General features: G+C 44.1%; 1 protein-coding gene across 1 annotated transcript; it reads right to left on the bottom strand.

Annotated features, from left to right (window-relative positions):
- Window positions 1–28,744: 28,744 nt before the first annotated feature.
- Window positions 28,745–60,522, bottom strand: LOC132883703 (desmoglein-2.1-like). Its single transcript, XM_060917637.1, has 14 exons — window positions 60,349–60,522; window positions 49,681–49,809; window positions 49,381–49,542; window positions 49,139–49,280; window positions 48,827–48,987; window positions 48,546–48,680; window positions 48,200–48,385; window positions 47,702–48,012; window positions 47,336–47,478; window positions 39,557–39,778; window positions 39,039–39,272; window positions 38,759–38,886; window positions 31,813–32,085; window positions 28,745–29,436 (listed from the first exon to the last, which is right to left on the bottom strand). The coding sequence occupies exons 1-14, from the start codon at window positions 60,403–60,405 to the stop codon at window positions 29,428–29,430; spliced, it is 2,292 nt and encodes a 763-aa protein (XP_060773620.1). The 5' UTR covers window positions 60,406–60,522; the 3' UTR covers window positions 28,745–29,427.
- Window positions 60,523–60,948: the final 426 nt, after the last annotated feature.

The following is a 60,948-nucleotide window of genomic DNA, read 5'->3' on the forward strand; positions in this document are numbered from 1 at the left end:
CATAAGTGTTCAAAGGACGTAAAATCACCAAGTGAGGATTGTTTACATTGAAAAGAGACTTTGAATATATTTGCGATCCCTCCACCTTTCCCTTGTTGGGTAACATTCAAAAAATTAAAATTTGGGGGAGCTGCTTCAATAAGGGTGGTAGCACTATTTGCTTGATCCAGCCAAGTTTCAGTTAGAAGCAAAAAATCAAGATTGTGTTTGCAAATAAGATCATTAATTAAAAATGACTTGTTTAAAAGTGATCTAACGTTCAGAAGAGCTAGCTTTACAGAAAGTCTAGAAGTAATATCTGCTTGTGCACTCTGATGTTGTTTTAAAACAGAAAGGAGATTAGATTGGTTCACCCCCAGGGTTAAATGTGCTCTATGTTTTCTATTTCTTATCAACACAGGAATAGAGAATGGCATAGGCACATTGGGTCCCAGCTGGTTTTCAAAACTACACCCATTTGCAGGGACCCAGAGTACATCAAACAAGACTTTCTAAATGTTCCATTTGGTTTGAGGGTGAAAGGATTAGAGATGACATGTATCTTTTGGATGGTGAAAAAGATTTGTAGCCAGCTGAAAGTCCTGGGCGAACACAATTTTGATGAACTGGGTACACTGCTTGCCGTGACAGATTTGGGCTGGAAAAAGAGAGTGTAGCCATTGGGAGCAATTTTTTCATGCTATTTGGGAAATCCATCCGAGGGGAAGATAGAGATGGCGAAATGGAGTCCTCTGATTTTTGGCAGTCTGTCTTTGAATCTTGGCAGTCTTGCAGGTCAGATGTTTGTGTGTCCTTGATGACGACTTGCAAAGATGATTGTTTAGGCTTTGTAACTATGTCAGTCTGCGACATCTTATCAACTGTTTTCCTCAATGCTGGCTGAGAAAAGATTGCAAGTCTGTAATGGTCTACTAAGACTTTGGCTCCAATCCAGCTGAGTTCAGTGCTATTTGGCTTGTAAAATTCTCTGCGATTCCAGAAAAGGTTAAAATTGTCTATGAAGAAGTTCATACCAAATGAAAAACAAGTTTTTCCAAGCCAGGTGTTAAGACTGAAGAGTCGAGAAAAAGCAAAACTTCCTCTCGCTGGAAGTGGGCCACTGATAAAAGATTGAATTCCAGTCTTATAGAGCTCAGAAAAAAGTTTTCTGAAATCATCTTGGACAAACAGCTGTTCTCTGAAAACATCATTTGCTCCCACATGCACAACAACACATTTAATAGTTTTATGCTCTGACATGAGTTTCAAAATGCTGTCTTTGGTGTCAGAGATGGATGCATTTGGAAGGCAACAAATAATTATCCCATAACCTTTTAATTGTCTTACAGTGGAATCACCAAGAACAAGGGTTGTGGGATCAGGTGGTGTTTCGAGCTGCTTTTTGCCTCTTCCCACAGCTCTTCGATCTTGGTGCGATCTCTTTTTACTATGTGTTTGTCCACTTGAAAAATCCTCTTCCACATCCCTGAGGCATTCAAATTTGTTCTGAAGCCTTATGGGCTGTGGATTTTCCATAGGATTGTAGATCCTATTGTAATTTGTAGAATGAGCTGGTGTTGAAGTAATTACTCTTCTGTTTTATTTTTGGGCTTGCCACCCATCATTTGCCAGTTTTCTGTACTCACATTTTACCCAGCTTGATTGATGAATTCATCCACTTGATCTGCAATGCCATCGGTCTGTTGGAGTGCAATCTCTGCATTCTCAGCCACTGTTTCTGTACTCCTTTCCTGAGATATCGCTTTTAATTCGTCCGTCTTTGGCAGAGCATCAATCTTTGATTCCAGAATAGAAATCCTCTGTTCTAGTTCCATGCATTTTCTGCAGGATTTTTTGCTCCCTGGCATTTGTTTTAAAAAATAACTTCTTATAATGATGAAAAATAAAATGAAAAAAAAATAGTGGAAATTAAATTAAAATTAAATTAAAAGCTTATAAAGATGAAAAATAAAATGAAAAAAATAGTGGAAATTAAATGAGAAAGTAAAGTATAGAAATAAAGATCAAGAAAGCAGGAGCAAAGCAAAGAAGTGTCCTACTTGCTTGAGTAGGAGGAGCAGAAGAGCAGACAACTGCAGACAAGCAGCAATGTTCTTTTTGGAGAGCAGTGGCTTTCTCCTTGCAACCCTGCCATGCCCACCATTGTTGTTCAGTGTTCTCCTGATGGTGGACTCATGAACATTAACATTAGCCAATGTGAGAGAGGCCTTCAGTTTATTAGAAGTTACCCTGGGGTCCTTTGTGACCTTGCCGACTATTATACGCCTTGCTCTTAGAGTGATCTTTGTTGGTCGACCACTCCTGGGGAGGGTAACAATGGTCTTAAATTTCCTCCATTTGTACACAATCTGTCTGACTGTAGATTGGTGGAGTCCAAACTCTTTAGAGATGGTTTTGTAACCTTTTTCGGCCTGATGAGCATCAACAATGCTTTTTCTGAGGTCCTCAGAAATCTCCTTTGTTCGTGCCATGATACACTTCCACAAACATGTGTTGTGAAGATCAAACTTTGATAGATCCCTGTTCTTGAAATACAATCCTGATTCCAAAAAAGTTGGGACAAAGTACAAATTGTAAATAAAAATGGAATGCAATAATTTACAAATCTCAAAAACAGATATTGTATTCACAATAGAACATAGACAACATATAAAAAGTCAAAAGTGAGACATTTTGAAATTTCATGCCAAATATTGGCTCATTTGAAATTTCATGACAGCAACACATCTCAAAAAAGTTGGGAGAGGGGCAATAAGAGGCTGGAAAAGTTAAAGGTACAAAAACGGAACAGCTGGAGGACCAAATTGCAACTCATTAGGTCAACAGGTGATTAACATGACTGGGTATAAAAAGAGCATCTTGGAGTGGCAGCGGCTCTCAGAAGTAAAGATGAGAAGAGGATCACCAATCCCCCTAATTCTGCGCCGACAAATAGTGGAGCAATATCAGAAAGGAGTTCGACAGTGTAAAATTGCAAAGAGTTTGAACATATCATCATCTACAGTGCATAATATCAAAAGATTCAGAGAATCTCTGTGCGTAAGGGTCAAGGCTGGAAAACCATACTGGGTGCCCGTGATCTTCGGGCCCTTAGACGGCACTGCATCACATACAGGCATGCTTCTGTATTGGAAATCACAAAATGGGCTCAGGAATATTTCCAGAGAACATTATCTGTGAACACAATTCACCGTGCCATCCGCCGTTGCCAGCTAAAACTCTATAGTTCAAAGAAGAAGCCGTATCTAAACATGATCCAGAAGCGCAGACGTCTTCTCTGGGCCAAGGCTAATTTAAAATGGACTGTGGCAAAGTGGAAAACTGTTCTGTGGTCAGACGAATCAAAATTTGAAGTTCTTTATGGAAATCAGGGACGCCGTGTCATTCGCACTAAAGAGGAGAAGGACGACCCAAGTTATCAGCGCTCAGTTCAGAAGCCTGCATCTCTGATGGTATGGGGTTGCATTAGTGCATGTGGCATGGGCAGCTTACACACCTGGAAAGACACCATCAATGCTGAAAGGTATATCCAGGTTCTAGAGCAGAGGTAGAAAAAGTACTGAAAAATTGTAATTAAGTAAAAGTATCTTTACTTTGCTTAAATTCTACTCAAGTAAAAATACCCATCTAAAAATCTACTCGAGTAAAATTAAAAAAGTACTCAATTTAAAATGTACTTTGAGTAAAAGTTACTTAGTTACTTTCAATTATTTGATGTAAAAAAAGAAAGGACAAGTCATAAATCAAATTGTTTTTAATGAACTATTAGTCCACATAATAACATTTCAGGCATTATAATGCATAAAGCTTTGTTTGGACTACCCCATAAAACATTTTCAAGTACAAGTGGCATAAGTTGTAAATTCTATCATCCATTATTTTCTTTACTGACAAACGCCTGCTATTTTTATGCATACTTATATTTAAATATAATTATTATTTATATATATATATATATATATATATATATATATATATATATATATATATATACACACATACATACATACATACATACATACAGAGTCTACCTGTAATGTGCAATTTTTCCGAGCCTCTCAATAAGGCAATTTTTCTATACTTTTTCACGGTAGATAATGCAAATAGCCCTCTGTATTTAATCCTTCGTTTGTCTAATTTGTATTTCAGTTTTATTTGTTATCTGTTTCACATTTTCTTGCTACTGTAACACGTGAATTTCCCCGATGTGGGATGAATAAAGTGAATCTAATCTAATCTAATCTAATCTAATCTAATCTAATCTAATCTAATCTAATCTAATCTAATCTAATCTAATCTAAAGCCACTAAAGCAGACTTACTAAATGACACATATTAAACATAAACCAACCAAAGTGTCCAGGACTCTCACGATTTAAAGACAGCTAAGCGATTCCTTAGTAGCACTGTGCTCTTCCTTGTATAGAAAATATAATTGACAAGTTAACTGCATAATGTTTACAACGTGTCGAGAGGTAATGTGCAAACTATTTTGAGACCACCCCATAAAACATTTTTAAGCAAAGTGCCAAATTCTGAATTGTATGGTCCAACTCAAAACACCACAATAAAAAAAGAAAAGAAAACCAAAATCAAACAAAGTATCCAAGACAGTGAAAATGTTTTGATGGCCTATCAGTGACCTCCCAAAGCTCTAGTCTAGGCTACAGCTAACAACCCAGGAGCTAGTCTATACATGAATTAGGATTTTTTCATAAGAGACCAATTGCAACTAAAACCATGCACTCGTATTATTTCTGACTGTCATTCTGATAAAACAAATTTGTAAACGTGAGGTGATTCATTTCATTTAGGCTACTTCACTTGAAACGTTAGTGATCAGTATGGATGCTAGGCAGCCAAAAGAATTGATAATGAAGGCACATTTTACTCAACAGTGGAAGGTTTTAACCAAACAATAAATATAACGTTTGGGATACACAGGTAAATGCACATATCTACTTACCACCACATGCTTCCGCAGATTTGATGTGGAAGTTTTGTAGACTGATAGCTCTGTACAGCAGGGCAGGCACATTTTGCATTGCATTATTACGTTATTGCCTCGTTTGCGTTTGAATGCAAAGTACTGGCTGAGATACGGCCAAGGATTTCCCTCGCTGTCCGGCGCATCTGTTCCACGGGAATTCTCTTCTTGGCAATCCTCAACCTCTTCCATGACCTCCTCTATCTCTTGCTCGGCTACCTTGGCACCAGCCATCATCCAACCATACATGTAGGCTAATATGGATATTCCGCGCGCGCCTGTGCCAGTTTCCTTTCAGTTCAGGCCAATTGTTTTTTTTCCCCCGCGTTTAATTTTTTACTCAGTAATGGGCGGTTTTCAAATGTAGCGAAGTAAAATACTTGGTTCGAAATGTACTTGAGTAAAAGTAAATTACCCATTTCAAAAACTACTTAAAAAATTACAAATTACACAAAAAAATCTACTTAATTACAGTAACGTGAGTAAATGTAATTCGTTACTTTCCACCTCTGTTCTAGAGCAACATATGCTCCCATCCAGACGACGTCTCTTTCAGGGAAGACCTTGCATTTTCCAACATGACAATGCCAAACCACATACTGCATCAATTACAGCATCATGGCTGCGTAGAAGAAGGGTCCGGGTACTGAACTGGCCAGCCTGCAGTCCAGATCTTTCACCCATAGAAAACATTTGGTGCATCATAAAACGGAAGATACGGCAAAAAAGACCCAAGACGGTTGAGCAACTAGAATCCTACATTAGACAAGAATGGATTAACATTCCTATCCCTAAACTTGAGTAACTTGTATCCTCAGTCCCCAGATGTTTACAGACTGTTGTAAAGAGAAAAGGGGATGTCTCACAGTGGTAAACATGGCCTTGTCCCAACTTTTTTGAGATGTGTTGTTGTCATGAAATTTAAAATCACCTAATTTTTCTCTTTAAATGATACATTTTCTCAGTTTAAACATTTGATATGTCATCTATGTTCTATTCTGAATAAAATATGGAATTTTGAAACTTCCACATCATTGCATTCCGTTTTTATTTACAATTTGTACTTTGTCCCAACTTTTTTGGAATCGGAGTTGTAAAACAGGGTGCCCACTCACACCTGATTGTCATCCCATTGATTGCAAACACCTGACTCTAATTTCACCTTCAAATTAACTGCTAATCCTAGAGGTTCACATACTTTTGCCACTCACAGATATGCAATATTGGATCATTTTCCTCAATAAATAAATTACCAAGTATAATATTTTTGTCTCATTTGTTTAACTGGCTTCTCTTTAGCTACTTTTAGGACTTGTGTGAAAATCTGATGTTATTTTAGGTCATATTTATGCAGAAATATAGAAAATTTTAAAGGGTTCACAAACTTTCAAGCACCACTGTACATTGGTTAATCTCATCTGCCTATGCAACACTATGTTGTGTTTCACACAGTTATAGAGTAGGTGAATCCATTCTAAACCAGGGTATTTGTGCTATTCTGACATTAGTCAACCATAATAATTATTCATTTACCATGCTTTAATGTTTAATGAAAGAGGTGTGAATGGGTGTAGACAGCTTTAAAGGGTAACTGTACAGCATTTAAATATGATCACTATCAGTAGTACAAGCCCAAGTTGTAATAATGCCCCAAAGTGCAGTCACCTGATTAGCTATTGTAAGTAGCTTTAAGTTCTTAAACATCGTTCAGCACGTCAAGCTTTGTTGCACATGGGCAACCAATATGCCACCCGGGCTGTGGTGTCAAATCATTAATAGCCAGGTACTGGAAGTTAAGTGTAGCCGATGTAAACATACTTGTTAGCTTGGAGTTAGTCAGATGAAAACATTATCTTCAAGTCAATATGGATAGCGGAGAAACCAGATATCTGTATGAACCTCGGGAAAAGGACTATCCACACCTAGGAAATGATTTCAGCAATGCATTATCAAATGATTCTAAGGAAGAAATAGGTGTTGCTTTGCAAGTGCAAAGTCAGGAAAGTGTGGTGTATCTGAACATAAACATCTGAACATAAACAGTGTATGAAGGGTTAATGGTTGACGCAGGTTACATTATCAGTTTAGAATAGACCAATGAGATTGCGTGTGTGGGTCATGTGATGCGGGGGGTCCTACAGGTTGGTGTTCAGTTCAATAAAGTGCTTGCAATGTCTGGACACAGATTGTTCCACGCTCTTTTAATTCTTCATAAATAGAAGATACGACATGGTGTCAGAAGTACTGTGTTTATGACAAAAAGGAAAAGGCACAAGAAAAGACGGTCCATGGCGACAGAGACGGAGGTAGAGACGTTGGTGGATGTTATGTTCCAACCTGAGGAAAATGTTAATGTGCAGCAAAGGGGAGTGAGCATGGTGACTAGCGCACCCACTGCAACATTCAACATTCAGCCACCTGAACCCTTCGATTTCAGCAAGCCGCTCGAATGGACAAAATGGATCCGGAGGTTCAAGAGGTTTTGCCAAGCGAGCAACTTGACTACGAACTTGGAGGAGAATCAGGTTAACACTAATATATTGTATCAGGGACGAAGCCGACGATGTATTGAGAGGGTTAAAGCTGAGTGACGCTGACGTGTAAAAGTATCTCGTCTCGTCTCGTCTTCTTCCGCTTATCCAGGACCGGGTCACGGAGGCAGCAGTCTAAGCATGGAAGCCCAAACTTCCCTTTCCCCAGACACCTCGGCCAGCTCCTCGGGAAGAACACCGAGGCGTTCCCAGGCCAGCCGAGAAACATAGTCCCTCCAGCGTGTCCTGGGTCTTCCCCGGGGCCTCCTCCCGGGGGGACATGCCTGGAACACCTCCCCAGGGAGGCGTCCAGGAGGCATCCGAAAAAGATGCCCGAGCCACCTCAGCTGGTTCCTCTCGATGTGGAGGAGCAGTGGCTCTACTCCGAGCTCCTCCCGAGTGACTATGCTTCTCACCCTATCTCTAAGGGAGCGCCCAGCCACCCTGCGAAGGAAACTCATTTCAGCCGCTTGTATCCACGATCTTGTTCTTTCTGTCATTACCCAAAGCTCATGACCATAGGTGAGAGTCGGAACGTAGATCGACCGGTAAATTGAGAGCTTCGCCTTTTGGCTCAGCTCCTTCTTCACCACGACGGACTGGTAAAGCGACCGCATCACTGCGGAGGCTGCACCGATCCGCCTGTCGATCTCACGCTCCATCCTTCCCTCACTCGTGAACAAGATCCCGAGATACTTAAACTCCTCCACTTGAGGCAGGACTTCTCCACCAACCTGGAGAGGGCAAGCCACCCTTTTCCGGTCGAGAACCATGGCCTCGGACTTGGAGGTGCTGATTCTCATCCCAGCCGCTTCACACTCGACTGCAAACCGCCCCAGTGCATGCTGAAGGTCCTGGTTTGAAGAAGCCAACAGGACATCATCCGCAAAAAGCAGAGATGAAATCCTGTGGTTCCCAAACAGGATTCCTTCCGGCCCCTGGCTGCGCCTAGAAATTCTGTCCATAAAAATTATGAACAGAACCGGTGACAAAGGGCAGCCCTGACGGAGTCCAACATGCACTGGGAACAGGTCTGACTTACTGCCGGCAATGCGAACCAGACTCCTGCTCCGTTCGTACAGGGACTGGACAGCCCTTAGCAAAGAGCCCCGAACCCCATACTCCCGAAGCACCCCCCACAGAATACCACGGGGGACACGGTCGAATGCCTTCTCCAGATCCACAAAGCACATGTGGACTGGTTGGGCAAACTCCCATGAACCCTCGAGCACCCTATGAAGGGTATAGAGCTGGTCCAGTGTTCCGCGACCAGGACGAAAACCGCATTGTTCCTCCTGGATCCGAGGTTCGACTATTGGTCGAATTCTCCTCTCCAGTACCCTGGAGTAAACTTTCCCTGGGAGGCTGAGAAGTGTGATTCCCCTATAATTGGAGCACACTCTCCGGTCCCCTTTCTTAAAAAGAGGGACCACCACCCCAGTCTGCCACTCCAGAGGCACTGTCCCCGACCGCCACGCGATGTTGCAGAGGCGTGTCAACCAAGACAGCCCCACAACATCCAGAGACTTGAGATACTCAGGGCGGATCTCATCCACCCCCGGTGCCTTGCCACCGAGGAGCTTGCAAACCACCTCAGTGACTTTGGCTTGGGTAATGGACGAGTCCACCTCTGAGTCATCAGCCTCAGTCTCCTCAGTGGAAGACATGACGGTGGGATTGAGGAGATCCTCAAAGTATTCCTTCCACTGCCCGACAATGTCCCCAGTCGAGGTCAACAGCTCCCCACCCGCACTGTAAACAGTGTTGGCAGAGTACTGCTTCCCCCTCCTGAGGCGCCGGACAGTTTGCCAGAATTTCTTCGAGGCCGACCGATAGTCCTTCTCCATGGCCTCCCCGAACTCCTCCCAGTTCCGAGTTTTTGCCTCCACAACTGCCCGAGCTGCAGCACGCCTGGCCTGCCGATACCCGTCGGCTGCCTCAGGAGTCCCGGAGGTCAACATGGCCCGATAGGACTCCTTCTTCAGCTTGACGGCATCCCTTACTTCCGGTGTCCACCACCGGGTTCGGGGATTGCCGCCACGACAGGCACCGGAGACCTTGCGGCCACAGCTCCGAACAGCTGCGTCCACAATGGAGGTAGAGAACATGGTCCACTCAGACTCAATGTCCCCCGCCTCCCTCGGAAGCTGGGAAAAGCTCTCCCGGAGGTGGGAGTTAAAGACCTCCCCAACAGAGTGCTCGGCCAGACGTTCCCAGCAGACCCTCACCATACGTTTGGGCCTGCCAGGTCTGTCCAGCTTCCTCCTCCGCCAGCGGATCCAACTCACCACCAGGTGGTGATCAGTTGACAACTCAGCCCCTCTCTTCACCCGAGTGTCCAAGACATAGGGTCGGAGATCAGATGACACGGCTACAAAGTCGATCATCGACCTCCGACCTAAGGTGTCCTGGTGCCACGTGCACTTATGGACACCCCTATGCTCGAACATGGTGTTCGTTATGGACAAACCATGACTAGCACAGAAGTCCAATAACAAAACACCACTCGGGTTCAGATCGGGGAGGCCGTTCCTCCCAACCACGCCCCTCCAGGTGTCACTGTCATCGCCCACGTGAGCATTGAAGTCCCCCAGTAGCACAATGGAGTCCCCAGTCTGAGCACCCCTCAGTACCTCTCCCAGGGACTCCAAGAAGGCCGGATACTCTATACTGCTATTTGGCCCATAGGCACAAACAACAGCAAGAGCCCTCTCCCCAATCCGAAGGCGCAGAGAGGCGACCCTCTCGTTCACTGGGGTAAACTCCAACACATGGCGGCTGAGCTGGGGAGCTATAAGGAAGCCCACACCAGCCCGCCGCCGCTCACCACGGGCGACTCCAGAGAAGTGGAAAGTCCAGCCCCTCTCGAGGAGCTGGGTTCCAGAGCCCAAGCTGTGCATGGAGGTGAGCCCGACTATCTCTAGCCGGTACCTCTCAACCTCCCGCACAAGCTCAGGCTCCTTCCCCCCCAGCGAAGTGACATTCCATGTCCCAACAGCCAGCCGCTGTGTCCGGGGATCAGGTCGTTGAGGCCCCTGCCTTCGACTGCCACCCAATCCACACTGCACCAAACCCCTACTGCTACCTCTGTGGGTGGTGAACCCACAGGAGGTCGGGCCCACGTCACCTCTTCGGGCTGAGCCCGGCCGGGCCCCATGGGCAAAGGCCCGGCCACCAAGCGCTCGCATACGAGCCCCAACCCCGGGCCTGGCTCCAGGGTGGGGCCCCGGCTGCGTCCTACCGGGCGACGTCACGGTCCTGGATTTTTTCTCCATAGGGGTTTTTTGGTGAACTGCTCTTGGTCTGGCCTGTCACCTAGGACCTGTCTGCCTTGGGAAACCCTAACAGGGGCATAATGCCCCTGACAACATAGCTCCTAGGATCATTCAAGCACACAAACCCCTCCACCACAATAAGGTGGCAGTTCTAGGAGGGGGTGTAAAAGTATGATGAAGTAAAAGATGGTGTGGCAGCGGGGGCGTGGTCAAGCGCCGGTCTGTGACAGGAGGGCGGAGTTGGGGAAGGTAAGTGGCAGAATCGCTTCACCTGAGTGTCATTAACCTGTGTTTTGTGTGTGTTCTCCCCAGTAAACCGCCCTACTTAAGGAGGGAAAGGGAGAGCGGAAGGGAGTTTCTTCCCCGGCAGAGCCGACAGTGTGTGTGTGTGTGTGTATGTGTGTCTCTCTGCCTACTTGGTTTAAAACATTGTTAGACTGAAAAGTTCGGCAGTAAAGCCATCTGAAAACCCTTGATCTCTGTCCTGCCGTCCTCTGTGCTCCACCCACACGCTATTCGCGCTACAGTGGTGCCGAAACCCGGGACAAGGTGGAGCATCAGTCCTGCAGCCCCATGGAATCCTCCCCGTTCGCGGACTTGGTCCACGCCCTCGCCACGGCTCAGCAGAGCCAGCACCAGGCACTCGTCACGCTCCGGAAGGAGCAGGAGCTCCGCTTCGAAGCCCTGGTGCTGGCTCAACAGGAAGATCGAGAGGCGTTCCGGCATCTCCTCGCGTCGGCGGGGTCCACCAGCGCCCTGGCCGCGGGCCCGTCTCCCCTCACCTTAACTAAGATGGGCCCGCAGGACGACCCCAAGGCTTTCATCACGTTGTTCGAGCAGGTCGCAGAAGCCTCGGGGTGGCCGGTGGAGCAGCGCGCAGTGCGCCTCCTCCCCCTCCTGACGGGAGAGGCGCAGCTGGCCGCACTACAGCTCCCCGCCGATCGCCGGCTGGCCTACGCCGACCTTCGCAGGGCTGTCCTCCAGCGCGTGGGGCGCACGCCGGAGCAGCAGCGCCAGTGCTTCCGCGCACTGCGGATGGAGGAAGTCAGCAGCCTGTTCGCGTTCGGCCAGCAGCTCCGGGACGCCTGCTGGCGGTGGCTGAGGGCCGAAGATCGTGACGCCGAGGGAATCATCGACCAGGTGGCGCTGGAACAGTTCACCGCCCGCTTACCAGCCCGAACCGTGGAGTGGGTCCAGTGCCACTGCCCGGCGTCACTGGATCAGGCCGTGGGACTGGCGGAGGATCATCTGGCGGCTGTTCCGGCGGCAGGACAACCACCGACATCGTCTTCTCTCTCCTCTCCTCTCTCTCTTTCTCTCCCCCCTCCTCCTGTGTCTCGTCCTCGCCCCATTCCCCCACCACAGAGGCGGGGGCCGGCTCCACCCCAGCCGGCCCGCCGCACCCGTGGTGCCCTCCCGTTTCTCCCTTCTGTGTCTGTCTCTCCCCCCCCTCAGGTGAGTGAGCCTCAGAACACAGCTGCAGAGGGAAGGCCTGGGCCGGTTTGCTGGTGCTGCGGGGAACCGGGCCACCTGCAGCAACAGTGTGCAGCGATGGAGGTGGGGGCGGTGGTGTGGATCCCCGACGCGCCAGAGGCTGCCCTCAATCGGGCCGGAGTGTATCGCATACCGGTAAGTGTACAAGGGGCGACATATCAGGCGTTGGTGGATTCAGGTTGCAATCAGACCTCAATCCGCCAAAGCCTGGTGCAAGACGAGGCATTGGGGGGAGCACAAGGGGTGAAGGTGTTGTGTGTGCACGGGGATATTCACAGCTACCCGTTGGTGTCGGTCCACATATATTTCAGAGGGGCAAAATCAATAGTGAAGGTGGCGGTTAATCCTCGCCTTACCCACTCTTTGATCTTGGGGACTGATTGGCCGGGATTTCGGGGTTTGATGGCACGCCTAGTAAAGAGTGGGTCCTGCCGGTTGACAGGGGAGGGTCCCGGTGTCGCTTTGGCTGGAGCGGCGGTCGCAGAGCCGTCTACGTCATCTCCGCGACAGAGTGAGGAGCCCCCGGCCCCTCCTCTTTCTATTGGGGAATCCCTCACGGATTTCCCACTGGAACAATCGCGAGACGAGACTCTGCGACACGCATTTGACCAAGCGAGAGTAATCGATGGTCAAACGCTCCTGCCGAACACCACCCCGCCCTTCCCCTATTTTTCCATTTTGAAGGATAGGTTATACCGAGTGACGCAGGACACTCAGACGAAAGAGCGGGTCACCCAGTTGTTAATTCCAAAGAGCCGCCGGGAATTGGTATTGAAGGCGTCTCACTTTAATCCCATGGCTGGACACCTCGGGCAGGATAAGACACTCGCCCGGATAATGGCCCGATTCTATTGGCCGGGGATTCGCGGCGACGTCCGTAAGTGGTGTACGGCCTGCCGCGAATGCCAGTTAGTAAATCCAGCGGCCATTCCAAGAGTGCCCTTGCGCCCCCTACCATTAATTGAGACCCCGTTCGAAAGAATTGGGATGGATCTCGTCGGGCCATTAGACCGGTCAACACGTGGGTACCGCTTTATATTGGTTCTGGTGGACTATGCAACGCGATACCCGGAAGCGGTGCCTCTTCGCAATATCTCAGCACGCAGTATTGCAGAGGCCCTCTTCCACGTCATCTCCCGGGTTGGAATCCCAAAAGAGATTCTGACTGACCAGGGCACCTCGTTTATGTCACGAACACTGAGCGAACTGTATGGGCTACTGGGTATTAAGCCGATCCGCACCAGCGTTTATCACCCACAGACGGACGGTTTAGTTGAACGGTTCAATCGCATCCTCAAGAATATTATCAAAAAATTCGTAAGTGAGGACGCACGTAACTGGGATAAGTGGCTCGAACCCTTGCTGTTTGCAGTGCGAGAGGTCCCCCAAGCCTCCACGGGGTTCTCCCCATTTGAATTATTATATGGGCGTAAGCCGCGCGGCATCTTAGATGTACTGCGGGAAAATTGGGAGGAGGGACCTTCACAGAGCAAAAACGAAATTCAGTACGTTATGGATCTGCGTGCAAAACTCCACATGCTCACCCACCTAACTCAGGAGAATTTGCGCCAGGCCCAGGAACGGCAAACCCGCCTGTACAACAAGGGCACGCGCCTTAGAGAGTTCACTCCGGGAGATAAAGGACTCGTCCTGTTGCCCACGTCGAGCTCCAAATTAATCGCCAAGTGGCAAGGACCCTTTGAGGTCACACGGCGAGTCGGGGACGTCGACTATGAGGTTAGGCGAACGGACAGGGAGGGGGCGCTACAGATCTACCACCTCAATCTGTTAAAACTCTGGAAAGAGGAGGTCCCCGTGGCATTGGTGTCAGTAGTTCCGGAGAAGGCGGAGCTGGGGCCGGAGATCCAAAAAGGGACATTGGCATCTCGTACCTCTCCGGTCCCCTGTGGAGACCATCTCTCCCCGACCCAACTCACGGAGGTCGCCCAGTTGCAGGCCGAGTTTTCGGATGTATTCTCGCCCCTGCCCGGTCGCACTAAGCTCATAGAACACCACACAGAGATGCCCCCGGGGGGTGGTAGTGCGCAGCCGTCCTTATAGATTACCCGAACACAAAAAAAAGGTAGTTCGGGAAGAACTTCAGGCCATGCTCGAAATGGGCATCGTCGAGGAGTCCCACAGTGACTGGAGCAGCCCGGTGGTCTTAGTTCCTAAGGCCGACGGCTCGGTCCGGTTCTGTGTGGACTATAGAAAAGTCAACGCGGTGTCTAAATTCGACGCGTACCCGATGCCTCGTATTGATGAGCTGCTCGATCGACTAGGCACGGCTCGCTTTTACTCGACACTGGATTTGACGAAGGGATATTGGCAGATCCCCTTGACTCCATTATCCCAGGAGAAAACGGCCTTTTCCACACTGTTCAGCTTGCACCAGTTCGTCACACTTCCGTTTGGGCTGTTTGGGGCGCCCGCTACATTTCAGCGGCTGATGGACCGGGTCCTCCGGCCCCACGCCACCTACGCGGCTGCTTACCTAGACGACATCATTATTTATAGTAATGACTGGCAGCGGCACCTGCAACACCTGAGGGCCGTCCTTAGGTCGCTGAGGCGGGCGGGGCTCACTGCCAACCCGAAGAAGTGTGCGATTGGGCAGGTGGAAGTACGGTATCTGGGCTTCCACTTGGGTAACGGGCAGGTGCGTCCCCAAATTAATAAGACAGCAGCGATTGCGGCCTGCCTGAGACCCAAGACCAAAAAGGGGGTGAGGCAGTTCCTGGGGCTGGCTGGCTATTATCGTAGGTTTATACCTAATTATTCGGACGTCACCAGCCCGCTGACTGACCTCACTAAAAAGGGGGCGCCAGATCCGGTCCAGTGGACGGAGCAGTGCCAGCGGGCTTTCTCTGAGGTAAAGGCTGCACTGTGTGGGGGGCCACTTTTGCACTCCCCTGACTTCTCTCTCCCTTTTTTGTTACAGACGGATGCGTCGGACAGAGGGCTGGGGGCCGTTTTGTCCCAGCAGGTGGGGGGAGAGGACTGCCCAGTGTTATACATCAGCCGGAAGCTGTCAGTGCGTGAGGGGCGCTACAGCACTATCGAGAAAGAGTGCCTGGCCATCAAGTGGGCAGTCCTCGCCCTCCGTTACTACCTGCTGGGGCGCTCTTTCACCCTCTGTTCGGACCACGCGCCCCTCCAGTGGCTCCACCGCATGAAGGATGCCAACGCGCGGATCACCCATTGGTATCTGGCGCTCCAACCTTTCAACTTCAAGGTGGTCCACAGGCCGGGGGCGCAGATGGTCGTGGCGGACTTCCTCTTCCGTCAAAGGGGGGGGGGGGGGGGGGGGGGGAGTCGGCTGCGGGCCGGACGGGCGCCCGGCCTGAGTCGGGCAGTGGGGGTATGGTCAAGCGCCGGTCTGTGACAGGAGGGCGGAGTTGGGGAAGGTAAGTTGCAGAATCGCTTCACCTGAGTGTCATTAACCTGTGTTTTGTGTGTGTTCTCCCCAGTAAACCGCCCTACTTAAGGAGGGAAAGGGAGAGCGGAAGGGAGTTTCTTCCCCGGCAGAGCCGACAGAGTGTGTGTGTGTGTGTGTGTGTGTGTGTGTGTGTGTGTCTTTCTGCCTACTTGGTTTAAAACATTGTTAGACTGAAAAGTTTGGCAATAAAGCCTTCTGAAAACCCTTGATCTCTGTCCTGCCGTCCTCTGTGCTCCACCCACACACTATTCGCGCTACAGATGGATTTCGTGATTTCTTTATTGTGAAAAAGAACATTGTCTTTGAATGTGCATGCTTCAATATGCGAAAACAAGAAGGTGACGAGACTGTCAATGCATTCGTCACTACCCTACATGCTTTAGCAGAGCATTGTAAATACGGAGACTTACATGATGAACTCATAAGAAATAGGATCGTAGTGGGGCTTGCAGACACCAAACTTTCGGAACGCATGCAGATGGAGGAAAATTTGACTTTGGAAAAAGCCATAGATATGGCAAGACAGTCCAAAAAAAAAAAAAAACAGAGCGCACTTAGGAGTGAAGCCAGCAGTGTGATGCAGATGAAGGCTAGCTCCATAGACAGACTGATAAAGAAAGGACAGAAAAATGAAAAGCAGAGATACACAAACCAGAAAAACAGTGGTGCAAGGCCGCGCCAGCACATGCAAAGCAAAGACAAAGGCATGCACAGCGCCCAGTGCTACAAATGTGGAGGGCCTTCTCACCCCAAAGCGGAGTGTCCCGCAAGCGGTGCAAAATGTCGGGGCTGTGGGGAAAAAAGGCCATTATCAGCGTGTTTGTCGGAACAAGGCTGTAGTAGCATGCATCGAGGAAGAAGAGGAGAAAAGTTTCTTCCTGGGCTCTGTGTCATGTGAGAACACTATGTGGACAGCTGATGTGCAGATTAAAGGGAAAGTGCTTAAATTTAAACTTGACACTGGCGCAGACGTAACTGCCATTTCTGAAAGTGACGTGAAAGACTTGTTCGCTGGGGCACAAATGCCTGTTCTCCACAAGCCAGAGAAACCCTTGCTGGGTCCAGGAAAGATTCAGTTAGAGGTAGAAGGCTTTGCTAAAATGCAGCTTACTTACAAATCCAAGCAGACTGAGGAGAAAGTCTACATGGTCAAAAACCTGAGCACACCTTTGCTCGGGCTACCAGCCATTACTGCCCTGGGCCTACTCATTCGAGTCGACAGCGTCACAATGGACTCTTTAAAGGCAGCCTACCCAAAACTGTGCAAGGGCCTAGGTGACATCCAATGACTATACCACATCAAGCTCAAGCCAAACGCTGTGCCATTCTCTTTAAAAACGCCATGGAGAATTCCCCTGCCTCTGATGGGAAAGGTGAAAGAGGAGCTCCAACGGATGGAAGAGATGGGGGTCATCAGGCGTGTCGAAGAGCCTACGGAATGGTGCGCTGGCATTGTTGTCGTACCAAAGAAGAACAGCCAGCGACTACGCCTGTGTGTGGACTTCACTGGCTTGAACCAGTATGTGTGTCACGAAAAGTATGTTCTGCCATCAGTCGACCAGAGTCTAGGAATGCTAGCTGGAGCCAGAGTATTCAGTAAACTAGACGCAAACATGGGATTCTAGCAGATTCCTTTAGCTGAGGAGTCAGCTAAATACACTATATTCATAATACCCTTCGGACGGTTCCACTTCCAGCGTCTTCCGTTTGGAATCAACTCTGCGCCTGAACACTTCCAGCGTGTCATGGCAGAGGTCACAGATGGACTGGATGGTGTGGTCTGCCACATCAATGACCTGCTGGTGTGGGGAAAAGACCAAGAACAGCATGACGCTCGTCTCCATGCCCTGCTGCAAAAGCTCGAGCAAGCGGGGTGACCTTGAACATGGACAAGTGTGAGCTCTCCAGGAGTGAGGTGGTCTTCCTCGGGCACGTCATCACCGCGTCAGGCATCAGACCCGATCCAGAGAAGACAAAGGTCATCAGGGACATGAAAGAGCCTACAAACGTGAGCGAGTTAAGGAGCTTCCTGGGGATGGTAAACCAGATGGGAAAATTCATACCCCAGCTGGCCGAGAAAGACAAAGCTCTTAGCGACCTTCTCTCAAAGAAGAACTGTTGGCTGTGGGGTGCTGACCAGGCGGCAACATTCAAAGTGCTGAAAGAAGCACTATCTTCTCCACCGGTCCTGGCCATGTATGACGCGAGCAGGGACACAAAAGGATCGGCAGATGCTTCATCTTATGGACTGGGAGGCGTGCTCCTCCAGAGATGGGACAGTGAATGGAGGCCGGTAGCTTACACATCCCGCTCACTCTCACCCACTGAACAGCGCTACGCGCAAGTCAAAAAGGAGGCCCTGGGTCTAACCTGGGCATGTGAATGCTTCCGGGACTTCTTGTTAGGAAAGCACTTCTGCCTAGAGACTGACCATAAGCCACTCCTTTCCCTACTAGGCGCACAAGCACTCGACCTGTTGCCACCAAGGATACAGCGCTTTCGAATGAGACTCATGCGCTACTCCTATGACATCATGCATGTTCCTGGAAAGACACTCTGGACTGCCGACACGTTGTCACGTTCACCCGTACAAGCGCAAATGACTGCAAATGACACAGAACTGATGGAGAGCACCAACATTTACATGGACTGCATTGTCAACAACTTATCTGTCAGTCCCACGTTCATGGACACACTCAAAGCACAGCTGGAGGCTGACAGTGTATGCTCTCGTGTCATGAAAATGTGTGCAGATGGATGGCCAGAGCACGCAACGCAGAAACGACTGTTGAAACACTTTTGGCCTGAGCGGGCTACACTCACAGTGCAAGATGGACTTTTGCTGAAAGACACACGTCTAGTCATTCCAGCAACAATGCGAAATGACGTGATGGACAGACTGCACGAGGGCCATCAAGGCGTCGTTAAGTGCAAAGCACGCGCCCGTCAATCTGTGTGGTGGCCTGGACTCGGACAGCAGATCACTGAGATGGCGCTGAGATGCAGAACGTGTCCACAAGAGCGCCACAACCACAGTGAGCCACTCTTGCCATTAGACTGCCCCGAGCGCCCATGGCAAAAGCTGGGGGCCGACCCATTTGAACTGGGGGGGAAAACATACTTACTTGTCGTCGATTACCTCTCCAGGTACGTCGAAATTGCTCTGCTAACACACACAAAGTGCAATGACGTAATCAACCATCTGAAATCAATGTTTGCAAGGCACGGCATCCCGGAGTGCTTAGTGTCTGACAACGGCCCTCAATTCTCTGGGCAAGCGTTCGCTTCCTTCGCCACAGCTTATGCATTCAAACACCTTACCAGTAGCCCCAAATTCCCGCAAAGCAACGGCGAGGCTGAGCGAGCCGTTCAGACCATTAAGAATCTTCTGAAAAAGGCGACTGACCCGTACATGGCTCTTCTTGCATACAGGGCCACACCTCTTCAGAATGGATACAGCCCGGCCCAGTTACTCATGGGTCGACGTCTCCGCACCACGGTGCCGACTCATCCCTCTGAGCTACGCCCTGCACTGCCCGACCGCAGCATGCTGGTCCAGAAAGAAAGGGAGAAGAGGATGTCAGATGCTGCAAACTACAACAGGCGACATGGTGCAAAACCACTCAGTAGCCTGTCATCAGGTCAGGAGGTGTGGATAACTGACAGCAAAACATCAGGGACAGTGATCCAGAATCACATCTCGCCGAGATCTTACCTTGTGGATGCGTCACATGGGGTGGTAAGACGCAACCGCCTGCAGTTGATACCACTCCAGTCTCCATCACAGGATGAGGCTGGACAGCAGCTACAGGAGCCACTGCCGGTCCTAGAGCAGGGTCGCACACCACCTGCTTTGGGGTCTCCTGTTCCCGCTCCAGAGGTTTCCACTCCCAAAACCAGGTCCGGGAGAGCCATCAAACAACCCACTAGACTGGACTTATGAGTGGGAGAGAAAAAAAGAAAAAAAAAAGAAAAAAAAAACTTGAAAAAAAAACACTATGTGAAAAAAAGAGAAAAAAAAGATTGTCAAATGTTCATGCTGAAATGAAAATGTTGCTTCGAAGTGTAACAGTTTTACAGAAGAGATATGTAAATACAGAAAAGTTTAAGTTTGAAAATATGATTTAAGAAGTCAAGAAATAGAAACAGTAATAGAAGAATAACTGGGCTGCCAACTCTCACGCAATGAGAGTGAGACACACGCATTTGATTGTCTTCACACGCTCACACGCCATACCTCCGATTTCTCATGCTAGAAAAAAATCTAGTTTATCTATCTGATCTAGGCTACCCATTGCGTCGCACCAACCACTTGCGATCGATCAATTACACCTTAGAGCCAATTTATGCTGACAACCCAGTCCTCGCAGATGGCGTCGCAGATGGTGTCTGCAAAGCCCCCCCCTTCGCAGATGCTCTGCGCGCACCTCCCAAAAATTGTGACCACCGCAGACAACCTCGCAGAGAGCGTCACAGACAAGAGGGCTCTGATTGGTCCACTCTACATCTGCTGTACACGCACTTCCGCTTCCCTACTTTCCCGGTTTGTTTTGTTTTCACGACCGCCATTTTTAAAAACACGAGCGAAGATGGAGCAGCACGAAGAGTGGTTGATCAAGGAAGTGAGGAAGTACGTACATCTATACGACTCCAGTTCTAGTCGTTATCAGTAACCGGAGGATAAACACTCCACTAACCACACCCACCAACTACTCCTAGCGATTTCGCGACTTCGCACCCCCTTGCGTTGTGGCGGTGAATAACATCGCGCACGCCTATTACTCCCCGCTCAACGATAAGTTACAACTGTCTGCGAAAAGCTATCTGCGAAAGCCTTGTCGCAAGAGCATGCAGAGGCCCTTACGCACGGCTAAACAGGTGGAGAGGTGTTCCCTCTGTACACACTCCCCTATGGTAGGTGGCGCATCTAATGATGCTGCACTCGCCAGAAGTTGGATAATTGCCTACCGTCAATTTAGAGGAAGAGGAGAGAGAAGAAGGTATCCGAGTTGAAGACGGGTGTCTCAGACAGGTTTGTACATATGTACGCCAATGTGTGGTGTTACTGGCGTAATTATGAACTTTATAAAGTTTCTTAATCATTTTAGCCTACAAGTGTTGTGAAAATATTTAATGCCATATTGAGAGCTGTGGGCGGCACGGTGGTGTAGTGGTTAGTGCTGTTGCCTCACAGCAAGAAGGTCCTGGGTTCAAGCCCCGGGGCCGGCGAGGGCCTTTCTGTGTGGAGTTTGCATGTTCTCCCCGTGTCCGCGTGGGTTTCCTCCAGGTGCTCCGGTTTCCCCCACAGTCCAAAGACATGCAGGTTAGGTTAACCGGTGACTCTAAATTGACCGTAGGTGTGAATGTGAGTGTGAATGGTTGTCTGTGTCTATGTGTCAGCCCTGTGATGACCTGGCAACTTGTCCAGGGTGTGCCCCGCCTTTCACCCGTGGTCAGCTGGGATGGGCTCCAGCTTGCCTGCGACCCTGTAGAGGGATAAAGCGGCTAGAGATAATGAGATGAGATTGAGAGCTGTGTACTAGGCATGCTAAATTATAGGCTTACTGCCATGCCACAGCCTTTATCTTCCCAAACAAGCAGCACGGGAGAGCACCTCCTTAGCACACGTTTATTAAGGCGCATTTTTAGTTTGTTTACTGTATGTTATCATACTTTATGACTTTATTTGAAGCCATACTGGAAATGTTGTAAAATAAAGCAAGTAAGAGATATTACAAATGCAAGAAGAGCCATTAGCCACCATACCTATTGTTTATTTACAGGGTATTTATTTTTAATTATTTATGATGTATGTAACTGCTCAGTTAAAGTAAATAAAGCATGGTCACCTGTAATATCAAAGAACTGGAACTTGTGAATAATAATAAAAAAAAGACAGAGAACAATATACTGAGGAGACAGGGTTTCAAAAAGAGGGCAAGACAGGTAGAGAATATTTGTCAGATAACAGGCCCTGACGAATGCTCTATTACTAATAAGAAACATAGATAAGAAATAAATTAATAAGAAATATATTAATATAGCTTATTTAAGTATGACCAAAATTTTTAAGCCCAACTTTGTGTGGACATTCCCACCTATGGCCAAGGTTCAGCTTTTTGTGTTTCAATACTGTTCAAACTTAATCATTTTAATGTTTCTTGTAGCACATGCACATTTTGCTTACTGTTTAAGCATTTTATTTGTTCTTTTGCTGTTGATATTTTTCCCCATGCCAATCTTCTGCTGAACCCAGTGGTGGGGAAAGCCCTTAAATGCATAATGAATAGTCAGTGAGGGACAATCTTATTTTTTGCAACAGTTATTAAAAACTTAACATTTAGTTTCAATTCAGAAGGTGTTTAGGCTTAGCTGATGGAGAACGTAGTTGTGGTGACCATGAAGGAGTAAGATCACTGCGCACCCAACGTACAACCCGGAAGTCGAATGTGCGTACCACGCACGAAATCTGAGGCTGCTCGGATGTACGGCTGTCACTTCATTCATACAGCCAATGCACCTTCAAACATGCACTAATCGTACTGACCGTGCTTTCCATGTAGGTTTCGTATGAAGGTTGCAAGAACTGTGCACGATCTGTATGTTGTGCATACCAACGGCGTTCGTTTGTCGCACTGCGGCGATTGGAGAGGGTTATATATATTTCGGCATACTTTGGTTTCTCACTGTGAAAATGGCAATCCCTCCGCAAAGTCTCAAACTGCTGGCCACTGTCGTGGTCTTCATCCTCTTCCTCACTGCTCCTTGTCCTCTCTCTCTCCTCCCTCTCTGCCGCCGTCTCTCTCTCCTCCGTCTCCGACACTTTTTCTATCCTCCTCTTCCCTTTTGCCTTTGGCATATTGAATTGAAGCGATGCAATGAAATGAAATGAAATTAAATTGGGTTTTCTCTCAGTCAAAGCCTATGTGTACAAATGGCCGTAGGCACCCCTGCAGCTTTATATACCCGAGTTTTCGTGCGATTGACGCCATCTCGCCGTACGGCCAATGCATGGCCGACTTACTTGACACGCATGGATGACATACGAAATATCTGAACGTGCGTTGGCCGCACTAATTACGTATGTGGGGCGCACGACACACATACGGAGTCCGCAAGTGCGACTTACGAAAAAAATTGACATTTTGCCCAAACCTGACACCAGCAAATCGTACGAAAGACGCACGTCGGCCGTACGGAAGACACACGAGGCCGTAAGTTTGTCTTGCAACCTGAATAAAACGTAAGCACCCGTAGAGTTTGTTTGACATGACAAAGAACCTCTGCGGCTGGTCTGCAGCCAGTCTACGGCTCGAAAATCAGCACGTCACACGCGCGCCCTCCGTGCGTTTCTTTGCGTTTTTTGCACGTAGACCGGCCGTAGGAGCACGTACGGCCGGTTGTGACCGAGGCATTATCTTGGTCAGGGTCACAGTGGATCTGGAGACCATCCTGGGACCACTGGGCATGAGGTGGGAATATACCGTGGATGGGATAACAGGCAACGTTCACGCAGACATTCGTACACCTTGGCGTAAGTAGCATGCTTTTGTCTGATGTCTCCTCCAAAATCTGTTTACTGAAGGTGGCACTATTGGGTGTGTTAAGCTCCTGGTGATATTGCCCTGAGATTCACTGAAATATACAAGTGCCTTCACAAAAACAAGATCACATACAACATTAGTATTTCCAGACCAAATTATTTTATACCTGTTACAGTATCTACCTCCTCCACAGGACCATTTTGGTTCAGGACATCTCTGAAGGGTGAGAAAGAGATGCTCAAGTTAAGACCCAGCATGAAGTTGTGCACTTTCCCCGCTCTGCCGTCACGTGTGTTAAACAGGGCGGAGTTGGTGAACAGCGAGGTGACGATGTGCTGCATCCAGCTGGCCTGTGCTTGCTGATAGTCATTCTGCATGCTAACTAAAGAGCAATCACAAAGACATGGAGAGAAAATGTTTAGAACCTGCACTGAAAAAGTATATTGAATTGACCTAATTCAAATGTGTAGATCGGTTCCATGTGAATGACCTGAGTTGCATTAACACAGTTTGTTTTCATTCAGTCAACATTTGATCATGTATTTTCAAAAACCTGGAATAAAAATCGATCACTGCACACTCACCTGAGCTCAGGATTGAACCCAGGATCTTGTGCTGTGAGGAAGCTATGTTACCAACTGCTGCACATGTGTCAAACAGATCAACTTAATATTCTACTCCAGGGTTTCCCAAAGTGTGGTGCGCGCACCCCCCACTAGGGGGAGCGCAAGATAAAAAAAAAATGTAATGGCGATTTTTAACTCTTCTTCTACGCCGTAACGGTTCTGCAGTAGTTTGTGGCTTCATTCATTCATGATGCTCACCTGGTTGAAATCGGCAAAACTAAATGCCGATCGGCAACTAAACATCGGCAAAGACTGGGAGATGTTGAGAAAGATTTGAGGCTGAGACTGTCTTCAATTACCCCAAACATCGGACAGCTTTGTGCCAAGATGCAGACCCATCCGTCGCATTAATATTGGTATGTATTTGGCCAAATGGCATTGATCTTGCTAAAAATATATACTGCTACTGAAAATAGGATCTATATAGCCTACTGACCCACCCACCGTCTGTCTGTCTGTCTTTCTCTCTCGCTGCAGACTGAGCCGCCAGCGCTGCACTTCACAATCAGATGGATCCTCTTCTTTGTCTGTTCCTGATATGCTCCTTAATTGTTGTATCTCTTTAAAATGCATATGTTCATAATTATCATTGCGATTTTTACTGTTATTATATGTTAACTTTTTTTGCAAATTAAATTCATTCTCAATTCATTTTCATAACCTTGTAATGACTGGGTTGTGTTGCTAGTGTTTTAAACACGGATGAAAATCATATTTTCCCCATATCTGGCTGGTAGACTACATGCCTCGATGTGATCTCCCTTTGTAATGAATTTGCGCATTTACCGTGTTGCAACGTTTTAAAGCTGTTACATTTCAATCAAATTCTATCTAATTCAAATACGAGAGCACATAATATGTTAATGTGATTCGATGTTCTCATTCGAGCACGACGTGCTGCCTTTGTAAGAAAGCTTTGGTGTTTTTTTTTTTTTTTTTTTACTTTTGTGGTTTCCTGCAGGTATGGCAAACGATGTTTATCATTTTAGCATGATTAAAGATGCTGCCTTTATAAGAAAGCGTGTGTTTTTTGAAACTGAGGAACTGGGGGTGCGTCAACCTGGTTGGAGTATAGAAGGGGGTGCGCGGCCAAAAAGACTTTTCTTCTTGTCAGTGCCAACATCCTCACAAGATTTTAAAATGTAACTGGATTACATTAATACTATGTGAATTGCTTACACTCACTCAACATAATTCAAACTAATAATCAAATCCATGTTTAAATCACATTTAGCATAAGCAATGAAATCATGTTTCGATAAGAATTGACATTTTTATGTAAGCTATGTGTAATATTTTCTCTCCCTTTTTTTTCATGTGGTGAAAGAACAAACCACAGTAAAAAGCAGTTTCTAATGTGCCTGTGCATTGTGGATAACGTAGTTTCTCACCTTTGCGTGACTCTTCATCAGTGTCTAAGCTGTCTTCTCCCATAATATGCTCAGGTTTTATATGTCCTGCGAGACAAATACATATTCACGGCCACTGATTAGTCACATACTCTTGCCTTATTAAGGAGGGCCTAACGAGAGCTCCTTGCTTTAACTGCAAAATAAAACTTAAAAAAAATATTTCATCCTGCAAAAAATACTAGCTCCCTCTTTGAAGTCTCTCTGCAAAAATGTACTATAATTGTACAAGATCCACTGCAACCATGACCAGGATAAAGCTCCTACAGAAGATTATTTATTTATATATCACAGTTAGGTCCATACATATTTGGACAGAGGCAACATTTTTCTAATTTTGGTTCTGTACATTACCACAATGAATTGTGAACAAAACAATTCAGATGCAGTTGAAGTTCAGACTTTCAGCTTTAATTCAGTGGGTTGAACAAAATAATTGCATGAAAATGTGAGGAACTAAAGCATTTTTTTAAACACAATCCCTTCATTTCAGGGGCTCAAAAGTAATTGGACAAATTAAATAATTGTAAATAAAATGTTAATTTCTAATACTTGGTTGAAAACCCTTTGTTGGCAATGACTGCCTGAAGTCTTGAACTCATGGACATCACCAGACGCTGTGTTTCCTCCTATTTAATGCTCTGCCAGGCCTTTACTGCAGCCGTTTTCAGTTGCTGTTTGTTTGTGGGCCTTTCTGTCTGAAGTTTACTTTTTAACAAGTGAAATGCATGCTCAATTGGGTTGAGATCAGGTGACTGACTTGGCCATTCAAGAATATTCCACTTCTTTGCTTTGGCTTTGTTTTTGGTTATTGTCCATCTATATTATGAAACGCCGACCAATCAGTTTGGCTGGATTTGAGCACACAGTATGTCTCTGAATACCTCAGAATTCATCCGGCTGCTTCTGTCCTGTGTCACATCATCAATAAACACTAGTGACCCAGTGCCACTGGCAGCCATGCATGCCCAAGCCATCACACTGCCTCCACCGTGTTTTACAGATGATGTGGTATGCTTTGGATCATGAGCTGTACCACGCCTTCACCATACTTTTTTTCTTTCCATCATTCTGGTAGAGGTTGATCTTGGGTTCATCTGTCCAAAGAATGTTCTTCCAGAACTGTGCTGGCTTTTTTATATGTTTTTTAGCAAAGTCCAATCTAGCCTTTTTATTCTTGAGGCTTATGAGTGGCTTGCACCGTGCAGTAAACCCTCTGTATTTACTTTCATGCAGTCTTCTCTTTATGGTAGATTTGGATATTGATACACCTACCTCCTGGAGAGTGTTGTTCACTTGGTTGGCTGTTGTGAAGGGGTTTCTCTTCACCATGGAAATTATTCTGCGATCATCCACCACTGTTGTCTTCTGTGAGTGTCCAGGTCTTTTTGCATTGATGAGTTCACCAGTGCTTTCTTTCTTTCTCAGGATGTACCTAACTGTAGATTTTGCCACTTCTAATATTGTAGCAATTTCTCAGATGGGTTTTTTCTGTTTTCGCAGCTTAAGGATGGCTTGTTTCACCTGCATGGAGAGCTCCTTTGACCACATGTTTTCTTCACAGCAAAATCTTCTAAATGCAAGCACCACACCTCAAATCAACTCCAGGCCTTTTATCTGCTTAATTGAGAGTGACATAACGAAGGAATTGCCCGCACCTGCCCATGAAACAGCCTTTGAGTCAATTGTCCAATTACTTTTCGTCCCTTTAAAAACAGGGTATCACATGTTAAGGAGCTGAAACTCCTAAACCCTTCATCCAATTTTAATGTGGATACCCTCAAATGAAAGCTGAAAGTCTGGACTTTATTATGTCCATTATATAACTATAACTTGAATATGTTTCAGTAAACAGGTAAAAAAACAAAATTTGTGTCAGTGTCCAAATATATATGGACCTAACTGTGTGTGTGTGTGTGTGTGTGTGTGTGTGTGTGTGTGTGTGAGTAAACTTATTACACTTTCAAGATACTGTTTGTACTCTAGCCACATACAACCCCAATTCCAAAAAAGTCGGGACGCTGTGTAAACTGGAAATAAAAACATAATACTATAATTTGCAAATCATCAATACCCTATATTTTTTTTTTAGATTTTTTGGGGGGCTTTTTTCACCTTTATTTGGATAGGGCAGTGTAGAGACAGGAAATGAGCGGGAGCACGGGTGATTGCTCTAAGACAACGAGGGAGGCTCAGCCTCCTCTAAAAATGCCCTTATAACTTTAATGTGTGCGTGAGTTTCTCCCCCTCGTAACAGCGCGACGCAGCCTCAGTAGGCTTCAATGGCATTGAAAGCGCAGAGCTCCCAACTCAAAATGCAAGACGATTATTGGACAAATACTGCGAAAATGCCCGCCTACGGACTCCCAGCCTCAGTGGACTTCAGTGGCATTGGGGAGCTCTGCGCTTTTCAATCTCAAAATGCAAGACGATTATTGGACAAATACTGCGAAAACGCCCGCCCACGGACTCCGAGCCTCACATGGGAGGGACATGGCAGTTTCCGCGAGGAGACTGGTGATTGGTGAAAGCGGCCGGATATTTTCTTTGATTGACAGCTCGTTTCAACTATAGACATGCAGCGGTACAGTGTTGCCAGATTGGGGGTTTCCCGCTCAATTGAGCGGTTTCAAGTGCATATTGGCGGGTTTTGAACATATTTTGGGCTGGATAACGTCAGCAGTATCTGGCAACATCAGTTCAGTCCCATGCGGATTCGCAAGTGCTGTATTGTAAGAGATCAGCTTACATTTCGATTTCATTCATTACATACGGTTTCTACCAGCTTTTTTAGTTTGTATACATTTTCATTGTAAATAAAGTGTAAATATAGTGTTGTCAAGTTTGCTATCTTAGTTCCAGAAACTTCGTTTATTTGAGTGACTGAACTTGAGGGGGCTAGTCAGCTAGCAAGAAAGCTGTGCACGGATGCCAAGCATTGCTGATTTAATTTTGGCGAAGCCATTTGCCAGTCTTCCTTTTGAGGAAATAATTAAAATTAAAGAGCAGGGTAGACCAATGCCTCAAATTGACTTGGTGAAAAAGGTAGGGAATAATACTCGTTCCTTTCAGCTCTCCTGGTACGAGAAAGTGAATTGGCTAACAGCAAGTGACCCAGGGTGCCAGGGTGAAATTGGTAAGGGGGCCAGATTTTTTTCAAGTGGGACCTTGGGGGCCGAATTACACTTTTGGCCTGAAAAGACCAGACACTAACTCAACAAAAGGACATTATTTTATATGATTTTTGAAGGCCTATACGCCCAAAAGGAATTGTAAAGCTATAGCCTCAAAATGAGGCACACAATAACATGGCAGACAAAAGCAATTTACCCTCTGAAAATGTAACAGTCTAAGCATGCAAGTAGCCTACATTTATAAAAAAAAAAAAAAATGCTACAGAAATGGACTAAGACACAAATAACACAAGTGTAAACTGTAAATGACTTAGATCAGATTTATTGATCTTGCACATCAAAAACATGTCAATGCATAGGCCTAATTAGGCCAATTAAAACGACTGGCAAGTAGGCCTAAACGAGTCAAAAGAAAGAAGTGCCAGGGTAAATAATTCCACCAATAGGTCAAGTGACTAAATATCCAGTAGCATTAGTTTAAAAGAGCCAAATATGACTGAACATACCAATAAAAACAAACTACAGATGGCACATTAACTTTGCTGGTCAAGTCCCACATATATTTCCACACACCCATCCTGTTTATTCCCCCTCAAGCACACAGCACAAGGTTACATGGGGGAGAAATACCAGCTGCATTTTACATGTGGAAGCCAGAAGTCTTTTACTTTTTACCAGCTTGTCGACATTGGGGGACAGACTCTGGGCAGTTGCCATTTTCATGACATCGTTGAGATGTCCATGGGTCAGACGACTACACAGTTTCGATTTATTAATATTCATTACTGAAAATGCCTGTTCACATAAATATGTTGTCCCGAACATACAGAGTATTTTACCGGCAAAGGCCATGATAATTGGGTACTCTGGTGGCAATGACTGATAGAAAAATTGGATTCCAACAGATGCGTATTTATCCTTGACGAATGCACCCTCCGAAAATGGCTTGGACACTTTTGCGATCTCCCACGCGATGATGTAGCTCGCCTTCACTGCCCCTAACATGAAATAAAATGTACAACCAAGATTGGATTGGATTGGATTGGATTAACTTTAATACTCCCCAAAGGGGAAACTCAGTGCCACCATCAACATACAAGACACAACACAACATGAAGCAAGACATTAAAACAGGTACAGGACAAAAGATATAGCAGAGAGCAACATAGAGAAGCAGACCATGGCAATGGACCACCACCATGTGCAACATACAGCAGTATAAGCAAGGAAGAAAACAAGCATCAACAGTTAATGGCAATGGATCACCAACATGTGCAACACAGTATAAAAAGTATAAAAAGAACCATGCATACACATACATGCACATACACACACATGCCTAAGTAAATAAATAAATAATAGTGAGTCAATAAAAACAACACTATATCAAAGGTGCTTATTAAAAAACCTAACTGCAGAAGGTACAAAAGATCTCCTGAATCTCTCAGTTGAGCAGCTGGGGAAGAGGAGTCGCTGACTCCTACCACTTCTTACAAAGAAACTATGAAGAGGATGATCCTCTTCTGCCACAATCCTTTTCATTTTTCTCATGGTTCTCTGTTCAATTACTACTTCTAGAGAACTGGGGCTGAGACCAATAATTGAGCCTGCTTTTCTGATCAGCTTGTTGAACCTGTTCCTGTCCTCCCCTGACAAACAGCTACCCCAGCACACCACCGCATAAAAGAGGACACTGCCCAGAATCCCATTATAAAAAGTGTTTAAGATGGGCCTACTAATACTAAAAGACCTGAGTTTACTTAGGAAGAACATTCTAGACTGAGATTTTTTGAACGTGTTGCTACTGTGTACCTTCCAGTCCAGTTTGCTGTCCACATGTACACCCAAAGATATTGAGACACCCCTCTTTGAAAACAGCCACATTTAACATTAAAGGAGAACTGAAGATGATGTATGATATTAAAATGAACCTTCATGTGTCTCTCGAGACTTTGAGAAAGCTGCTTGCTGTTTTTAAAGGTTTGAGGCAAGCTCATTTAGCTTTTCAGTCCTGCGTTGCCCGGTGAATTGGCTGTATTTGTCGGCGTGGGTCTCGTAATGTCTTTTGACATTGTATTCCTTCGGTACAGCCACTTGTTGCGAACAAATCAGACAAACAGGTTTTCCCCCTACTTCCCAGAAAAAGTATTTCTCTCTCCATTTTTCCTGAAAGATGCAACCCTCAGAATCAACTTTTCTCTTTTTAGACTGTTGTTGCTTGTGAACGAGCAACAACTAGCCTACTCTGCATTAAATCCGGGTCATTGCACCTGCGCGTGCTGCAGCAGGCAGAGAGCAGCTAAAAACGAACGGATGGATTACACGAAAATGGAATCAAATTGAAACATTAGATTTAAAATCATTACAAAAAAAAACACAACATTCGATTTTTATTAATTTATTATTTAAAAAAAAAAAGTCTCATGAACCACCGGGCCGGATGTGATGACCAATCGGGCCGTATCCAGCCCGCGGGCCGTTACCATGGCACCCCAAATGGGCTGGTGGGTTGTTCCAGGCTTCTTGGAGAACTTGCTAGGAGCCATTTTAAGAGACTGGTGGTGTTCAATATCGGTTTGCATTTTCTTTAGTAATTAAAAGTTTGGCCTGTATAGAACATCCCCCTGTCTGGTATTGTAATGCACTAAAATGAACATTTGCACACAAATGCACAATTGCCACTTTGCACCCATCTTTGTCTTCTCATTTATGCTGTTTATTATACTTGGATAGCTAAATGTTGAGATAGCAAATGTCTACTTAGATTGCTGGAGATAGTTATTTATATACCTTAATTTATAATCTATTTTCTCTATAAATGCACCATGGGGAGCCTGAGGGAAACAATATTTCAAATGCACTGTATACTTGTATATGGATGTATTGACAAAGCCCTCTTCGATCTTATGCTCCATTCCATTTAGTGTTCATCATTTTCTGAATGAAATTCTAATTAAGCAACTGTAATTTGAAACTGTTAATATTGGATGAGTAAAGTTTTTTTTTGCTTGAAGATTTTTGTTTTCTGAGAAGTTCCCCCCCCGTCACACTTGTTACAAGTAACCTGCTCCATAAGCGGTCAAGGGAAATGGAAGAACAAGAGAAGAGGTAAAGGTCAGTGAAGCTGCATTCTTACTTGTGTAATTGATTTGGTATTATTTAAAAAAAAAAAATTGTGTCATTTACAAAATTTGCATTTGGTTCTCTCAATTAATGAAAATAAAACCTTACATACAGTCATTTTTCTACTTGACCATCTGCTAAAGCAGACAAACTGATGTACTCTGCCTCTGTGACCCTAGGGTTAGGGCCCATACCTTCCGTGATGTCAAATTCCATTCTTTCTTCTATGTACTTTTTACTTCTCCACTTACACGTGGGTAGTAATGGTTGAAGAAGTCTTTTGAAAGGCCCAGTCCACTGTCATACATGGAAAACTCCTCCCTTGTCATCCCAAGATATCCGCTCATTCCCTGACTCATAGAAGCCATTTCAATCTGATTTCTGGTTTGCCCTCTATTGATGACGTAACCAGCACCTCCTGCAGCTCCAAGGGCAGCAACTCCACTCGCTGCACTGTCGATGGCCCAAAAGCCACCTGGCATCATTCTAGGACCATCAGTGTCACTCAGGAAGAAGGGCACATCCTGTCAAATTCAGAATTAAATTGATTTGAATAGCAGAGGTTACATGGATGTTTTGTATCACAGCTGGATTTCAGCCATTGCATGAATGCTACCATTACGAAACTAGGATTAAATGGTAATTTATTTTGATATCCAATTTAAATGTTCTACAAAACTGTTAACAAACCATCTGTAGACTGTCATAAAACAGCTCCCCAACTAATACTAAATAATAACAATTTAAGTATTCAAAATGTTTTGTAGATTACCGATAAATCCTTTTGATTTCACTTTTTTGGACAGTCCAGTTTATAGCTTGTGATGTTTAGATGATCATTTATAGATGATCAACTCATTCTATCACAGTTTCAAATTCAGATAATGTGAACTCTACTGTTTCACTTAATGGCATATTGAAAGGTAACCAAACATAATTTGGCTCTTTGTAGAGAAGCAGTTTATAGGCTGGTTGATGGCAGACTACATATTCACTGTCCACTTTATTAGGAACACCTGTACACCTGCTCATTTATGCAGTTATTCAATCAGCCAATCATGTGGGAGCAGCATAATGCATAAAATAATGTACATACGGGTCAAGAGCTTCAGTTAATATCTATATCAAACACGAGAATAGAGAAAAATGTGATCTCTGAGACATCATCCATGGCAAGGTTGCTGGTGCTCAGGGGCGGAGCTAAAGGGGGACGGGGCCATTGCCTCTGGGCCTTGGGCCCTCCCCCTAGCCATACAGGGCCCCACCCTTTGACATTCAGGCCCTCCCAATAAATGTGCCTTACGCAATTTCATTGGAAATTCCTCCTTGAAACCTACAAGTTTTCACATGATTACAGATTAATTGACACATACATATATAATTTTTGCTACACATTCTTATCATGGTTAAAAAAAAAAAAAAAAAAAAAACCCTGTGAAATCAGGATAGTTGAGGCTTTTCTTGGATTCGAGATAACTGTGAACGCATCCGCTTCTGAACTGGAGGGCTGAATTATTAGCTGCATTGAAGGGAATGGCTTAGATCTTTCCAGATGCCGTGGACAGGGTTATGACGGCGCAGCGAACATGAGCGGAATTTATTCCGGTGTTCAAGCGAGAAAAGCAGAGCCCCTTGCTTTGCACGTGCACTGTGCGGCTCATTGTCTGAATTTGGTACTGAATGATTCTGTCAAAACTATCCCAGAGGTTAGACAGTTTTATGAATGTGGTTGAACAACTGTACAACTTTTTTGCCAACAGTGTTAAGAGATGGGCATTACTTGGCGAGACTTATTGAGCCCAGAGAGCAGGGACATAACCTTGAAACGCCTCTGCCCAACCTGCTGGTCCTCCCGCTACGATGCGCTTGTTGCGTTAAAGTACAGATATGGAGACGTCATTAAAGCTCTCGACAAGCTCTCACTTACAAGCAAGAAAATGAATGAACGAGATGAGGCAGATGCACTTAAAAAGGCCATTACTAAATTTCAGTTCATATTTTTAATCAGCCTTCAGACAAAGATTTTGGAGTGCACTAATGCCATCTCAAAGTTACTGCAGGAGAAGACCATTGATCTCCTCAAAGCATCTGCATTATTGCAAAATGCTGTACAAACTCTACAGGAGTACAGGGAGCAGTTTGATGAGGCAAAGGCTTCCACTCTGGCACTGGCTGTGAAATGGGGCAGTCAAACGCAATTTGTAGCCACCAGGTTGAAAAAAGTGAAGCGCCACTTTGATCACCTTAGCGAAGACAGTCAGCTTTCCGATGCAGAACATTATTTTTGGGTGAATGTGTTCTATGCATGCCTTGACGTAATCATTCAGCAGCTGTCACAAAGGTTTGTCAGTTTAAATCGGACTGCTCATTTGTTTGAGGTTATTCATCCAAATATGCTCCAGCATGCCAAGGACGAGGAGCTATACGAAGTGGCCCGTTGACTGTGTGATCACTATAGTCGGGATATTGACTCCAGCTTTCCTGGTCAACTAGTGTCACTTAGGGCTTGTTTCAAGGAGCAGATAGCGACACACACACATCTGTGCTTAGCCTGGCCAGGTTGCTGGTAGTAGATCATCCAGCAGTAACTTCTACATTTAGTGAGGTGTGCACGGCCTTCTTGCTTTTTCTCACTCTCCCTGTCTCAGTTGCGACAGCAGAGCACTCTTTCTCCAAATTAAAATTGATAAATTAATTATCTCAGGAGCGCAATGGGTCAAGAGAGACTCTGTGGATTGGCCATTTTGAGAATGAGCGAGCAAGAGCGCTTAACATCCCTCAAATAGTTGACGACTTTGCAGCGCGCAAGGCGTGTCGAATGCCTTTTTAATGACGAACGCAAGTTTCCGTGTCGGCTTTGTAGTTGAAGACGTGCTTACACAATGAGGGTGTATCATTCATGATTGCTGGATTTTTTTTTGTTGTCTAGTGTCCATTTGGACACTAATAAAAAATGAACGGAAAATACAGGCTATGTAGGCCTATAAAAAAAAAAAAATTTTTAAATAAAAAACACCACACCTTTGAGCAAGTTCTAATATAGCCTGATTATATGCTGCAGGCCTTCTGTTTGTTTGCAATTTCGCCATGGCTAGGTCCAAAGGCTACGTTCTTAAAAACTGCCTTTTGTTAGATATAGCCTGTGTAGGCCTATATGCCGCAAGCCTTCTAATTTGTTTGTTTGCAATTTCGCCATGGGGGGGGCTGATTGGAGTTTTGCCCCGGGGCCTTGTGTGCAGTTGTTCCGCCACCGCTGGTGCTAGATGGTCTGGTTTGAGTATTTCAGAAACTGCTAAGCTCCTGGGATTTTTACACACAGTCTCTAGAGATTACACAGAATGGTGTGAAACATAAGACATCCTTTGTGAAGAGCGTCTGCAGGCTGAAACACTTTTTTATGAGAGAGATCAGAGGAGAATGACCAGACCCACAAATAATACAAGGACTACAAGAGCGTCATCTAGAGGGGACTGTACACTGTGTGCACAATTATTAGGCAAGTGAGTACTCTGACCCTACCATTATTTCTATGCATGTTTTCCAACCGCAAGCTAGATACACTTGAATGCTAATTGGATTTAAGCATTCTCAGGTGGTATTTATTTGTGTAATGAGGGAGGGTGTGACCTAAAGTCATTTACACCCTATATTAAGGTGTGCATAATTATTAGGCAGCTTCTTTATCTCAGGCAAAATGGGCCAAAAAAGAGATTTAACAGACACTGAAAAGACAAAAATTGTAAAATGCCTATCCGAGGGATGCAGCACTCTTGAAATAGCTAAGCTATAGAAATGTGAGCACAAAACAATCAAACGTTTTGTTGCAAATAGTCAACAGGGTCGCAAAAAATGTGTGGAGAAGAAAAGACACAAATTAACCGCAAAAGACTTGAGAAGGATTAAACATGAAGCTACCAGGAACCTATTATCCTCCAGTGCCACAATATTCTAGAACTGCAACCGACCTGGAGTGTCCAGAAGGACAAGGTGTTCGGTGCTCAGAGACATGGCCAAGGTAAGGAAGGCTGAAACACGACCACCACTAAACAAGACTCACAAGTTGAAATGTCAAGATTGGGCCAAGAAATATCTGAAGACAGATTTTCCAAAGGTTTTATGGACGGATGAAATGAGAGTGACTCTGGATAGACCAGATGGATGGGCCCATAGCTGGATAACTAATGGACACAGGGCACTTTGACTCAGGCTACGTTTACATTACGTCGAATCAGCGGATCATCAGATTAACGTTCTTAAAACGCTTCGCGTTTACACTAAAACCGTTAGCCGTGCACACAGCAACACCAATACGCGGATACGCTCGGCTCCGCAGGCATCCTGCGCTCCAAATCACTCCGCCCTGAACAGCGAGTGCCCTCTGGAGGGTGTGCACTCCGGCCCTGCGCAGCTCACAGAGCGCGCGAGTGAAGTGAACAAGCCACGATTCGGGACTGAGCCGCTGTGTGTGAGATCCCAGCGCATATCACTTATTACTTGCAAGTGGAAGGATGGCAAGCCTAAAGACAATCATAACTACACAATGGGCAGTATTTGCATCAGTATTTGCAGTATTTTCATACTTTTATACTCTTTAATGAAAGGTGATACAAGGCGGAAGTCTGCGCCGTTTTTCAGCAGTCGCGTCACATGACCAACGCCAGCGAATCAGGAAGGTGGATGTCACAGTGACGTTGTCCAATGAGACGCCAGCTAGAGCTCAGCACAGCGTATTCGCGTATTCTCAATGTTTACACAGCACCGGAGCTGATACGATCTAGATTGAATACGTGGACGCTGGCGGATTCCCGTTTCCCCGCTTTTTCAGGGGGGTTAATGTAAACGGACAGTGCATCCGCGAAGAAAACGAGACAGATACGGTCTAGTGTAAACGTAGCCTCAGACACCAGCAAGGTGGTGGAGGGGTAATGGCATGGGCTGCTATTATTAAGGATGAGCTAGTTTGACCATTTCAGGTTGAAGATGGACTTAACATCAACTCCCAAACCTACTGCCAGTTTCTAAAAGATACATTCTTCAAGTAGCGGTATGGGAAGAAGTCTGCATCATTCAAGAAGGCCATGATTGTTATGCAGAACAATGCACCATCACATGCACCCAAGTACTCCACTGCTTGGCGAGCCCACAAAGGCCTTAAAGATGACAAAGTAATGACATGGCCCCCTTCCTCACCTGACTTAAACCCTATTGAGTACTTGTGGCCCCTTCTTAAGCATGAGATTTACAGCGAGGGAAGACAATATACCACTCTGAATAGCATTTGGGAGGCCATGGTTGCTCCTGCACAAAAAGTTGATCGTCAACAAATCAAAAAACTAACAGACTGGATGGAAGGCTCATGGCAGTTATTGAAAAGAAGGGTGGCTATATTGGTCACTGAATATTTTTGAAATGCTAGAAGTGTTTTTGTTAATTCTGAGTTGTTTATTTGTTACACTGAAAATTAAAATAAACAAGTGAGATGGGAAACTTTAAGCTTTTCATTTAGTTGCATAATAATTCTGCACACTAAATGTTGCCTAATAATTCTGCACACTTGTATATTCCCCTGAGAAGGCCTAAACTCCCCTTTCGTTTGTTAATCATTCTGGTTTTAGGTTTATTAACCCCGCCGACAGTAGTCGGAGGGGTTATTATTTTCACCTGCGTCAGTCTGTGTGTGTGTGTGTATCTGTCTGTCTGTCTGTGTGTCTGCAAGATATCTCAAGAACCAATGGATCGATTTGGACCAAATTTTGTACATGTGTTGCCAATCACCCAGGAAGGAAACCATTAAATTTTGGAGGTCAAAGGTCAAGGTCATGGCAGAACTTCGAAATTTTCGCCCAATGTATTTTAATAGGGAAAAGGCGGGGTTTGCACTCGTTAGAGTGTCCCTGTCTAGTTAACAATTTGGATTGACTGAGAGCACTGTATTTGTTCAACGATAAAATTAATCATCAGGAATACAACTTGCCTAATAATTGTGCACACAGTGTATAAGTGTGTTTAGACATTCTACTTTTGGCCAAAGTGCTTTCTCAGTAAAAACATCAGGGCTATGGAATAACATTCCTGTTAGTATCAGGCAAAGCACCACACTCAGTACTTTTAAATTAGGTCTTAAGAAATGGCTAAAAGCAGGGCAGCACTGTGAACATTTTTAGTCATTGATCTTGTGTTTTTGTGTTTATCATATATTATGTTTTTTGTTTCCTTTAGTTTATTTTAACTATGTACTTGTCACTGTAATATACAGTAGGCCTATATCTGCACATAGTCCCACCTATAACATGTTTTGTTGTCTTTTTTTTTTTTAAGATCAATTCCTGTCCAGGGACTACAGATGAAAATTAACCTTGTGGCTATAATCTGGCTCAATTGTATGTTGTGCATTGTTCCTGTCAAATAAACATAAAAAGGTAAAAAAAAAAAAGCTGACAGGAAGTCTATAATAACTCAATCACTCTTTACATCTGCGGTGAGCAGAAAAGCATCTCAGAATGCACAAGACCTCAAACCTTGAGGTGGATGAGCTACAACAGCAGAAGACCACATTAGGTTCCAGTCCTGCCAGACAAGAACCTGAGGCTATCATGAGCACAGACTCACCAAAACTGGACAGATGTGGTCTTCTGCTGTTGTAGCCCATTCACCTCAAAACATCAAACCTTGTGCATGCTGAGATGCTTTTCTGCTCACCAGTTTTAAAGAGTGACTTTGTGAGCTACTATAATTCTTCCTGGCAGTTCGAACCAGTCTGTCTCATAGCACAACAATCATTGTTAAATGGTAGAGTGAGCAGTACAATGAACACTCTCTCTCTCTCTTAGTTAAGATGCTCTTAGCATTAAGAGGCTTTTTGGAAACCCACTACTGGCCAGTTTCCTCTGACCACTCATCAATAAGGCATTTCCACCCATAGAACTGTTATTCACTCAATGTTTTTTGAGTTTCACACCATTCTGTGTAAACTGTGAAATACTTTTCTGAAGTACTCAAACCAGTCCATCTGGTATCAATATCCATGCAATGATCAAGGAGATCACAGTTTTTCATCATTCATGAATGTGCAAGTGTTCCTAATAAAGTGAACAGTGAGTGTAGTAGATGGTTTGTAAACTGGACCATACGAATAAAGTGTAACTGGAATAACCAAATGAGCCTGAAGAACAAGAGGTTGCGATATCTCTCTCTTACCCGGTCTTCTCCCTGACCGTCTGTATAGTAGGAAACCAGATTCTGTTTAGTGTCAAAAGGCATGTCAGTGAAGGGTCCGCTCATGGAAGCTGCTCCACACTGACAGAACAGCAGTAGGAGTGGAATAACTGTGAAAACACTTCAGATATTGAGTGCTGATGCAGGCTTCTTTTACAGTCTTTAATTTTTTGTAGCAGTACAAGAAGGCTAAACATCTACTGGGATGCATCTAAAAATAATCCAGTCAACACAGATGTAACAGACAAGAAAGTACGCTCACGTAATAGCACAAGGAGTCCCAGGATAAGCAAACCAATTCCGGCACTGCCAAGGCCTGAGCTCTTTCCTTGAGCCGCAATGGCGCCACATGTTGCTGATTCATCACATGAGCAGACAGTCACCTTTAACACCTGCTTATCTGGACACGCCATCCCCTGCTGATCGCGAACTTCCAGAGTCACCTGAAGAAGGCCTGGCCACAATGTGTCTTGGGGCACCAACATGGCTGTTGTATCTACAATAACATGATTAAGTCAACATCACTGAATTACATCATGTAAGGAGCAAATAATATTGGAGACTATCCACATTCATTTACCTCAATAGATCCATTTCTTTGTATATTAATAAATGTGGGAATATTAGACAAAAACCCACATGCTAACATGCGACAACCTACTTCTCGGATTCATTTCATTGTCTCTCAACATCATCAAAGGCCTTTACTGTTTTTTTTTTTTTTAAGGAAATATGGCCCTTTGCCCTGAATGTCAGGGCAGATCACTAAAAAATTCGTACCATTTAAGAGCTCCACACTCCACTTTCCATCTGTCCCTTCAGGCAGGACAATGAATGTGAAGGGATATGCATTTGGAAAATCATCTTTGTCCTCTGCAGTGACATACAAAACTTCCTGAGTGGTGCACATCGTCTGTGTGGGATCAGGTAGAGTAGGGCAGTGGTCATTAATGTCCTCCACCTGGATGGCGACAGTGCCCGTCGCTGTTTTAAAGGGCATATCTATAATGACAGAGGGAAAGTATTACATATTGAATAGCACATTGTAATGCCCTTTTTTCAGTATAGGTGGGTTTGTTTCTACAGGATATATTGAAGAACAAATTTAAGATACCAGAAAAACAAAATGAAAAACAATAAATGGGAGATAATTTACTATCATTGATGTGTGCTCCATCTTTCACGGCTCCACCTGTAGGACAAGTGGAGCCATAATCCTTAGAATAAACTTTTATTTCTATTTGCAAAAGCAATGCTTTTATGTTCTCCTGGTGATTATATAACTGCCTTGTCTGGCCTTCCGGAAATCTACAAATGGTATGTTTTGAGGCCAAATGTGCGATAGTTTTTAGTATAAATACACAGATGATTATAGGAAATCATGCATGCTGATTTCTCAGTAATCACCTCAAGCGACTCAGCAAAATGGCGGCCAATCACTTTGTCACTGTAAGTGAGGAAGAATTACAAATTCTGAAAGACAGTACTGTCCCTAAAAGCACTAAAGATGCTACGGAGTTTGGGCTAAAACTATTCAAAGGTAAGGTGGAACTGTGATTTATTTTTATCGATTTCAAAACAAAGTATTTTATGTGAGTTGGCATAGAAAAGTGACAGGTCTGCGCGCATCACATTTGCATGCTGCTTTTGAAGTAACTATTTTTTTAAAAATCATATTAAAAATATCTGTGTATTTATACTAAAACCATTAAAATTGTTCAATCAGTAATTTTTAAATAAAACTTGCTTTCTTCCTCTAGAAATAGAACACAATATTATGTATCTAATTATCATTACTTCCTGTTTCTTTTGTCTAATACACGTAAATTGCGTCGACTACAGGACACTTTAATTGCCTGCCCATCAGCTTATGTAATGCACTTTAGCAGCGTATGTAGGAATTATACCCCCCCAGTGAAACATCAACTATGAAGAGACTACATAAAATACTGAAAAGGCTAAATATACAGTCTGTACACTCATACAGTGGGGTCTAAAACCCGAGCTCACACCGAAAATCTGGGATTTTTAAAAATTTAAACTAGAGTTAAACAAAGATTTAAAATGAAAAATTACATCTTTCAACACGATTCAACACTCAAGATTCTGCAAGATTTTTAGGTCCCAATTTAAATGTAAATAAATTTGTGATATGGACCATGTTAACTGCTTTGTACAAAAGGTCAGATTTTCCATGAGACTCATCTCTTATAGTGAAGTAGGTTCAGCTGATACTCCAATGGACTTTATCTAAAATGGATCATAATTTTGCACAAACTTGTGAAGCTCATGCCAGCTCAAGTGCACAGTCATTCCCACCATAGTGGGAATGATAACCAACAACAACGAGACAGCCTACAGGGAGGAGGTTCAGCACTTGACAAAATGGTGTTCAGACAATAACCTGGACTTGAACATTTCAAAAACTAAGGAAAGGATAGTAAACTTAGTAAAAGGAGATCGAGATAGTAAAAGGAGATCGAGGTGCACCAAACACTCTGCCCTCTGCATACATGGTGAGGAGGTGAAGAGGGTGGAGACCTTCAAGTTCCTCGGCGTCCACATCTTGGCTGACCTCACCTGGACCACAAATCTCTCACCAGGTGGGGAAAGCCCAACAGAGGCTTTACTTCCTTAGGAAGTTAAAGCAAGCTCGCCTCTCTCACCACCTGCTGATCAACTTTTATCGATCTGCAAGAGAGAGCCTCCTGACCTACTGTTGTACGGTGTGGTTTTCCAGCTGTACCGCAGAGGACAGGCAGGACCTGCAGTGGGTGGTGAAGGTGGCAGAGCATAATCGATACACCACTACCTCTCCTCAAAAGACATGTATACTGACCGACTACAAAAGAAGGCCAGCTGTATTTTAAAGGACCACACCCACCCTAGACATCATCTATTCTCCCGACTGGCCTCTGAAAGGAGATACCGACTCAGAGCTGCATCAAACAAACAGACTAAAAAACAGCTTCTACCCTCAAGCTGTCAGATGCACAACCCCACCTCCCCCGCCCTAATTCCACCAGTGAGGGGCAACAAACACCCTCCCCCAAGGAAAATGCCTATTTATTGCTTTTATGTCTATTTATTGTGTTTCTTTTTGTATTTTGTTCTTATGCATCCATTTTATTCACTGTTACTTGCATTTTGCACTGCCAGTACAGAGAGCTGCTACAGTGCCTTGAAAAAGTATTCATACCCCTTGAACTTTTTCACATTTTTCCACCTTACAACCACGAACTTAAAAGTTTTTTATTGAGATTTTATGTGATAGACCAACACAGAGTAGCGCATCATTTTGAAGTGAAACAAAAATGATAAATGGTCTTCAAAATTTTAAACAAATAAAAATCTGAAAAATGTGGTGTGCATTCGTATTCAGCCCCCTGTACTCTGATACCTCTAAATACAATCCAGTGCCATCAATTGCCTTCAGAAGTCATCTAATTAGTTAATAGAGTCCTACTGTGTGTAATTTACTCTCAGCATAAATACACTTGTTCTGTGAAGGCCTCAGTGGTTTGTTAGAGAACACTGAAGAACAAACAGCATCATGAAGACCAAAGAACTCACCAGACAGGTCAGGGATAAAGTTCTGGAGAAGTTTAAAGCTGGGTTAGGTTATAAAAAATATCCCAAGCTCTGAACATCTCAAGAAGCACTGTTCAATCCATCATTCAAAAATGGAAAAAGTATGGCACAACTGCAAACCTACCAAGACATGGCCATCCACCTGAACTGACAGAGCAAGCAAGGAGAGCACTGGTCAGAGAAGCAGCCGAGAGGCCCATGATCACTCTGGAGGAGCTGCAGAAATCCACAGCTCAGGTGGGAGAATCTGTGCACAGGACAACTATAAGAAGAAAGCCATTGTTGAAAGACAGGCATAAGAAGTCCCGTTTGCAGTTTGCCAGAAGCCATGTAGGGGACACAGCAAACATGTGGAAGAAGGTGCTTTGGTCACATGAGACCAAAGTTGAACTTTTTGGCCTAAATGCAAAGCGCTATGTGTGGCGGAAAACTAACACTGCTCATCACCCTGCACACACCATCCCCACTGTGAAACATGGTGGTGGCAGCATCATGCTATGGGGATGCTTTTCTTCAGCGGGGACAGGTAAGCTGGTCAGAGTTGATGGGAAGATGGATGGAGCTAAATACAGGGCAATCCTGGAAGAAAACCTGTTGGAGGCTGCAAAAGACTTGAGACTGGGAAGGAGATTCACCTTCCAGCAAGACAATGACCCTAAACATACAGCCAGAGCTACAGTGGAATGGTTTAGATCAAAGAATATTCATGTGTTAGAATGGCCCAGTCAAAGTCCAGACCTAAATCCCATTGAGCATCTGTGGCAAGACTTGAAAATTGCTGTTCACAGACACTCTCCACCCAATCTGGCTGAGCTTGAGCTATTTTGCAAAGAAGAATGGGCAAAAATTTCAGTGTCTAGATGTGCAAAGCTGGTAGAGACATACCACAAAAGACTTGCAGCTGTAATTGCAGCAAAAGGTGGCTCTACAAAGTATTGACGCAGGGGGGCTGAATACTAATGCACATCACATTTTTCAGATTTTTATTTGTTTAAAATTTTGAAGACCATTTATCATTTTCGTTTCACTTCACAATTATGTGCTACTCTGTGTTGGTCTATCACATAAAATCTCAATAAAAAACTTTTAAAGTTCGTGGTTGTAAGGTGGAAAAATGTGAAAAAGTTCAAGGGGTACGAATACTTTTTCAAGGCACTGTAAACTGCATTCCGTTGTTTCTAAAACAATGACAATAAAGGTCTATCTATCTTAAAGCAAAAAAGGGGACACCCCAAATACTAAGCAACTCTGAAATTCATGTAAATATTTTTTTTAAAAATATATTTTTTCACTCAAGTTGTAGCGGATATCATTTGTAATAAAATCCTTCATGTTAATTTGAAAAAGAAAGCAAATACAATAGTTTTCACGAGTGCTCTCGGACCAGTGTTGTTTTTGGCAGCCATTTTTGATTTAGTTTTAGTCTTAGTCTTTTGGACGAAATGCTTATTAGTTTTAGTCACATTTTAGTCAATTCCATCCTTGATAGTTTTGGTCTAGTTTTAGTCAACGAAAACTAAAAGGGTTTTAGTCCAGTTTTAGTCATTCATTTTAGTCGAAAAAATAATTACTTTAAAACATTAAATTAGGCCAATACAGAGATAGGAAATTGTAATCGAGGTTGACAGGTTGTGCATAACATACTCTCAAAACAAACTTGTTTCACTTGAACGTAAAATGTATGTCAAATATTTGGGTTTAATAATCGATGACAATCTTTCTTGTAAGCCTCATATTGATTTTATTTGCAACAAAATAAACAAGGTTGTCGGCCTTTTGGCCAAGCTTAGACATTTTATTCCACTACATACCCTTATGACATTATATCGCCCTCTGATTCAACCTTATTTAACATATGGTCTTAGTTCTTGGGGACAGGCTTGTAAAACTCATATAAATAAAGTATTAATCCTACAAAAACAAGCTTTAAGATTAATCCATTTTGTTGATAATAGAGAAAGTGCCCTTCCATTGTTTTCCAAAACCAATATTTTACCAGTAAATCATCTTTTCTATGAATGTATTTCTAAATTAATGTATGACGTTGTTAAAGTGCACCCTCAAACATTTGTAAATTATTTTCTTCTATTTCTAGTGTCCATTCATCATCATCATCGTTTTTCCCCTTAAGGCGTCGGCGACAGCCATGGGGCGCTACTGCTGGAAACGAGCATCCAGCAGTTGCAAGAAGTCTGTCTTGCTCATCATCCATTTCCTAGCTTGGTGTATGTCAACATCAAGTTCCTTTTCCACTCTATTCCATATCCTCTTAGGGGTTAGAACGTCGAACAGCACCTGCTTCTGGATAGCACTATTATCGAGTCTACACACATGTGCCAGATACTTTAGGTGTTGCATTATACAAAAGTCGCGTATGGGACTTGTTTTGGTAATTTTATGCAACTTCTCATTTGAAATGCAGAAGCTCCAATCAACCTCTGTTCCCTCCCTTTCTGCCCATGCTGGCGCATTTTTTCTTTCAAAACCACGTCGGACCATTTTTCGCAGGAAGCCATGCCAGACGGTTTCCACTTTGTTTACCTCGTCCTCTGTCAAATCCCATGCTTGGACACTATACAGGAGTCTTGATCGGATACAGGTGGTGAGGAATTTCACTCTGGTTTCCAGACGTATCCGCTTGTCAGTCAGAACATGTTTCAGGTCGTTCCATTTTTGGTATGCTACACCAATTCGGGTGTGCAAAGATTGAGCAGTATTCTCTGAGTTGGTAATGGTGTTTCCTAAATACTTGAAACTTCGAACGTTTTTTAAAGCATTTGACCCAATGCTCACTAGGCTTGGAAGTTCCATTACATATTCGTCAACATTAAAAACCATTGTTTCAGTCTTGGTATACGAGATTTGCATTCCAAACCGTCTAAAGGTGTTATCATAAATATTGAGCATATATTGCAATTCTTCTTTTGTTTTGCATTCTTATAACACTAGGTCATCTTACTCCAAGAGCTTATATACTCAGTATTCTCGTACCAATCTACAAAAGAACTCATTTTCCCGTGTTGGTGTTAGGGTATGGAACCAGATTCTAACTTCTATAAAGATCTTCATCTAAACTGTCGTTCAAGAAAAAAGTCAGAGACCACCTTTTTTCTGATTTAAGTAGATATGGATATGATGTTGACATCTCCAAACTCTTTCTACATAACTTTATTTCTATATATAATTAAGAGCTATATATATTTATTTATTTATCTTAGTTTTAACTTTAAATATTATTTAATACCATGCATGAATTATTATCAGTATGACAAGTATACCTCTCTCTCTATATATATTTTTTTTCAATGTTATTGAATGATATATTACTGTACCTTTATATCGAATAACAAGTATTGTCTCCTCTTTTTCTTTTTGTTACCAAATAGTTGTTAATTTGTCAAGTATGTTTTATCTTTTTCATACATAAAGTATTATATTAATTCATATAAAATATTTTTTTTCTTTGTAAACATGAGTCTGCCTTGATTAGCAGTGCGCTATTTGCAGACTCGTGTAGTCTATTATATGTTTATATGTAATTGAAATAAAAGATTGATTGATTGAAGTGTGCATGCTCTCTACATAAACACTGTCTAGTGCAGACATCCCAAGTCTCCCGGAAGTCTCCCGCATATTGATAGTGGCTCCCTGATGCCCGCAAATTGGATAATATCTCCTGGAATCTAGAGCAAGCGAGCAAGAGCGTGCATGCGAAACATTTATGTCTGTATCGCGCATATGATGGAATGCGCGAGGGAGAGCGAGAGAGTCTGCGTGTGTGCCTGTTCATGTAACGCATGCTAGACAAAGAGCATCCCGATTGGTTTACAGACATCCAAACTCATTTCAGGGAGGTGTCGTAACACCCCCCTTCGCTGAGGGGAAAAAAGTCATGCGTCACGACACCTCCCTGAAATGAATTTCTGCAGGCTGGGATGTCTGCTAGTGCGCATGCTCCATTGTTCACAGACTCGTGTTTCTGCCTCCGTTTAACATGTCGCAATATATTAAGGCACAGCAACAGGTCTGAAAAGCTACATTTCCCCCCGTATGTTTCACAGTAACTCAAATATGGGTCAATATATGACAAAGCATTCAGTTGCTGTCCCACCAATAATCCCTGCAGGACAAGTTTTACTTATGACATGTTAATTGAATTTAAGTTAGCTTAACCAAGCCAACTTTAGCATGAAGCTAGCGGTCCCATTCATTTTCGCCAGGTCACGGTATTTTGGAAAACTTCATAGGAAATTCATCACAGCCCGATTGTTGAGTGACATTAACCAAAGCTAGCAAATGTATACATGATCTGTTAAGGACTTCTTGTAACGTTAACTTACCGTCGCAGAAATAGCAGCATGGTGAGCTTTAGATGACTCTAGAGGTCGGTTGTATTCTTGCCACGTAGTTTATAGCCACAGTGTCTACCTCTGTCTCCCACTACAAGGCATTCCGTTTTATTTTCTGCTGGATTACGTGTAAAGTATGTCCATAAATCATCGCGTCTTTTCCGCCCACCAAGCCCTTGTGCTGGCGTTGCCGCCGCCATGGTCCATGAACTGTGTGCACTGTGCCTGGTGGGCGTGGCCAAACAAGGACAGGATGCAGTGCATTGCTGATATTTTCAGCATTTGGCAGACAGGTTGCACGCACCGTTGGAGGAAATGCCATGCATTTTGATAGTCCTATAGCCAACCCACTAACATTTTCGTCTCGTCTCGTCAACGAAAACAACAGATACAGAAAACAACACTGTCTCGGACTTTTGGACCTCACTGTCTATGATCTTTACCTTGTAATACTGGCTAATGTTCAGTCTGTCTTCCTAAAATAAGTAAAATATCAACAGTTTATGGTGCACAGTTTGAAAATACACAATAATAGTTGAACAGAAAATTATCTGTTGAAAGAATCAAGGGAGTAGAAATCAGTTGTTAATCTTAAAATAATTTAACTGGAGTTATGAACCTTGAGTAATACAGAGGATTTCTGCCATGTAAGTCCCACTGACTAGGTATGGAGACTCTCGATCTGGGATTTTGTTCAGTTTGATCTCAGCAGTTTTCTCGTCAATGGATAGCCAGTTGTCTTGGTCAGAGCCTTTAACATATCTGAGAGAGGAAAACCAGACGTATAGTTCACATACAGAGATGGGTAACAAATAAAGGGAAAACATGAATACATTTGTGCAGAAATATAACGAGTGCAGATATTCCCACACAGATAGTGCCATTAATTAATATTATAATGCTCTGTGTTATGTATGTCAGAATAGCTTAAAAAAAGATTCTATTAATCAAATATGCCGTGAAGAAAATAATAACAGGGACTCACTTGACTCCATGAGCAGGTAATCCTGTATCTGGATCGATAGCGGTGTATGTTGTGAGGACCTTTTTTATATCAACCATCTTTCCATTTTCAGAAACTGGAACTGCCTTCACTTTGGGATTGAAGATCGGGCCTTCAGGCTGATTCTTTACATTAACATTCATAGTGTAGACTTTACCACCACCACCACCACCACCACCGAGCATTCCTGTAGATCCAGGTATCCCTGAAGGCTTATGTCCTGGGTAGAACTGAGCCACATTACTTACAATGATGCCCAGTTTCATGAGTTTTACTTGCTCATAATCTACACTCTGAAAGCAAAGCACATTGGTGACTTCTTCTGCACAGTACAAGCACTCACACTGAAATGAACATTCTTCATATCACAATGTCACACTAAGGCAATATGATGTTACAAGTGGCATATTTGTCCTAATTTATAGCAATATAAGCCTGGTGATCAAGACAGGAAAATTGGGGAAATAAAACATTGACAACCTTGACAAGCATCAGGATTCCCTCGTTGGTCTTTGGATCAGTGACGATATTAAAATGCCCACCCCCATTGCCTGACACAATGGTGTACACAGCCTGCCAGTTTTCAGTGTTTGGCAAGTCCAGATCAGTGGCTTTCAATCTCATCACCTCCACATTCTCTGTGTTCTCCTCAACACTGACTTCAAACTATATACAGAAGGAGAAACAAATAGGGATAACTGTCTCACTGGCCCATCAAAAGTGATTATATTTCTGTGCCTTGCATATTACATTCTCGACAACTACTGTCAAATTTCACAACACTGGAATGAGTAGGAACACAGGGATTAAACAGGTGCCGCCTTACTGAGTCCTGCTCCAGTACTGGGATGTTATCATTGACATCCTTGATCTGAATAGTTAATGTTGTTGTCGCTGTGTTGCAACCTCGACCCCCATTGAGGTCTAAGGCTCTTATAGTAAGCTTATACTGGTCAACTTTCTGTAGAGAGATAGGTATTATAACAAGACACTCATCTTTTCAAAATATTAAGTTACAATAAAGACAATCTCTCTTTATTGATTGTAGCAGATTTATGATAGCATTCTGTACAAAATTCCAGCCTTGACCAGTGTGTGGTGCCTCACCTCTCGGTCCAAGTTTTCATTACTAACAATCACTTCTCCATTCGGATAAATATCAAACATCTCTCCTGGAGGCTTCTGATCAACAATCTTATAGACGATCTGAGAGTTGATATTCCCAGGTTCATCAGCATCTGTTGCTGTTACTTTCATTACAGTTGTACCTAAACATTTCATAAGTCATGTTTACACTTATCTACCACCGTTATTCTAATCTCATTACCTCCTTGTGTTTTATGCAACATCTGCAGACCTACGAAAGTGTCAATTTCAAATTCTTTTAAAAAAAGGTCATGTCAATTATTTCACACTTGCCTTTATTGCTGAGCTCATTCACAGATCCTGTGCTGATGGGTAAGAAGATGGGAGGATTGTCATTCTGATCTTGCACCTTTACTCTCAGCTGAATTTCATTCTCTGCTATTGATCCATCAGTGTACTTCGCAATTCCAGAGAGCTGTTAAGCCCATCATCATCATCAGAAAGGTATCACTATCATTACTGCCATCACCATCCTGTTTATAAGTTATATCAGTGCTCAGTGACTTTTAACTTACATTGTACTGGGAAATGAACTCTCGGTCCAGGATCCCAGTTACTTTAACGTTGCCAGTGGAAGGGTCCACAATGAACAAGTTATAGGGTGGCTTGTCTGCACCGATGCCCTTTAAAGCATATCTTAATGGGACCTGACTTTCATTCGTTTTGTCTGAACGAATCTTTAAAAAAAATTGTCAGGGATTAAAAAGATCAAGTATGTAATAAACTGATAAAATACATTTTTCTCAAAAATCGAAGAGTAGAAAACTAAAATTAAATGTATTAATTAAAATTCATTAAAGAGAAAACATTCTCACCCTGGCAATAAAGGGCTTTTTAGTGTAGTCTACATTCTCCTCCAAAATTTGTGGAGGGACAATCCATTCTCTCCTGTGCCTTTGGAGGGATACAGAGTAGTCTGATTTGGCTCCAGCTTCAAACACACACTAGGAGAAAAGACAAAGAAGTATTTGAAATGTAGTTCATTTTTTAAAATATGGTTTCTGTGGTTGCCACAGATTTATTTATATTGAGGTTAGTGTCAGTCTTCTCTGTTCATATATGCACAAAATACATCATTCATACAGGCATTATTTAGTGACTTTAAAAAAACAACCTTCTTTACATATCTTTATGTAGGTGGATGTGAGATAAGGCAACTGCCATTGTAAATACAGAATGTATGTTTACTACTGATGTTAAATAATAGGAACAAGATCAGTGAAGCTTTGGACCTCCAGACACTACAAGTAGCCCATGTTATTTTTACTGATTTTATAACCCCCCCCCAAAAAAAAAAAAAATTATATTGACTGATGTGAGATTTGACAACTAGCATTGCAGACTAAAAACAGGCAACGCTACAGTGCTAATCATATGACTCAAAATGTTAAAATTTATTCTATGTTAAATAATTTTCATTAATTTGACACTCATACCATTACTGTTCCTTCGTTGGATTTGCACATATATAAAATTTGTTTACTTATTTTTAACAAAATTTGTAAATTTAATGGGAGAAATATGGGTAAATCACTGCAAAATAGGAACAAGAATGCTTGGGGCCTACGGACACTACAAGGGGCCTACGGACACTACAAACAAGTATTCAAGTTTTATCACTATGTATTAATCCAATTTATGTTGAGTGCTTATGTTTGATAAAAGTATCCAACAACAAATAGCAACATACCAATAATGATCAAACATGGCATCCATTCTATGATTTAGTACCAGGCCTACGGACACTACAGATTTTTTTAGGCAAAATTACATGGGTTCAGGATCAGGTGACAAGACCTAGTATTTGTAAACAATCGGATAACTACTGATTCAAACACAGAGACATCATATGCTTGCTTATAAATTACATTTTGATAATATATCTCACACTTTAGTCTTTTAGAAAGACTCATTTTTGTCAGAAAATATATAATCATGCAAAATGACGCTCGACATGATTTCATTTTTAAATAATACTGTGTGACATTTACTCAATGAACATGAAAAAAATAAATAAGTGATAAAAGAAAAAACATGAATTTTACTCATATTTGCAATTCATTTAAACATTTTTTACATATAAAATATCAATAACTAGCAAGTGCAACATCATTACATCAAATTTATGATAAATTTGGATCACATAATTAGTCATAAATTTGGACTCGATTGATCAATTTCCACAATTTTTTCAGGGATTTTAGATCCAACATAGTTACAAAATTTCCATTACTCTTCATGATAGACAAGCAAACTCATATGATGTAGGATACAGATACTCGATACTAACAATTGGTACACCTGATTGTGCTGTAGCCAATTGGAAATCTGGGATTTTTTTTTTTTAAATTTACTCATCTCATCTTCTTCCGCTTATCCGGGGCCGGGTCGTGGAGGCAGCAGTCTGAGCATGGAAGCCCAAACTTCCCTTTCCCCAGACACCGCCGCCAACTCCTCGGGAAGAACACCGAGGCATTCCCAGGCCAACCGAGAGACATTGTCCCTCCAGCGTGTCCTGGGTCTTCCCCGGGGCCTCCTCCCAGGGGGACATGCCTGGAACACCTCCCCAGGGAGGCGTCCAAGAGGCATCTGAAAGAGATGCCCAAGCCACCTCAACTGATTCCTCTCGATGTGGAGGAGCAGCGGCTCTACTCCGAGCTCCTCCCGAGTGACTGTGCTTCTCACCCTCTCTCTAAGGGAGCGCCCAGCCACCCTGCGAAGGAAACCTCATTTCGGTCGCTTGTATCCGTGATCTTGTTCTTTCGGTCATTACCCAAAGCTCATGACCATAGGTGAGAGTCGGAACGTAGATTCAAGAGCTTCGCCTTTTGGCTCAGCTCCTTCTTCACCATGACAGACCTGTAAAGCGACCGCATCACTGCGGAGGCCGTACTGATCCGCCTGTCAATCTCACGCTCTATCCTTCCCTCACTCGTGAATAAGATCCAGAGATACTTAAACTCCTCCACTTGAGGCAGAACTTCTCCACCAACCTGAAGAGGGAAAGCCACCCTTTTCCGGTCGAGAACCATGGTCTCGGACTTGGAGGTGCTGATTCTCATCCCAGCCGCTTCACACTTGACTGCAAACTGCCCCAGTGCATGCTGAAGGTCCTGGTTTGAAGAAGCCAACAGGACAACATCATCTACAAAAAGCAGGGATGAAATTCTGTGGTTCCCAAACAGGATTCCTTCCAGCCTCTGGCTGCGCCTAGAAATTCTGTCCATAAAAATTATGAACAGAACCGGTGACAAAGGGCAGCCCTGTCGGAGTCCAACATGCACTGGGAACAGGTCTGACTTACTGCCAGCAATGCGAACCAGACTCCTGCTCTGTTCGTACAGGGACCGGACAGCCCTTAGCAAAGAGCCCCGAACCCCATACTCCCGAAGCACCGCCCACAGGATACCACGAGGGAAACGGTTCAATGCCTTCTCCAGATCCACAAAGCACATGTGGATTCGTTGGGCAAACTCCCATGAACCCTCGAGCACCCTATGAAGGGTATAGAGCTGGTCTAGTGTTCCGTGACCAGGACGAAAACTGCATTGTTCCTCCTGGATCCGAGGTTCGACTATGGGCCAAATTCTCCTCTCCAGTACCCTGGAGTAAACCTTCCCGGGGAGGCTGAGAAGTGTGATTCCCCTATAATTGGAGCACACTCGCCAGTCCCCTTTCTTAAAAAGAGGGACCACCACCCCAGTCTGCCACTCCAGAGGCACTGTCCCTGACCGCCACGCGATGTTGCAGAGGCGTGTCAGCCAAGACAGCCCCACAACATCCAGAGACTTGAGATACTTGGGGCGGATCTCATCCACCCCCGGTGCCTTGCCACCGAGGAGCTTGCAAACCACCTCAGTGACTTCGGCTTGTGTAATGGATGAGTCCACCCCTGAGTCATTAGCCTCCGCTTCCTCAATGGAAGACGTGACGGTGGGATTGAGGAGATCCTCGAAGTATTCCTTCCACCGCCCGACAATGTCCCCAGTCAAGGTCAACAGCTCCCCACCCGCACTGTAAACAGTGTTGGCAGAGTACTGCTTCCCCTCCTGAGATGCCGGATGATTTGCCAGAATTTCTTCGAGGCTGACCAATAGGCCTCCTCCATGGCCTCACCAAACTCCTCCCAGTTCCGAGTTTTTGCCTCCGCAACTGCCCGAGCTGCGGCATGCCTGGCCTGCCGATACCCGTCAGCTGCCTCAGGAGTCCTGGAGGTCAACATGGCCCGATAGGACTCCTTCTTCAGCTTGACGGCATCCCTTACTTCCGGTGTCCACCACCCGGTTCAGAGATTGCCAACACGACGGGCACCGGAGGCCTTGCGGCCACAGCTCTGAACAGCCGTGTCGACAATGGAGGCAGAGAACATGGTTCAATGTCCCCTGCCTCCCTCGGAAGCTGGGAGAAGCTCTCCCAGAGGTGGGAGTTAAAGACCTCCCCGACAGAGTGCTCGGCCAGACATTCCCAGCAGACCCTCACCATACGTTTGGGCCTGCCAGGTCTGTCCGGCTTCCTCCTCTGCCAGCGGATCCAACTCCCCACCAGGTGGTGATCAGTTGACAGCTCAGCCCCTCTCTTCACCCAAGTGTCCAAGACATAGGGCCGGAGAGCCGATGAAACAACAACAAAGTCGATCATCGACCTCCAACCTAAGGTGTCCTGGTGCCACGTGCACTTATGGACAGCCCTATGCTTGAACATGGTGTTCGTTATGGACAAACCGTGACTAGCACAGAAGTCCAATAACAAAACACCACTCGGGTTCAGATCAGGGAGGCCGTTCCTCCCAATCACGCCCCTCCAGGTGTCACTGTTGTCGCCCACGTGAGCGTTGAAGTCCCCCAGTAGAACAATGGAGTCCCCAGTCTGAGCACCCCTCAGTACCTCTCCCAGGGACTCCAAGAAGGCTGGATACTCTATACTGCTATTTGGCCCGTAAGCACAAACAACAGCAAGAGCCCTCTCCCCGATCCGAAGGCACAGACAGGCGACCCTCTCGTTCACTGGGGTAAACTCCAACACATGGCGGCTGAGCTGGGGAGCTATAAGCAAGCCCACACCAGCCCGCCGCCACTCACCATGGGCGACTCCAGAGAAGTGGAGAGTCCAGCCCCTCTCGAGGAGCTGGGTTCCAGAGCCCAAGCTGTGCATGGAGGTGAGCCAGACTATCTCTAGCTGGTACCTCTCAACCTCCTGCACAAGCTCAGGCTCTTCCCCCCCAGCGAAGTGACATTCCATGTCCCAACAGCTAGCCGCTATGTTCGGGGATCAGGTCGTCAAGGCCCCTGCCATGTATGACGAGACTGAATGGGACAACTGTTATTATATCCACATTCACTAGATTTTGAGAAACAGAGCATTTTTATTTTTTGCAAATTTCATAAACAAAAATTTTATACAAAACGTCCCTAATCATTTCCACTTAGAATGTAATCAAACCAGCGAAATGACAATAGCAATTTGTGAAAAATGCAATAATAATTATTGAAGAAAAAGATATGTTCTTACAATCAAATACTTTGTCATATTTTGTTGCTTTTTTATATTTTGGGGTCTTGTTTTCGAGTAGAGTTTTTATTTCATCCTTGGTTGGTTCAGCAACACACTCCGTCATTTTGTTTTTCTCTACTCACGGTATGTGAGCTGATAGCCTAATAGTAGAGTAGCCAGTCAGAGCACACGATTGCTCATATCCAGTGAATGTGGATAGAATAAACTGCCTTGTTCCTATGAGAACAAAAGGAACAAACATTTGTCTGTAACCACAAAGTAGTAACCTGTCAAGTGATCTCATAGTTGGCAAGTGCACTGAAGAACAGCCTGAACCAGATCAGCAGTAAGCAACAAAACACTTCTGGTGAATTTAACAAACAGGCTGCAGCCCATTGTGGCTACCTTTTGACAATAGGATGACAATAAGGTAAAGTTAAGACTAGTGGTTCAGTGTCGTTTTGGAAGTTTTAGCTCTTTTCTGTACTCTGCTCAGCTCACCATAAACATCTCACAGCTCGGCTCCCTAACTGCCAACATTTTTACTTCCCCAAAACCAGTCACTCAGTGCGTTTACATGCACATAGAGAGAATCGAATTTCTGCCGTTGCTCGACTGAAATCGAAGTTCAAAATGCCATGTATACACCTTAATTCGGCTGAAATTGAACCGAACTTGATTTCTCGGAATCGAGCTACACGACCTAGATTATGCGATTTCTGCCGAGCTACTTAGTGCATGTAAACCCTATTGAGCTACGTATTCGAGCTACTTACTTCAGCACTGCCCCTTCCGGAAGTGACGAGACCACAAGGGAAACACAACAGCCTCGGTCGGCATGACAACGGCATGAATCTTTTCTTTTTGTGGCATTGTTTGCACTGTTAAAATTTAGCTCACTTACTGTATCACCAAATACATCTGTACAGCTGTTGCATAGCTGTGAATTGTGTACATAAGTCACTGTATTTGTGTGTGTGTGTGTGTGTGTATATATATATATATATATATATATATATATATGTCCAACATCTGAAGAATGTCAATAAAAACAAAACAATTGAACTTTTTGTGTGTTTATTAAGACATAAGTTAAATTGTAAGCAAAAAATGGACTTTAGAAAAATATTATCGTGCAAAATAAGTTGTCTTACAAAACAGTGGTCTGCGCCGGACAGTTTGTAGCCATACAGTCTGTTAGAGCAAGCCGAACAGCTTGAGCACGGAACTGCCAGTGTTGCCAGATTGGGGGTTTTAAGTGCATTTTAGCGGATTTGAACATGTTTTGGGCTGGAAAACGTCAGCAGTATCTGGCAACACTATAGCTCTTCTTCATGACGACAGCCGGAAGTGTACCAACACGATGGGGCGTGTAGCGCCACGTGTGGCTCGGGTGCACAATGCACCTTGCACAATAGCCCGATTTCACTTGTGCATGTAGGATTGGATTTCTCTGGCACCCCTGCTGGGACCCTTTGCTCGATTACCGACAGCAGCTTGATTTGGACGTGCATGTAAACGTACTGTGTGTTATTGGTCTCTGCATTTCAATGGGAAACTTCCTTATGATTATAAAAATAGTATTACATTTTGCATTGCGTTTGTCATTTTAAATAAGTGTAAAATAGCAAGGAGCTACAGAGTTGCATTGATTAGGCTACTAATAGACCTGAAGCAATCATTTCTGCATTAATGTTATTGTGTTGCTGGGTTTAAGCTCAACTTCCATTAAAGGAGGCACTGGGGGGGAAAAAAACTTCCTGTCCTGGTCTGATACTCATTACACAACACTACACTAAATAATTAAATCACAATGCAACAGAGATATGAATTAAAAACATCTCATTCTGGCTAAGATTGACTCTACATCAGGGTTTCTCAAACTTCTTTGCTCTGGGGCCCAGTAATGTTAGGCCTTGGTGCTGCAAGGCTCTGCATAGGCCTACGCTTCTGTGCGCCCCCCCCACCACACACACACACACACATCGTGTGCGCATCCATAGATAGATAGATAGATAGATACATACATAGTTTATTATTATTATTATTATTATTATTATTATTTATTTTTTTTGTTAGTAGTACTTGTTACAAGTAGCAGGCTTATACCAGTATAACAATATTTTGGCTAAATAAGACCAAATAGGAGTGCATTGGCAGAATTGTAGAAAATTGCCAAATGACCAGTAACTGTCCAAAGATATGCCATTATAATAATAATAATAATTATTATTATTATTATTATTAGTAGTAGTAGTAGTAGTAGGCCTATTATTATTATTATTATTATTATTATTATTATTATTGCTTAGGCCTAAACTATTATTAAACAAGGGAAACTAACAGAAGTGCTTTGGCTTTGAGATTATTGCTAAATTACATAAATATACTGATATGTAGGCCCAATAATTTGACTATTATTAATATTATTATTAATAATAATAACCTATTATTACCACTTGCGTAAGAACCATTAAACCAAGATTTTTTTTAAACTACACCTTTGAACTTGAAGCACTGCCAAACAGTGCCTCAATAACATACACACAGTTATAAAAAGGTCTACCAGAAACATGGGACCTCAAACCGAGAAACCTAAAGACCCACTGTAGCCCTAATACTGACTGATTACACAGTCCCAGTATGACGAAGGGAGAACTGAACGTAGGCTACGTGCTGACTTTTAACCTCAAATGACAGGCCCAGTCACCCACAGAGATTTGGTAAAAGAAAAGTCAGCATTCTAATGCGAAGGATGTGCCTGCTTTCTCGCCACTAACAGGTCGAAACGAGGAAGACAGGGTGACAAGGCCACTCGGAGCGTGTTTTCTGAGTTGAGCCTGTTTCGGTATTTTGTCTTTGTGGCTGTCAAATGTGAAAATGCGGTCTCGCAGAGGTACGGTATGTTGAATGGAAAGGCATCAGTGTTTTCACTGCCATCTCACTCAGCTGGGGATATTCATCGCAGCATGACAGCCAGAATTCAGACAGAGAAAGTCGACCAAATCTCGACTGCAGACCAGCATCGCACAAAAGCTCCAGAAGTTTATCCTGCACCACAGGTGGCAGAGCGCTCGTTTCTGGGTTGGTGAACGGATCTCTTACCCATTGCTTTTCCGTGAGATGGGATTTTGAGGGGAAATATGAATCAAAATGACGCAGTGTTTCGGTAAGGTGTTGCGCGATCACTGCTGGCACCTGCCCCAAATCCATACCTTCATCAGCCAGAGACGACAGACAGCAGAACATGTCAAACACACCTCTATTAACTCTGTTGGTCCAGACTGAGAGCTTCTTTTTGAAAGCCATGATTTTATCATTGACTTGAAAAATGTCACACGCTTGGCCTTGGACCGACAGGTTTAGCATACTGAAATGGTCCAGGATGTCAGAAAGATAAGCTACCTTTATAAGCCAAGACTGATCTCGCAGGTGATTGGCAAGATTGGACTGTTTATTTGTAAAGAATACCTCAACCTCATGCCTCAACTCGTACACTCTGTTCACCACTTTACCCCGTGACAGCCAACGAACCTCAGAGTGCAAGAGCAGGTGAACATGATCTGCACCCATCTCATCACACAGAGCTGTAAATAGACAGGAATTTGTCAGATTGGCCTTAATGAAGTTCACTATTTTGACCATTTGATTTAAAACTTCATGAAGCTCTGTGGACAGGTGTTTAGAGGCAAGTACCTTTCGATGAATAACACAGTGCGTTGCCTGCACTGATGGTGAAACGGCTTTTACCCGAGCAACAACTCCGTTGTGCCTGCCGGTCATAGCCGCTGCCCCATCTGTGCAAACACTGACGCAATGCCCCCATATCAACCCATGCCCAGAGATGTACCCATCAAGCATATGGAATATTTCTCCAGCAGTTGTGGTCCCTGGAAGCACCTTACAAAACAAAAAATCCCCATGAAACCGGCCCTCATGAGCATATCTGATGTAGACCAGAAGCATAGCCAAGTTAGAGAGCTCCGTGGTCTCATCTAATTGAATGGCAAACCAGTCAGATGACTTCGCCCTTTCTAAAATTTGCATTTCGATGTTTGCCGCCATATTGTCAATTTGACAACAGACCGTGTCATTTGACAGAGGAATCTCTTTTACTTTGGCTGCAGCAGCCGGACCCAACACCTCACTACGGCTACGTTTACATTACGTCGAATCAGCGGATCATCAGATTAATGTTCTTAAAACGATTCGCGTTTACACTAAAACCATTAACCGTGCACACAGCAACACCAATACGCGGATACGCTCGGCTCCGCAGGCATCCTGCGCTCCAAATCACTCCGCCCTGAACAGCGAGTGCCCTCTGGAGGGTGCGCACTCCGGCCCTGCGCAGCTCACACAGCGCGCGAGTGAAGTGCACAAGCTGTGATTCGGGACTGAGCCGCTGTGTGTGTGATCCCAGTGCATATCACTTCCTACTTGCAAGTGGAAGGATGGCAAGCCTAAAGACAATCATAACTACACAATGGGCAGTATTTGCATCAGTATTTGCAGTATTTTCATACTTTTATACTCTTTAATGAAAGGTGATACAAGGCGGAAGTCCGCGCCGTTTTTCAGCAGTCGCGTCACATGACCAACGCCAGCGAATCAGGAAGGTGGATGTCACAGTGACGTTGTCCAATGACGACGCCAGCTAGAGCTCAGCACAGCGTATTCGCGTATTCTGAATGTTTACACAGCACCGGAGCTGACACGATCTGGATTGAATACGTGGACGCTGGCGGATTCCCGTTTCCTGGCTTTTCCAGGGGGTTTAATGTAAACGGACAGTGCGTCCGCGAAGAAAACGAGACAGATACGGTCTAATGTAAACGTAGCCTACAAGCAGTAACAATCGAAGGCATAATTAGCTTCTCCCCAACTGTGAAGGGTGCCTGACATTTGGAAATGTGCTGTGAAATCATGTATGATGCCTTTGTTAGCTTTTCATTCTCGGTCAAATTACTTTTCAACACTTTAGTTTGGGTGGCCAATTCATCACGTTTTCTTCTGAAAAAATCCTCTGATTTATCCTTGAGATGTGAATGTTTAGTTTCCAAATGCCGGCGTAATTTGGATGGCTTCATAGCTTCGTTGCTTAGCATGGTTTGGCAGATAACACAGATTGGTTTCAGGGGACAACTATCACTTGAAATAAAGCCGAATTGTATGTATGAAGGGTCGTAATTGCGAGTGAATGGGCGATATTTTTTTTGCCTCTTGCTCATGTTGTGTATCTGCACTGTCAGATGGACGCTTTCCAAAGAAAGAGTCAAAAGTAGCTTGCTTTGAACATGCCATGATATTGCTCTCATAAAGTGTGTGTGCTACGTGGCACACAGTGACAAAAGCACTGAGAACAGAGCCAGCCAATCGCTCTTCTACATAATACTGATTACTAGTGCAGAGGCAGGCTTGCGGACCAACGGTAATCTCACGGACCGGTACCGGTCCACGGCCCATAGATCGAGAAACACCGCTCTATATCATAAAGGTGTGCCAAATAAGACAAAGTTCACCTTTCAATCACATTTATAGTCTACCTTATTCGATTAATAATAAGCTACTAATTCATTTTCAGGGAGCGGTCTATTGATCTATGCTGAGTTGCCCAAAAGCACCCTAGCACAAAGATGATCATTAAATGGTAGAGCAAGCAGCACAATGAACACACTCTCTCTCTCTTAGTTAAGATGCTCTTAGTATTAAGAGGCTTTTGGGAAACCCATCCCTGTTCGTCTTCCCCCCTTCCTTTTTCCTTAATGTGAGTTGGCTCCCGACGTTCACCTCAAAGATCCGATTCAAAGATCCAACTCAAATCGATGGATACTATATGGATACTTAAATATTAAGTCGATAAAAGAAATAAAAATCATGTGATGGATGTTTTAACACACGGCAATTCTGGAAACTTTTCTGGACGTGGCTAAGATACATATATACAGAGTACATTATTAAATAACTAAAATGAATGTAGAGTATAAACTTACCCATATAACGAAACAAAACAGGCAGAGAAGTGGCACTGAACGCCATGACCTGGCCATTTCCGGAGCGCAAACTCGGTATAAAAAACCTTGTTGTTTGTATCTGGATAGTTGAACGCCTCCACCACAGATACCTGCGCGATTATAGGAGCTGGAAGGAAATCAGCACTTTAAAACCACCACACACCCTCACCTTTAGAGGAGTTAAGAGGAGGGTCTAAACACAGATCTCTCCTTCCCCCACCCTTTTGCTGTGTGTGAACAAGAGAATCCAGATCCATGTTTAAAAAAAAAAAAAGCTAACCTTTTACATTACTTCGCAGTAACCTATTTTATTCGACAATAGCAGTTCATTGTAACATTAAAAAAAGCTTTTGATATTTACTGAAAGCTAAGGATATATAGCTATGTATTAATGTCCATTCATTGTGGTCACAATGGCAATAACATGCTGAGGAGGGGGTGGCACGGTGGTGTAGTGGTTAGCACTGTCGCCTCACAGCAAGGAGGTCCTGGGTTCGAGGCCGGCGAGGGCCTTTCTGTGCGGAGTTTGCATGTTCTCCCCGTGTCTGCGTGGGTTTCCTCCGGATGCTCTGGTTTCTC

Source organism: Neoarius graeffei, chromosome 3 (assembly GCF_027579695.1).
Source record: "Neoarius graeffei isolate fNeoGra1 chromosome 3, fNeoGra1.pri, whole genome shotgun sequence".
NCBI lineage: Eukaryota > Metazoa > Chordata > Actinopteri > Siluriformes > Ariidae > Neoarius > Neoarius graeffei.

What these genes read in the sequence shown, in the direction of transcription:
- LOC132883703 (XM_060917637.1), bottom strand. Translation starts at nt 60,405, where the DNA reads ATGGCCAGGTCATGGCGTTCAGTGCCACTTCTCTGCCTGTTTTGTTTC. An exon ending in GAATGAGCTCAGCAATAAAG is followed by an intron (nt 48,988 to 49,138) that starts GCAAGTGTGAAA and finishes TGAAATGTTTAG; the next exon opens with GTACAACTGTAATGAAAGTA. An exon ending in ACGGTCAGGGAGAAGACCGG is followed by an intron (nt 32,086 to 38,758) that starts GTAAGAGAGAGA and finishes TGAATTTGACAG; the next exon opens with GATGTGCCCTTCTTCCTGAG.